This window comes from Pistacia vera, unplaced genomic scaffold, assembly GCF_008641045.1.
Source record: "Pistacia vera cultivar Batoury unplaced genomic scaffold, PisVer_v2 Contig557, whole genome shotgun sequence".
Taxonomy (NCBI): Eukaryota; Viridiplantae; Streptophyta; class Magnoliopsida; order Sapindales; family Anacardiaceae; genus Pistacia; species Pistacia vera.
Window position 1 is genome coordinate 73,417 of NW_022196398.1, and position 72,089 is coordinate 145,505.

General features: G+C 36.4%; 3 protein-coding genes across 3 annotated transcripts in view; 2 read left to right on the top strand and 1 right to left on the bottom strand.

The window, feature by feature from the left end:
- LOC116108184 overlaps positions 1–437 on the top strand; it is a 477-nt gene extending 40 nt beyond the window's left edge. Inside the window, exon 1 of the mRNA XM_031394453.1 lies at positions 1–437. This exon is cut by the window's left edge and continues 40 nt beyond it. Within this exon, the coding sequence (XP_031250313.1) occupies positions 1–437 (437 nt within the window).
- Positions 438–26,929: 26,492 nt separating this feature from the next.
- On the bottom strand, positions 26,930–27,418 carry LOC116108185. The gene has a single exon (XM_031394455.1). The coding sequence runs from the start codon at positions 27,416–27,418 to the stop codon at positions 26,930–26,932; it is 489 nt and encodes a 162-aa protein (XP_031250315.1).
- A 5,893-nt stretch (positions 27,419–33,311) lies between these two features.
- LOC116108186 lies at positions 33,312–34,325 on the top strand. Its single transcript, XM_031394456.1, has 3 exons — positions 33,312–33,341; positions 33,601–33,701; positions 33,986–34,325. The coding sequence occupies exons 1-3, from the start codon at positions 33,312–33,314 to the stop codon at positions 34,323–34,325; spliced, it is 471 nt and encodes a 156-aa protein (XP_031250316.1).
- Positions 34,326–72,089: the final 37,764 nt, after the last annotated feature.

The following is a 72,089-nucleotide window of genomic DNA, read 5'->3' on the forward strand; positions in this document are numbered from 1 at the left end:
GTGAAGATGACTCCAATGGAGTTGAAGTTTGGAAATTCAACGATGCCCTTCTAATGTCTTTACTAGAAGAGCCACATGGTGAAGAGTACAATAATGAACAAGTGAATAAAGTGATTCAATCTCTAGAGGCCGAGATTAATGCGAATATGTTAGAAGCTGGCCGTGATTTAGCTATGGAGCCTGAATTTCTCAATGTCGGCGACAACGAGGATGGTGAGAATTGCTTGAGTTCAATGGAGTTTGAATGGGAAGAAATGGAGCTGGTGCCATCCTCACCAAGTGATGACATGAATTGGTGCATGGATCAGTATGAAAACGAGTTGGATTTTATGGTTGACTATGGACATGTCAGTGATTATTCTCAGATTTATAATGTTGTTTCCTTTGAGGAACAAAGTTTCTGCTCTTTATGGCATGAAACATATGATACACTATAATATAGTATTAGATCGTCAGTTGTTTTAATTTTTTTTTTTTACTTTAAAACGAAGTGTACATTTAAATAAAAATTATAAGGAAAATTACTTAATTTTAGTTATTATTGATGTGATTTTTTAGTAGTAAATCTCTCCGTTTTATCATTTTATTTTATTTTTTATTTTTTTTGCCTATCTTGCAAGGAGACCAACTTGCATAAATGCCACCTCACTCAGCCTATTTTCCTATGTGGAGTCCATTGCAATTTGAAATTAATAAAATCAGTAAGATGAAATTGATCTTAGAGGGCTTTATCAATTGATACAAAGAATTATTTGATTGCAAATGGGTGCATGACTCTTTGTTTTAAAGACGGGATGTAAATAAATACTCTTAAGGAAATGCCATTAAATGATAGTTCTGAAAACAAGATTTTGGGTACAATTCTGAAAGATATATTTTTTTTTTAATACAATCGAGAGTTGGTTTTTGATTATTATTTTTTAGTTATTTATTTGAAGGCTTTGCTCGTTGGTTAATTTGACAGAAGAGGACAGGAGTAAAATAGGAAGAGAATTTTTTTTTTTTTTTTTTTTTTTAACTTTCTCTACTGGTCGAGTGGTTCAATGGAGACTCTTGGGTATATTACTCAAGAAATCCTGAGTTTAAGTCTCTTCTTGATTGTTACTATGCTAATAGGGGTAACCATGAGAGTTCTTATCTGACTGTAATTCCAGGGTTCAAGGGGATTAATTGAAGTACGCGTAAGCTAATTCGGACACCTCCGTTTATATATATAAAAAAAAAAAATTTAAAGTTATTAATTATTTCCGAATGACAGGAGAGAAGTGAAGCAATCGAAGAAGGAAAATTAACAAACATAATTTTGTCTTTTTTCCTTCTTCCCCTTCTTCTTCTTCTTCATCTACCAATACTGGATAGTATTAGTGGTGGAAAAATGACCCGCCCAGCCCGACCCGTGATGAGTTATAGGGGTTGGCGGACCCACCAACAATACCTAGCCCGCCTCTTGGCCAGAAAGCTTGGCCTGGCCCGGCCCACCAACCCTAACCTGGCGAGTTATGATTGGGCCGGGCTGGGTTAGCCCACAATTTTTTTTTTTTTTTCTTTTGTGTAATTGTTTTTAGTTAACTTTTCAAATATCAATAATTCAATTAATTTTTTTTTTTTTTTAGTTAACATTTCAAATATTAATTCAATTTTAATACAATAAAATTGTAATATAAGAAAAATTAGATTTATTCTTTTATCAAAAAATAAAATAAGAAATTACAACAATTATTGCCTTATTAAAAACCTTACCAAAAAAAACCCGATAGGACAAAAACTTGGTAAGAAAAAAGGAGTGCAATAATTGACAATTAATTTACAAGTTACAATTTACAAAACAACTAATTTAGGGGTTGACTAAGACCTCTCTCATCCGTATCATCTATATTACAAAATTGAAATAATTCTATTAAAGTATTGTCGACAACCTTGTATTGATCCTGATGGCGCGACCGTTCCCAATCTCGAAGACATGTGAGGACTTCAATCATTTTTGGTGAAAGTTTAGTCATCTTTTCATTTAAAATTCTTCCACTTGCACTAAATGTTTGTTCAGATGAGACGGTTGAGAAAGGAACAACGAAAACATCCAAGGCAAGTCTTGATAATACCGAAAAAATTCATTTTTTGGCTTTCCAATATTCTAAGACATCAAAGTTGACTCTTTGTTGTGAATCCGCTGGCAACACTTTGGGGGTTCCCAAATATTGTTGAAGCTCATTACTCTGTGACTGCATGGAGGACAGTATATTCGTTGTTGGTGCTTCTGAAAAGGAGGCTGTACTTCGGGTTTGGGTCCTCTTCGGCCTATTAAGTGCACTCTAGGAGTCGAAGTCTTCATTTGTTTCTTCTAATGCAACTTCCCTAGGTATTTCGCCTCTTTGCTGGTTCCCATACCTGTTTTCATATTACAAATATACCTCAGCAAGACACTCTCTTACCTCTCCTAGTTGATTGGCATATGCTTCGTTTTGTAAATTTTTAGTTAGTGTGTCTAAACTATTTTCTAAACCTGCTACTTTAATTCTAGGATCAAATATAGCACCTAAACAATAAAGAAAAGGAATAGGTTTCCAATATTTAAATTTTTTTTTCCCATTACCTTTATTGGTCCCCCTAAAATTTCATTGCTTCTGTTTTTTCTAAATAAATATGAAATTTTTAAAATTGTATGTATTATCAATGGACTAGTAGGATAATATACACCAGAAAGTTGTAAAGTGGATTGGTAAAAAATTCTAAGAAAAGAATGAAATTTTTTAGCTATATGTTAATCATTTTCTACCAAATAATGAGGATCTCTATTATTTGCTACAAAATAACTAATTAAATTTGCATAAGGTAAACATGAATCAAACATTAAATAAGTACTATTCCATCTAACAGGCATGTCTAATGCAAAAATTCTAGGAGACATATTTGATTTTATACAAGCATCTTGAAATTGAGTATTTCTTTTATTACTACTAGTAATCCAGGCTAAAGAATCCATAATTCTATCAATATTATCTCTAATTGTTTTCATACCACTTTCACAATTAAATTAATAATGTGACATGCACAACGTTGGTGAAAAAACTTCAAATTGTCATAAAAGGATAATTACTTTTAAAAAAAATCTATAGCTGTACTATTAGTACTTGCATTGTCTAAAGTTAAACTTATCACTTTATTAATAACATCATAATCTTCTAAAACTTCAATAATTTTATTATAAATTGTTGACCACTATGATCCACATCTATTAATCTAAATCCTAATAAAGATTTATTTAATTTACATTCGTTATCAAAATAATGACTAGTCACACAAATATAATCTTGTTTAGCTCTACCACTCCAAATATCGGTGGTTAGAGCCACACTAACATGACAACTATGTATTTTATTTTTTAATTCTAATTTCATTTTCCCAAACAACTTTATTAAATCATTTCTAGTTGTAGTTTTAGAATAACTTTTAAATCTTGGAAAAAATGAATTTTTAATAAATCTTTCAAAATATTTATCTTCAGCCATATTAATAGGTTGATCAGTTGCAACAATATATAAAGCTAATTATTCCCTATATACATCAGAATTATAACGCCAAGTATTACCCAAATTAGTTATTTGAGTTTGATTGGTTTCTCTATTTCCATGTTGAGTAATATGTTTATTAGCCTGCCTTTTTAAAGTACTAGTACCATTACTTGAATCAGCTTTATAAATATTTCCACAATACTTGCATCTTGCTTTCTTCACTTGAACTCTATTTTCTATCTCGTAAAACTTATCGAAATGCACCCAAACATTTTATGTGTGCTTGTCGTCGATTTCGACAGCAGTTGATGAACCCGCTTCTGCTTCAGATGAAGTTGGATGAGGATGACGATTACGAGAACGACTTCTAGAACCACCGGGAGCTGTAGCAGCATGGGGAGGAATCAGGGGAATATTATGAGGTGTTTCAGATTCTGAGACTAGGAAAGCGGGACTATTTGAATCAACTGCATTTATGTTAGTAAATTCAAGGGGACTAAGATAGTAGTTTCCTTCATCATCGAAATTGATGGGATGGAAATATCTATCCATTGTAGTTAAAAAAAAAAAAATTTAATATAGAAGAAATAAAAAATTAAAGAAGGAGAATTGGAATTTGGAAATATGAATTGAAAATTGCAAAAACTAATAAAAATTAAAATGAGAGCAAATTGACAACAAAGAGAATAATTGAGAGATTTTAATAGAGATTAGAAAATGAGAGAATTTGGGATGTGAGAAAATATGAGAGTTTATGGCCTATTTATAGAAAACAAATGGGAAAAGAAAATGATGAAAAGACTCCTCCAACTGCTATTAAACGATTATATTTCAAGGGTAAAAGGGGTATTTGTAAAAAAAAATTATTAATTTTTTTTAAATTTTTTTAGCCAACCCGCCAAGTTGGCAGGTTTTTTGAAAAAAAAAAAAAAGGTAACCTGCCAAGTCGCCATACAAAAACCCGACCCGCCTGGCGAGGTGCATGCGAGTCGGGTTGGAGCCAGGTTAGGGTTGACTCGTCTAACCCAGCCCATTTGTTCCACCTCTAGATAGTAGTAGTTTGAATATCTGGCTATACATTAAACATTATTGTTGAAATGACTAACTTTATCTACTGTTATTAACTCTTCTGATTTGATATCAATTAATATTAAAATAACCCTTTTCTCTAATATTTAATTCTACATAACTTCCCACTTTTGTGGATCTCTTTTTAGTTGGTTGAGTTTTGTTATGCTTGAAAAAGTAGGGCTGATGCAAGACCCAGTCAACATAAAAAGTCAGAGCCTAGGTATGTCCGCAACCCGTCAGAGGCAGCCACGTCACACAATGATAGGGGTGGCATGCTCCTGTCATTGTGTGACGTCACAGCCGGTCAGAAGCAGCCCAAAGCTAGAGTGATTCTATGTGTCTAATCACTACACCAAATCGCGTAAATCGCTCTAGAAGGTGGGCAATGGGACATAAAGAATGATTTTCACGGATAATCCCACCAATTCATAGATTTAGTAATCATAACCTTAATCCATCCCACTATAAATTGAGAGCTCCTCTCTCATTTAAGGGATTAGCTAATCTCTCTAAAGAAAAAATATCATTCTCTCTCTTGTATAATCATTTGTAAGTCAATCCGCCGAACGCGACCTGACCACTATCATTAATATAAAATCAGTGGACGTAGGGTTTGCTTCCTTAGCATCCGAACCACTTTAAACGCTGATCTCCATTGTTTTTACTCTCACTCTTTCATCCACGTGTGTCTTCTGGGCTAACTCAGCATTTCACACGTGAGTTTGGTTGGTGTTAAAATCACGCATCAACAGTTTGGCGCTAGAAGGAGGGCCTGATTTAGTGTTCGTCCTTCATCAAGAGAATATCTAACTTACTGGTCCTACAACAGCAAATGGCTCGCCGACTTGAACCTGAGCGAACCAATTAGGGTGTTGAGGAGATCCCCCAAATGCAGGAGGACACCTCTCCCGAGGTACCTTCGGTTCCACAAAATATCGCGGGGGATGTCCCATCAAGTTCACAACTTAACCTTGCCATCATGAGCTACCTGGAGAGGTTCAACAATACTCTCCAAACATTCAAACAAAGGTTGGATCGTTTGGACCAGGGCGTGTCACCCAAATCAGCTAGGCAATGCAACTGCCAAAAATGCCTGCAGGTCACATGAAAGCGTGGCAAAGGGCGATAGCCCGTGCCGCGAGCACTGCAACGCACCAAAGGAAGGGTAAGCAAGCAGCAAAAAATAGGCCTAAAGGCTCCAAAGGACCGGCAAACACCGACCACATCCAGAATAGAATACCCGTGGTGGTAAGACTTGGTGAAAAGTCACAGCCCAAGCCTTCCCATGCCACGTCACATGAAAACCCCTATAAAAGTGCTGAGTCGGGCAATTCTCATCACCACCAGAGAAACAATCATGATCATAGTCGTGCGGGAGGTTCCCACACTTCGCGGGGCGGTTCGTACCACCGCGGAGGTCATGAAAATTCCCCGTACCATTCATCGCCATCACACGGCTCTAGCTAGCGTGTGTTGAGAACAGCCGGAACTGCCGAACGAGGTGAAGTGGAATCTAACCTCCGGACTTTCCTCAATCACAATCACGAGGGTCAAACTCGCATGGGTGAAAGCAAGCCCCAAATAGCTCTATTGCCCCAGATTGAGGAGCTGTAGCGAGCTCTAGACCAGCTTAGAGCTCAACAAAATGAGCAAGGGTAGGTCGCATCAGCGTCTCCCTTTTCTCCGGCAGTATTAGCCACCCCTCTCCCGTCATGATTTAGAATGCCCGACATGCGGGCGTTCGATGAAAATTTTGATCCACAAGATCACTTGTAGGAATTCAACGACCTGATGGAACTTCATCAGGTTTCAGATTTGGCAAAGTGTCGTTGTTTGGCAGTATCTCTAACCTCTCATGCCAAACGATGGTTCATGTCACTCCCAGCGGGATCGATCAGCTCGTGGCCTCAGATGAGCACGACGTTCCTAAGGCATTTCCAAGCAAACCAAAAGTTCTCAATGCCTTTGAGCTACCTTAGCAATATAAGGCAAGAGAGGGATGAATCCCTCCAGTCTTACATCGACTGATTCCACAGAGAACTTAATAAAGTAGCTCACACTCTCGAAGAGTTTGTTCAGACTCTCATCATAGCAGGAGTTCGCCCACAAACCGACCTGTGGAAAGAGTTACAGACTGAGGATGATATTTCCCTCACCTGCTTCTATAACCTTGCGGAGAAGTACCTCCGAATTGAAAATTATGTGGTAGCACTCCACCGCCGCGACCCCGACGCTTCAGGTAGTGCATCTGGTTAGGGGGAAAGTAGGAGAGTTAATCGTAGGTGGGCTACTGACGATCAACGAAAAGGAAAAAAACCGTGCTATGGGCCCAAAAGGTCTTATGCTCTAGTTCCTCATCGCGATCGCGACAGAAATCAGTATATGCCTTTGAATGCGTCCGTATCAGCTATTCTTGACAAGCCGGAAGAGGCCAGCTTGCTCGGAGAGCCTGAGCCCATGAAAAATCCCCCATCAGCCAGAAATAGTAAAAAATACTGTCCCTTTCATCGGGATAATAGGCATCACACCAATGAGTGCCGAGCTCTAAAATAGGCAATCGAAGACCTCATCAAGCAGGGGTATTTCAAGGAATATATTGATGACTCCACCCCCACACAGGAGAAAAACCAAGGGGAACCAAGAAAGAAGCGTCGTGATCATAAAAGTATATGCAGTGTCAATTTGATCTTTGGGGGACCGTACCTCGCAGGGAACTTATGAGGTGCCCAGGAAAGATATGCTCGCGTAGCCTATCATGATCCTATCAGTATGATGAGCACGACATGGTGACCATAAAAGGTTCGTAGGGAGAAGAAAATTACCTTTTCCGAAAAGGATGTAGTTCGATTGCATCATCCCCATGATGACGCCCTTGTGATCACGTCTCTGATAGGGCGCCATAACGTCCACAAAATGTTAGTGGATAACGGAAGTGCTGTGAACATTCTGTTCCAGACAGCTTTCGAAAGAATGAACTTGGACGAGGCCAACCTGAAGCCCGCCTCGATCACCCACCCTATATGGTTTTACCGGGGACCACCTGATCCCCAAAGGAATGATCTTACTCCCAGTCACGCTGGGTGACTTTGACGAAGTGACCAAGGTAACTGAATTCTTGGTAGTGGATTACCCATCTACTTTTAATGGTATCTTGGGGCGACCTCCGCTGAGAAACTTCAAGGCGGTCGCTTTGATATACCAACTGAAGATGAAGTTCCCCACCCCGACGGGGATAGGGGAAGTCAGCGGATCTCAGCGCGTATCTCACGACTGTTATGTGAAAGCAATGTAGATGGTGTGTAAAGGGAAAGGTATCTCATGCAGCATTCTCCAACAGGTAATGGCGATTAACCGGATCGACCATAGCCTGGCCCAGCCGAGGATAATATGGATCCTCATATTTAGGAATGCCCCTCCAGTGGGCCAATTGAGGATCTGTTTGAACTATTGGTCAACTAGAGCGAGCCGAGCAGAGTATTAAGGATTAGGAGTAATCTCAACCCCCAACTCGCCACCGAACTGACTAGCTTCTTTAGAGAGAATATCGATGAGTTCGCATGGTCACATGCTGATATGGTTGGGATCAGCCCGAATATTATTTGTCATGCATTGAACATTGACAGTGAAGCCAAGCCAGTTCGCCAAAAGAGAAGAGCGATGGATCCGGAACGATATGCGGCCTTGAAACTTAAGGTAGATAATCTTCTTCGAAATGGATCCATCCAAGAAGCGCTCTATCCGACTTGGGTTGCCAACCCGGTTCTAGTAAAGAAGCTCAATGGCAAATGGTGAACCTACGTCGACTTCACCAAGCTCAACAAGGCATGCCCAAAAGATAGCTTTCCCCTACCCAGAATCAACCAGCTCGTGGATGCCACCTCCAGACACGAGTTGCTGAGTTTTATGGACGCGTACTCGAGGTACAATCAAATTTTGATGTACATATCGGACGAAGAGCATACATCCTTTGTTATAGATCGGGGGCTATACTTATACTGTTACAGAGTTATGCCCTTTGGCCTCAAGAATGCTGGCGTAACTTACCAGCTGTTGGTTAACCGAATGTTCTCCGAACAGATCAAAAAATCGATGGAGGTCTATGTAGATGACATGCTGGTCAAGTCGCATGTTGCTTCGGATCACATAACGCATCTCGCTGAGATGTTTGACATCCTCCGACAATACAGAATGAAGCTAAATCCCCTCAAGTGCTCATTCGGAGTATCCTCAGGAAAATTCCTAGGATACATGGTTAACCAACAAGGAATAGAGATCAACTTCGAGAAAATCTAAGCTCTCCTCGACATGAAAAGCTCGACCAACAAAAAGTAGGTCATGAGCCTCAATGGGCGAATAGCGGCACTAAGTCGCTTCATATCAAGGGCAACAGATTGCTGCTTGCCATTCTTCAATGTTCTAAGGGCCAATAAAAAGTTCGGGTGGACTCCCGAGTGCGAACAGGTATTCCAGAATATTAAAGAACACCTCAGGAAGCCATCCCTTCTTTCCAAGCCTCTACCGCAAGAGATCCTCCTTTTGTATCTATCCGTCTCTCAGTTTGCGGTCAGTGTAGCCCTAATTCGAGAAAAGAATAGGGTCCAATGGCCAGTGTATTACGCGAGCAAGCATCTGTTAGATACCGAGATGCGATATCCATAAATGGAACTATTAGCTTACACCCTACTGATCGCTTCCAGGAAGTTGCGACCTTACTTCCACCCCCATACAATCCATGTAATGACTAATTACCCACTCAGGCAGGTCCTCCAGAAGTCAGAGGGGTCGGGTAAATTGCTTAAATGGGTCATGGAATTAAGTAAGTTCGATCTGAAGTATAGACCAAAATCAACAATCAAAAGGCAAGCTATTGTTGACTTCATATTGGAATTCTCATATCATCCGACGAATGAGTCGGAGCAATAGCCTAGCAAAGTCATTCAGGAAACTGCTCAAAATATGTCGACTTGGAGCCTCTACGTCGATGGTTCATCAAACAGGAAGAGGGCTGAGGTAGGTCTTCTCCTTTTGAGTCCCGAAGGGGCTCGCATTCACGGCATTCTCCGGTTCAGTTTTAAGGCTAGCAATAATGAAGCCGAGTATGAAGCTCAGCTCGCTGGACTACGATTGGCCAGAGAGATGGGTCCAACCGTGATCAGTATCCACAGCGACTCCATGCTGGTCGTTAACCAGATTTGGGGAGAGTACCAAGCCAAGGAAGAAAATATGATCAACTGTCTGAAGAAAGCTAAAGCCACACTCGAGCCGTTCAAGCACTTCACGATCACATAGATTCCTAGAGAGAGCAACTTTGTGGTAGATGCCTTAGCAAGGATATTCTCGTCATTGGACTCAGATGCACCAGAGAGCATTCCTGTTTGATTCATCGAGACCCCCAGTACCAGCCCGAACGAACAGGCCGTGAATGTAACCGAATCGGATTCCTGGATGACCCCTATCATTCAGTATCTGAGGGATGGGACCTTGCCTGACGATACAGTCAAGGCAAGGACTCTGCGAACAAGATCTGCTTGTTACATCCTCATCGGAGACTAGCTATGTAACTAGCGAAGATGCAGATTACATCATGAGGGAGATACATAAGGGATCTACGGTAATCACACCGCCGCATGATCTCTTGCCAACAAAGTTGTTCATCAAGGGTACTACTTGCCCCTAATCCAAGAAGACACCTACAACTTTGTCAAAAGGTGTGACAGTGCCAGCGGTTTGTGAACATACCGCGAGCTCCTTCCCACCAGCTGATAACCATGACCAGCCCCTGGCCATTCTCCATGTGGGGAATCGATCTCATCAGTCCCATGCCAGTTGGTAAAGGGGGAGTAAAGTATGTTGTGGTCGTAGTGGATTACTTCACCAAGTGGGTCGAAGCAGAACTATTAGCCGCGATCACGACCAAAAAGCTCAAGGATTTCATCTTCAAGAACATTGTGTGCCGCTATGGGATTCCTTATACTCTTATCTCGGATAATGGTAAACAGTTCAACAATGAGGAATTCAAGCAGTTTTGCGACGAGCTGGGTATTCATAAAAAATTCACCTCAGTCATAAGGCCGCAAGCAAATGGTCAAGTTGAAGCTATCAACAAAACCATCAAGCACACTCTGAAGGCAAAACTTGGCACAGCCAAGGGAAATTGGGCCCACGACCTCCCCGAAGTTACATGGGTATATAGGACAGCCTCGAAAACCTCTACCTTAGAAACCCCTTTTTCGCTAGCATATGGCTACGAAGTAATGATCCCTGTGGAGGTAGGAACCGGTTCACTTTGGAGGGACCTATACAACAAAGCCGATAATGAAGCACTTATGCGCGCAAGTCTGGACCTACTTGAAGAACATCGCAGTAAGGCTCAGCTAAGAATAACAGCCTATCAGCAACGCGCGAAGAGGTTCTTTGACTCTAAGGTCAGAAGAAGAGACTTCCAGGTCGGCGACCTTGTTTTGAAGGAAGTTCTGCTCAGTACTAGAGAACCAAGTGCGGGAGTTTTAGGACTGAACTGGGAAGGTCCATACCGCATCGCTAAAGTGATAAGACCGGGGACTTATCATCTCAAAAGGTTGAATGGTTCTGAAGTACCCCGAGCTTGGAATACTGAGCATCTTAGACCATATTATCAGTAATTCTGAACTCGGTCTTTCCTTCTAAAGGTTTTATTTCTCACAATCTTTGTAAATAAAAAATGTATCATTCTGTTATAATCTTTCCAATGTAATTTTGCTTGCACAGACATATTGTAATCATGTTCGCATAAACTTGTTCTAATGTTATAAACGGATAGAATGCGATCTCATATATAACATGGGGTACAGAAATTGTAAGTGCTCGAGAGATTAAGAAAGATGAATTTCATTAATAAGTACAACGAACAAGATCCCAAAAATAAATTACAATCTGCCCTGATCCCTAACTCCTGGAGGCCCAACCTTGTCATCTCAGGGCTGGTCGCCATCTTCTTGGTCATCTGTGGGCTTTTCCAGGGCATATCCTGAAGCATCTCCCTGATCAAATCCTCGGGCGGCCTCCGTTGCTTTCTCATCCTTAAGTTGCGCCATGGAAATGAGAGTTTCCTGCCAATCCTCTAGGAGGTCGAACATATCAATCTGCAGATTCTTTGGCTGCAAGGTATAGCTGGACTCAATCGCCCATTCAGCAGCCTTTGCCTCGATCTCCGATGCTTGGTTCTACATCTCTTCGGTTAGTGAAGTAACTTTTTCTTGACTTCCTTGGAGTTTGGCCTCGAGAGCCTGCCTTTGCTTCTCTGAGGCCTCCCTTTCCTGTTCTGCTCGTAAGGCCTGCTAAGAGGTCACTTTAAGCTCCTGGTCTTTCTCCCCGGCCTCCTAGAAAACCTAGCTATAGTCTTCTGGAGCTCCTTTATCTCCTCCCTATGCTTCTCGAGCTCGGTCCTTTAAAAATACCGTGCGAAGAGCTGTGTTTCTCTCGCTCAGGTACTGGTTCATCGATTCAGTGGATAGCTCCTTTTTTGCTTCGACGACTTCCAGGTCTCGCTTGAGCCATGCATTCTCTTCCTTCAGTTCGACCTCTCCCGCAGCAGCTCCTAGCCAGACCTTTTGTAGGGATAGTTGCATGGAAAACAGAGCCTGCGAACAAGAAGAATGTTAGTGTGCTATTAAGAACGAAGAGGTAAAGTCCTCGCTGAGGACAGTTCGTTTTACCTTGCTTATATGCTAGATTGATGTGGACATCAGGTCCACATGGTTGGAACCCACGAACTGTTCAAATACTTCCGCGAGTTCGCACTCCAGCAGGGCGAAGACCGCCCGGCTGCAAATGATCCGACAATTGTCCCATCAAGTCCAGCACTGGAGTGTCCTTGTCGGTGCCTCCGATAGGGGCGTCACCCATCGGTTCCTTACCCGACCTCTTTCCAATACCTGCGACCCCGCTTTGCCCTGCTCTAGATGCTCCCGAATCAGTGGGAATGCCTGGCTACGACCTCCCGGGCTGAACGCCCAGATCATCCGGTTTAGACTTTGACTCTTTAGCCCAAATTTGTCACATTTTCCTTGATCGCTGGGCCATTGTCTTTTGCTTCGGGTGAACAGTTAAAGGTTGGGAAGTACCCGTAGGTCGGTCTGGGGCACCTGTCGGAGGTTGAGAAGTCTCAACAAGAAGCGCCGAAGCCCCCAGTGTTGCCCCTTCGGTCGGGAGACCATTGGGAGCAGCTTCGGTCGTCCTAGTGGTCCTCGCTCGAGGGAAGGTAAATTGTCTTCATCGTGGCGACCTTGGCACCTTCGGAGGCTTGGTTGCTGCATATGAACGTTGTTAGTAAAAATAGTTCACTGCGCAATCAAAAAGGACCCAGTTAGCGCAACTTACTCGATGGGGGCTCTAAGGTCGCGTCTACATTGAAAAAGCCATATCTCTGCAGATTCGCGGTTGTCATGAGCAGCTTTGCGTTATGACTCGCTTCGGGTAAGAAACTAAAGGCTACGATTCTGTCCGAATCTGCGAGCAGATCCAAATTGGTCGTTTTGTTAACTGCCAGAAAAATAAACAGTTCATTAGTAAGAAAAACAAAGTCAATGAGTTTGTTAAGGGAAAAGAACCTACTTGGGTCCTGGAAAGGCAGAGGTCGTCGTAACAAAAGAAGAAAAACTTCGTCTCGTTGGCCCCCGCGTTGCTAAGGTAACTGTGTATCCCCGCTTCTATAGTAGGTCGCTTGGACAAGTAGTAGAAATCCTTGTCCTTGCTCTTTTTTAGGATGTACGAGCAACCGAGTTCTACTGCAGTTAGCTCGTCCAACCTATTCTCATGACACGCGATGTACATGGCAACCTCAATCAAGTACGCGTTCGGCGTGAGTTACATTTGTGTGATCCGAAAGTGATCCAGGACCGACCTGACAAAAGGGTGGAAAGGGATCAAACCCCTACCCTTGAAGATTTCCTCGAAGATCAAGGCCAACCCACGTGGCGGATGCCGAGCTATGCGCGTCCTATTGTGGAAGACATCCGTGCAGATACCGTATTGGTCTATCACTCTTTCAAGCTCATCCTCAGTAAGTACCAAGAAGATCTCTTGGGTGGGACTCGCAGGAACATCCTGCGTAGACGAACTGGTCTCTTCCTTGAACTTGGTCGTTGAGGGGTCCATTCTATTGCAGTCTGCAAAAGCGACAAGCAGAGAATCTTTTTAGCCCTCGTACATTATTTTGTACGATGACGTGGAGGAAAGCAAACACTTCCCTCCCTAAATCCCAGAAAAACCCTAACAGAATATTTTGAGCTGCCATTCATGGCTTGAACCTAGCAAGGACATTTCATCTTCGATCAACAACCGGAAGACGTATCATTTATCAACTACTGGGAGTAAGAAATAAAAATAGAAAATGATTCTTACCTCTCGGAATATGAAGATGGATCCTTCTGCTTCGAATATCAAGTACGCGCTGGTTTGGAAGGCAAAGAATCCAAGTTTGCAAAAGTCTCTTGCCCTCTCTGAAAAGATGAGTGTGGTGACATTACCTAGGTTTTATAGAAAAAGAATTGGCACTTGGTTTTCTTGAAATCAAACGACGTTTGGGCAGAAAAATGTACCTCACCGTTGATCGCAACCACGTGTCGCAACTCCACAGGGAAGGGTGACCGTCACGCTCCAAGAAAACCAAATTGTTGTCCTTCTCCGTTGAAAAACTCAAGCGACGGCACGATTCTCTTGCCACATTAAATGCGCCCCAATCTACATTTAATACTCTGATAGGGGATATCGTTTTGGCATGTCATGCATTTAATGTGCATGCCTAACATTAATTGCGCACAGGACACGTCTGTCAGAGCAAAAGACGTTTCATTAAATGTATCCATTACGAAAATGCAACGGGTGACGCCTGAAGAGATCATTACGTAGAACACTCTTCGTCTGACCAGTCACGAAGCAACGTGACTCCTCGATTCTACCCCATTGGTCGTGAAGCGACGTGACTCTGGACGAGAATTAAGTTCTGAAACAGCCCAATCCCTTGTCTAGGGGGGAATTCCAAGTATAATTAGGCCGTGAACTTCGGAAAACTGAAATCAAAGCACTGGTATGGTCTAAAATCAGGTCGTTCATCCCTAAGCAAAGATCGTATCAGGTCGTGCGCACAAAAGTGCAATCTCGACCTCTTTTCAAACAGGTCGGAATCACCAGAATTTCCTTGAAGGCATCTTGTCACGGCATGAATTATAGTTTCCAAGGTCCGATCTTCACACCTTAAAAACTAGGGGACTTCTGTTATGCCTGAAAAAGTAGGGCTGACGTAAGGCCCAGTTAGCATAAAACGTCAGAGCCTGGGTATGACTGCAGCCGGTCAGAGGCAGCCACGTCACACAATGACAGGGGCGGCATGCTCCTGTCAGGGCAATGGGTGCACATCAGACCAGCTAGGAGCTAGAGTGATTCCACGTGTCTAATCACTGCACCAAATCGTATAAATTGCTCTAGAAGGTGGGTAATGAGACATAAAGAAGGATTCGCACGGATAATCCCACCAACTCATAGATTTAGTAATCATAACCTTAATCCATCCCACTATAAATTGAGAGCTCCTCTCTCATTTAAGGGATTAGCTAATCTCTCTAAAGAAAAAAAGCATTCTCTCTCTTGTATAATCATTTGTAAGTCAATCCGCTGAACGCGACCTAACCACTATCATTAATATAAAATCAGTGGACGTAGGGTTTGCTTCCTTAGCATCCGAACCACTTTAAACGTTGATCTCCATTGTTTTTACTCTCACTCTTTCATCCACGTGTGTCTTTTGGGCCAACTCAGCATTTCACATGTACGTTGGTTGGTATCAAAATCACGCATCAACAAGTTTAAAACTCTATGATTAGTTGTATTGGTTCATCTGATAATCAAGTTAATCAAATTAACATTCAGCAAGTAATAATACATTTGATATCGGAGACAGGAAAGAAATTTTGTAAAAAATTCGGATCAGAGAATTTATTGCTAATAACAGCTTAAATTAAAATCATGGTTCCTCATGATTATAATTACAATTCATCTTCAAAAATAATGTACATCTACGCTTAAAAAAATAATAAACTAATTTAACTGTATGTACTGGTTCGTAAGTTTCATGCCACAAAGAGCTGAAACAATTTTCCTCCGAAGAAACAACACGTAAATCTGAGAATTATAATCACCCACATCTCCATATCAACCATCAAATCCAATCATTTTCACAATGGTCCACGAACCAGTTCATGTCATAACTTGGCGAGGATGGCACCGGCTCCATTTCTGCCCATTAAACTCCATCGAAGCAGAGGAATTCTGACCATCCTCGTCGTCGCTGAGGCCAAGAAATTCAGGCTCCATAGCTAAATCATCGCCAGCTTCAACATATTTGCATTAATCTCAGCTTCTAGAGATTGAATCACTCTATTTACTTGTTCATCGTTGTACTCTTCACCATATGACTCTTCAGTAAACTCATCAGAAGGGCATTGTTGAATTTTGAGATTTCGACTCCATTGGAGTCATCTTCACCATTGATGATTGCCCACGTTTCAGCTACATGGAAGCCATTTTTGCAAGATGAAAACTGATATTTCTGATCCGAAGAAAGCAGAGAAAATGGGATAGATTTGAAAATGTAACACAATGAGTTGGAGAAGATCAAGTAGGGCTCATTTATAGGCAGCTTCTTGTGGTAGACCCTAATTCAATAATGTGGTCATGTGCACCAAATATTTAAACAAATGAATTAAAATATATAACCATGACCATGTGCCAACCAAATAAGGAACAAGTAAAAACATTATAATAATAAAAATTAACCTTAAGATTTAATTAAACCTGTTCATAAGAAAGGATAGTATAAAATCCACACTTGTCCAATAAGAAAAGCTTTAAAAGTTGCAAAATCTTGTGCATGCATACAGTATACCCCACATGAGAACATGAATTAGAAATATTCAGTGATGAATACTGATCGCATATCATAAGTTTTAGATGAATATCAATTATGTTAATAAGAACAAAGACGTGTGGCTCCCAATAACATAATAGTATATAGAAACTGGTGCGATGAGGCACCCAACCGACAGTTTGGGGAGCACATGTGTTGGCACCACAAAATGTTGAGTGGAATTTGGTCTCAAAAATCTGGAATGGGATGGTGATTGGTGAATGAACAACAGGCAAACCCATGTGGAGTTTAATTTCTCCCGTAAACACCAATCTTCTTATTATATAATTTGACCAATCAACCACTCATCCCACAGTTCTAATTCTTGATTCGTTAAACCAACGTAATCCAAACCACTCAAACTGTTTTATTAATATTTGAGAGAGGATCATTAACTGTGAACTGTTTCTAAAGTTAGCCCGCCGGCTGTGTTGATTTGAGGATCACCAATGGCCCCTTTTTTTTTTTTTTTGCCGCCACCACTACATATATATTCATCTATATATCTTTACATTTAATTAGTAGACATAAAGATCACAGTAGGTTAAGGGATTTCAATTGTGAAATAAATGTCAAACACAAAAGTTTTAAGTGGGAAGTCTTTTATATTTATTTTTTAATCCAGTCTTCTATAATCTCGATTACTGTCAAAGACAATTTTACTATTTTTAACGCAAGAAATTTTAAATGAACTTTTTTTTTATAACATTATTGATAACTATTTTCTGGAATTGAAGTATGTATTTTAAATAATTGGCATATCCTCGAGAGAGACAAATATTTCAAGAATTCTACCATTAAACGCGATCAACATATATAATATGTTACGATAAATAAAATGCTGTAGATTTGACAAATGACACAATTAGTTTGTTAACTCTATTAATTATGAGGTGCTGATTACCTGTAATTTGATAAAAACAGTAGTTGATCATATGGATTTTATTTATTTAGAAAGCCATTTGTTTGTACACGTAGGGAAAAACAAATGAAGAAATCCATGACAAAGTTACAGTAGTTGGCAATAACTAAGTTTGAACTTAATCATTCAACGATAAGTAAATTAAATGAAAGCATTAGATTAAGTAAAGCAGAGGTTGGGTGCTCAAACAAATCTCCACTTAATAAGTAATAATAACAGCTTTCCAGGTAATTAGCAATATTATATATATATTAATATATATATATAATATATATATATATATATATGGCCCCAAATCAAAGTGCGATCAAAAGCAAAGATTTGGGAACAAAGTGGGAAAATCTTCAATCATCCAATACAAACTTAGTTACATGTGGAGTCATTATAAGTTTATAACTACTTGTTTGGTGGGATTTATATATACTTATATATGTCTCAATATTATTCAAGTATTTTTAGTGGGCTAATCTGATCTTTAATTATTGATAATCAGCTAGCCACTAACTAAACCAGATTTATTTTAATATAAAGTTATTGATCATTGATTCCAATATCTATGCGGTAATCTACTTTTAATCACTATTGTTTGTTTGTTTGTTATGAACTTGGATTATCATGGATCTTTTCTTATTCTATATTTTCCCGGATTTTCAGAAGATTTTCCAACATGTTTGCAGGATTGCAATTTCGCAATACATAGCATAACTTGATCTAAGAAATCCAATATTTTCTAATAAGGTCTATTACAGTGCAAAGGTACGTGCATGTATAGCATGGCATAAGAAGTAAACAGCTATCATCTCACCACGTACATTGGCAAATCGATCAGTTACAACAGATACTATCAACTTGAGTCTGCAACTTGATTCTGCAAGTTGCCTTTGCAACTTGATTGTTACAACCAGATTACTGTTACAGCCGTTGCTAAAAAATTCTGCAATTGATGAATTCTGTTACAGCCGTTGTTGATTCTGATTTTGCAACTTGATGAATTCTTGTATAAGTCGTTCTAATTCTGCAACTTGTTACATTATGTTTTAGCTTGATTTAGTTACGATTTAGAACTTGTATAAATAAGCATGCAGTATAGAAAATTGTAACTTTTCTCTTTCAAAACCAGTTATAAAAAGAATATTTCTTCAGCAAGTTTTCCTTGCTCTGTTTTTCTGTCAGTTTTTCGTTTCTTCTTCTCTGGAAAGTTTTGCAACTTTCCTTTCATGATTCTAGGACTCTTTCATGGTATCAGAGCCATTCAGTTTACATGGATAATCTTGAAGACTTATCAACTCCAAAGCAGGTTAAAATGAGGATTTGGAGAAATTAGTCCATAACGATGATCAGCTGAAGAACTTCAGCTTTCCAAGTTCCTTACCTAATGTTGCTATCAAATTAGGAGAAAAGAACCACAACTACTAGAGATCCCAGTACTACCAGCTCTGACGTCATTTCAGCTTGAAGGCTTTGTCAATGGTGAACGTCTCGTCCTGAGCCTTTTATCTTGAGCAAAGATGACGAAACAGGAGACCAGGTGAGAAAAAAACTCTGACTATTTTCTGTGGAAAAGGATTGATCAATCCTTATGAGCTGGTTATATTCCTCAATCTCTGAAACATGTTGGATATGTTGCAAAATATTCAAGCTCTTTTGAAATTTGGAAAATCTTAGAGAACCATTTCATTACCGAATCAAAAGCTAGAACAATGCATCTAGGAACTTATTACAGAATACAAAGAAGAATCCTTAAGTATCAATGAATTTGTGCTTAAAATGAAAGGAATGTTGATCCCTTTCTGCAAGTGGAGTAATCTTAACCACTGAAGAATTGATAGCCTATATTCTAGATGGATAGGCTTTGAGTATGATGCTGTATCAGTACATTTATCAGCTAGAGGAGATGATATCACTTTTTAGGAGGGACATTCTTGCTCCATAAACATGAGATTCGACTGGAGAGATACAATAGTGCACATAGTCTATATCATGATAACTCAGCCTTAATAGCACAGAAACAGCCTTCTCCTTATCATGTTGTCAATACAGGTCACTCACTATATAAAACACCACTCAACATCCTGCACCCATACCAGCATCATACATTCCCTCACCACAATATATGTGTCTCATTACACCACGATCCACCACCAGCCTCCGACTTTAGCAACTCAAACAATACCTTCTTACCACACAATGCCTTAATGGTGCAAGACACAAGAGAATAAATCAATTCTGGACGAGGAGAGGTAGAAACTTCTTCAAACCAAAAATTTCTGTCAAGTTTGTGGGAAACCAGGCCACACGGCTATACAATGTACCATAGACTGACTTATCCTATAATGGTCCTCAAAACCAAAACCAACCTCAACAATTCAATATCACAAACCATTCAAAACAGTCCTTTCACCCAATCAAACAGAATTTTTAGAACAGGCAAATCAAGTGTTTTATTTGTAAAAAGATCATGGCTCTACCAGTCAATCAAAAGAAACTCTTACACCACAACCTAATCCATCATAACCACAGCAACATCAGCAACAAATCCCAGCATACAGGTCCAATGTCCTACTTTGCTCAGCCCATTCAATAGCTGATCCGCAATGGTACCTTGATTCTGGAGCCACCAGTCACATCAGCTCCAACACTCAATCTCTAGAGACCATTACACCTTACAATGGTCCAGAAAAACTGCGTTGGAAATGGTCAGTGTCTCACTATCACCTATATTGGTAATCTTCACTTTGTACATTACATTCGCATAAATTCTAGTTAAAAATGTGCTAGTTGTACCACAATTACAAAGTCTGATTAGTATATCAAAACTAACTCAAGATAATGCAGTTAGTGTTGAGTTTCTTGCTAACCTGTGTGTTATAAAGGACAGGAAACGCAAACAGTTCTATTGGAAGGGAAACTTGAATGGATTTGATCAGCTATCTTCATCTGCTACGCTGTCTCAAAGCTTCCATAAAAGATCACAGCAGCACCTGTTTTGATAGTTTGTTTCAAGAATAAAGTCTCCAACTGATATAGAAGCTGCCTCTACAGTTGACACACTCAAGACCCCACAAATTTACATGTTTCGAATGTAGCTACTGCTATCAATAAACATGATTCAGTTGTATGGCATATGAGACTTGGCCACCCTCACTATAAAACTCTTCAGACAGTATTACATAATGCATTAAATAAAAGATTTCTGTTCAGAATCTGTGTTATACAATTGTTCAGCCTAAATTTGGGAAGTTGCATCAGCAACCTTCTCCTGTCAACATCAGTCAGCACAAAGCCCTTGGAGTTAATTTTAATGACCTATGGGGACCATCACCGTAGTTTCAAAGGAAGGATATAAGTATTACATTGCCTTCCTTGATGATTTCAGCCGTTATTCCTGGGTTATCCACTAAAGCAAAAATCAGAAGCCTTTGCCATCTTCAAACAATTTCATGTGTTGTGAAAAGACAGCTTGAAAGTCAGTTAAAATGTATTCAGACTGATTGGGGGGGTGAGTTTCGGTGTTTTCTACCTTATTTAAACTCTCATGGCATTAAGTTCAGGCATCCATGCCCTCATATGCACCAACAAAATGGAAAAATTGAAAGAAAGCACCAACACATTACAGAAATTGGTCGGACCTTACTGGCCTAATCCTCACTGCCATTTCAATTCTGGTGGCATGCCTTCCATACAGCAGTTTATCTAATAAACAGGTTACCAACTCCAACTCTTCAGTCCTTATCCCCGTTTGAGAAGTTGTTTCATCAGTCCCCTGATTATACCATGCTAAAAGTTTTTGGCTGTAGGTGTTTTCCCTACCTAAGACCATACAATAGTCACAAAATGGATTATCAAACAAAACCATGCATCTTTATTGGTTATAGCTCTTCTCACAAGGGCTACTTATGTTTAAGTGAAACAGGCCGGGTCTACATCTCCAGACATGTTGATTTTGATGAAACAAACTTTCCATCCAAGGATGTGCAAAGTGTTACTTCTGCATCACAACAGCAACCAACTGAGATAGTAACCTGTAATTGGCAACTTCCATGTGCACTACCAACTGATTTTTCACCACAAAAACTTGCAGCTTCACTCACATCTACCGTTGATGCCAACTTACCAAAATCAGCAACTGCATCCTTAGATGACAACTTGATAGCATCCTCTACCTCAACAAAATATCAAAGTCAGACTCCAGATGAAAATGTCACTGAAAATATCCCAACCTCGGCAGAGCATCAGCCTCTAGGATTGTACAAAGTTATGGATAATAAAATATCCTCATCAATCCCTACAATTCATCTAGAGGTTGAAATTCCTTTACCTCAAAATTCATCAACCTTACAGCAGTTGAAAGCCAACTAACATCCTATGATAACCAGATCTCAACGCAAAACAAATGCTTTGGTTGCTGAAATTGTTGAGACATCTTCTGCAACAATAGCTCATGAACCTACAAATGTACATGCAGCCTTAAGCTCTCCAGAATGGTTTTCAGCCATGAAACAAGAATTTGATGCACTGTAGAACAATAACACCTGGACGTTAGTTCCATATGAAAATCAAATGACTTTGGTGGATAATAAATGGGTATTTCGTATTAAGTATAACATGGATGGTAGTGTTTCCAGGTACAAGGCACGGTTGGTGGCTAAGGGATTTCAGCAAACTCTTGGAATCAACTACTTTGAAACCTTTGCTCCAGTCATCAAGCCATGTACCATCAGAGTCATCCTTGCTTTGGCTGTCCAATTCAACTGGAAAATAAAGCAAATTGACATCAACAACGCCTTCTTAAACGGTGATCTCACTGAAGTTGTTTACATGACACAACCAGCTGGATTAATAAACACAAATAAGCCTACCCATGTCTGTAAGTTGAACAAAGCTTTGTATGGCCTTAAGCAGGCCCCTCGCGCCTGGTTTGAAAAGCTTAGAGGAGTACTGTTGAAAAAGGATTTTTCCAACCACTCATGTTTTTATAATATTTGAGAAGAGGATCATTACTGTGAACTGTTTCTAAAGTTAGCCCGCCGGCTGTGTTGATTGAGATCACCAATGGCCCCTTTTTTTTTTTTTTTGCCGCCACCACTACATATATATTCATCTATATATCTTTACATTTAATTAGTAGACATAAAGATCACAGTAGGTTAAGGGTTTCAATTGTTGAAATAAATGTCCAACACAAAGTTTTTAAGTGGGATAGTCTTTTATATTTATTTTTTAAATCCATTCTTCTTATTAATCTCGATTACTGTCAAAGACAAATTTTACTATTTTTAACGCAAGAAATTTTAAATGAACTTTTTTTTTATAACATTTATTGATAACTATTTTTCGGAATTGAAGTATGTATTTAAATAAATTGGCATATCCTCGAAGAGACAATATTTCAAGAATTTCTACCATTTAAACGCGATCAACATATATAATTGTTACGTAAATAAAATGCTGTAGATTGACAAATGAACACAATTAGTTTGTTAACTCTATTAATTATGAGTGTGCTGATTACCTGTAATTTGATAAAAACAGTAGTTGATCATATGGATTTTATTTATTTAAAGCCATTGTTTGTACACGTGAGAAAACAAATGAAGAAATCCATGACAAGTTACAGTAGTTGGCAATAACTTAAGTTTGAACTTAATCATTCAACTAAAGTAAATTAAATGAAAGCATTAGATTAAGTAAAGCAGAGGTTGGTGCTCAAACAAATCTCCACTTAATAAGTATAATAACAGCTTTCCAGGAATTAGCAATATATATATAATATAATTATATATAATATATATATATTATATATATATATTGGCCCCAATCAAAGTGCGTCAAAACAAAGATTTGGGAACAAAGTGGGAAAATCTTCAATCATCCAATACAAACTTAGTTACATGTGGAGTCATTATATTTTATACTACTTGTTTGGTGGGATTTATTATACTTTATATATGTCTCAATATTATCAAGTATTTTAGTGGGCTAATCTGATCTTTAATTATTGATATCAGCTACCCCACTAACTAAACCAGATTTATTTTTAATATAAAGTTATTGATCATTGATCCAATATTCTATGCGGTAATCTACTTTTATATCACTATTGTTTGTTTGTTTGTTTTATGAACTTGGATTAATCATGGATCTTTTCTTATTCTATATTTTCCCGGATTTTCAGAAGATTTTTCCAACATGTTTGCAGATTGCAATTTCGCAATACATAGCATAACTTGATCTAAGAAATCCAAATATTTTCTAATAAGGTCTATTACAGTGCAAAGGTACTTGCATGTATACATGGCATAAGAAGTAACAGCTACTCATCTCACCACGTACATTGGCAAATCGATCAGTTACAACAGATACTATCAACTTGAGTCTGCAACTTGATTCTGCAAGTTGCCTTTGCAACTGGATTCTGTTACAACCAGATTACTGTTACACCGTTGCTAAAACTAATTCTGCAACTTGATGAATTCTGTTACAGCCGTTGTTGATTCTGATTTTGCAACTTGAGAATTCTTGTTATAGTCGTTGCTACTTCGCAACTTGATTACATTATGTTTTAGCTTGATTTAGTTACGATTTAGAACTTGTATAAATAAGCACTGCATGTATAGAAAATTGTAACTTTTCTCTTTCAAAACAGTTTATAAAAGAATATTTCTTCAGCAAGTTTTCCTTGCTCTGTTTTTCTGTCAGTTTTTCGTTTCTTCTTCTCTGAAGTTTTGCAACTTCCTTTCATGATCATGGCTCTTTCATGGTATCAGAGCCATTCAGTTTACATGGATAATCTTGAAGACTTATCCAACTCCAAAAGCAAGGTTAAATGGCAGATTTGGAGAAATATTCCATAACGATGATCAGCTGAAAACTTCAGCTTTCCAAGTTCCTTACCTAATGTTGCTATCAAATTAGGAGAAAAGACCCACAACTACTAGAGATCCCAAGTACTACCCAGCTCTGACGTCATTTCAGCTTGAAGGCTTTGTCAATGGTGAACGTCTCTGTCCTGAGCCTTTTATCTTGAGCAAAGAGCGAAACAGGAGACCAGGTGAAAAAACTAACTCTGACTATTTCTGTGGAAAAGGATTGATCAATTCCTTATGAGCTGGTTATATTCCTCAATCTCTGAAACAATGTTTGATTGTTGCAAAATATTCAAGCTCTTTTGAAATTTGGAAAATCTTAGAGACATTTCATTACCGAATCAAAAGCTAGAACAATGCATCTTGGAACTTATTACAGAATACAAAGAAAGAATCCTTAAGTATCAATGAATTTGTGCTTAAAAAAGGATATGTTGATTCCCTTCTGCAAGTGGAGTAATCTTAACCACTGAAGAATTGATAGCCTATATTCTGATGGATTAGGCTTTGAGTATGATGCTGTATCAGTACATTTATCAGCTAGAGGAGATGATATCACTTTTTAGGAGACAATTCTTGCTCCATAAACATGAGATTCGACTGGAGAGATACAATAGTGCACATAGTCTATATCATGATAACTCAGCCCTTAATAGCACAGAAACAGCCTTCTCCTTATCATGTTGTCAATACGGTCACTCACCATATATAACACCACTCACACATCCTGCACCAATACCAGCATCATACATTCCCTCACCACAATATTATGTGTCTACATTACACCACGATCCACCACCGCCTCAGACTTTAGCAACTCAACATACCTTCTTACCACACAATGCCTTAATGGGTGCAAGACACAAGAAGAATAAATCCAAATTCTGGACGAGGGAGAGGTAGAAACTTCTTCAAACCAAAAATTTTCTGTCAATTTGTTTGTGGAAACCACGCCACACGGCTATACAATGCTACCATAGACTTGACTTATCCTATAATGGTCCTCAAAACCAAAACCAACCTCAACAATCTCAATATCACCAAACCATTCACACAGTCCTTTTCACCCAATCAACAGAATTTTTAGAACAGGCAAATCAAGTGTTTTATTTGTAAAAAGATCATGGCTCTACCAGTCAATCAAAAGAAACCTACACCACACCTAATCCATCATAACCACAGCAACATCAGCAACAAATCCCTCACATACAGGTCCAATGTCCTACTTTGCTCAGCCCATTTCAATAGCTGATCCCAATGGTACTTTGATTCGGACACCAGTCACATCAGCTCCAACACTCAATCTCTAGAGACCATTACACCTTACAATGGTCCAGAAAAACTGCAGGGTGAAAGGTCAGTTGTCTCACTATCACCTATATTGTAATCTTCATCTTTGTACATATCATCTTCGCATAAACTTCTAGTTAAAAATGTGCTAGTTGTACCACAAATTACAAAGATCTGATTAGTATATCAAAACTAACTCAAGATAATGCAGTTAGTGTTGAGTTTCTGTGCTAACCTGTGTGTTTATAAGGACAAGGAAACGCAAACATTTCTATTGGAAGAAACTTAGCAATGGATTGTATCAGCTATCTTCATCTGCTACGCTGTCTCAAAGCTTCCATAAAAGATCAGCAGCACCTGTTTCTGATAAGTTTGTTTCAAGAATAATCTCCCAACTGATATAGAAGCTGCCTCTACAGTTGACAACTCAAGACCCCAAAATTTACATTTTTCGAATGTAGCTACTGCTATCAATAAACATGATTCGTTGTATGGCATATGAGACTTGGCCACCCTCACTATAAAACTCTTCAAGCAATTACATAATGCATAAATAAAAGATTTTCTGTTCCAGAATCTGTGTTATACATTGTCAGCCTACAAATTTGGGAAGTTGCATCAGCAACCTTTCTCTCTGTCAACATCAGTCAGCACAAAGCCCTTGGAGTTAATTTTACTGACCTATGGGGACCATCACCCGTAGTTTCAAAGGAAGGATAATATATACATTGCCTTCCTTGATGATTTCAGCCGTTATTCCTGGTATATCCACTAAAGCAAAAATCAGAAGCCTTTGCCATCTTCAAACATTTCATGTGTTTGTGATTAGCTAATCTCTCTAAAGAAAAAATAGCATTCTCTCTCTTGTATAATCATTTGTAAGTCAATCCGCTGAACGCGACCTAACCACTATCATTAATATAAAATCAGTGGACGTAGGGTTTGCTTCCTTAGCATCCGAACCACTTTAAACGTTGATCTCCATTGTTTTTACTCTCACTCTTTCATCCACGTGTGTCTTTTGGGCCAACTCAGCATTTCACATGTACGTTTGGTTGGTATCAAAATCACGCATCAACAAGTTTAAAACTCTATGATTAGTTGTATTGGTTCATCTGATAATCAAGTTAATCAAATTTAACATTCAGCAAGTAATAATACATTTGATATCGGAGACAGGAAAGAAATTTTGTAAAAAATCTGAGGATCAGAAGAATTTATTGCTAATAACAGCTTAAATTAATTAATCATGGTTCCTCCATGATTATAATTACAATTCATCTTCAAAAATAATGTACATCTACGCTTAAAAAAAAATTAATAAACTAATTTAATTGTATGCTACTGGTTTGTAATTTTCATGCCACAAAGAGCTGAAACAATTTTCCTCCGAAGAAACAACACTGTAAATCTGAGAATTATAATCACCCACATCTCCATATTCAACCATCAAATCCAACTCATTTTCACAATGGTCCACGAACCAGTTCATGTCATAACTTGGCGAGGATGGCACCGGCTCCATTTCTGCCCATTCAAACTCCATCGAAGCAGAGGAATTCTGACCATCCTCGTCGTCGCTGAGGCCAAGAAATTCAGGCTCCATAGCTAAATCATCGCCAGCTTCTAACATATTTGCATTAATCTCAGCTTCTAGAGATTGAATCACTCTATTTACTTGTTCATCGTTGTACTCTTCACCATATGACTCTTCTAGTAAACTCATCAGAAGGGCATTGTTGAATTTTGAGATTTCGACTCCATTGGAGTCATCTTCACCATTGATGATTGCCCACGTTTCAGCTACCATGGAAGCCATTTTTGCAAGATGAAAACTGATATTTCTGATCCGAAGAAAGCAGAAGAAAATGGGATAGATTTGAAAATGTAACACAATGAGTTGGAGAAGATCAAGTAGGGCTCATTTATAGGCAGCTTCTTGTGGTAGACCCTAATTTCAATAATGTGGTCATGTGCACCAAATATTTAAACAAATGAATTAAAATATATAACCATGACCATGTGCCAACCAAATAAGGAACAAGTAAACAACATTATAATAATAAAAATTAACCTTAAGATTTAATTAAACCTGTTCATTAAGAAAGGATAGTATAAAATCCACACTTGTCCAATAAGAAAAGCTTTAAAAGTTGGCAAAATCTTGTGCATGCATACATTATACCCCACATGAGAACATAAATTAGAAATATTCAGTGATGAATACTGATCTGCATATCATAATGTTTTAGATGAATATCAATTATGTTAATATAGAACAAAGACGTGTGGCTCCCAATAACATAATAGTATATAGAAACTGGTGCGATGAAGCACCCAACCGACAGTTTGGGGAGCACATGTGTTGGCACCACAAAATGTTGAGTGGAATTTGGATCTCAAAAATCTGTGAATGGGATGGTGATTGGTGAATGAACAAACAGGCAAACCCATGTGGAGTTTAATTTCTCCCGTAAACACCAAATCTTCATTGTATTATATATATTTGACCAATCAACCACTCATCCCACAGTTCTAATTCTTGATTCGTTAAACCAACGTTAATCAAACCACTCAAACTGTTTTTATAATATTTGAGAAGAGGATCATTAACTGTGAACTGTTTCTAAAGTTAGCCCGCCGGCTGTGTTGATTTGAGGATACCAATGGCCCCTTTTTTTTTTTTTTTGCCGCCACCACTACATATATATTCATCTATTATCTTTACATTTAATTAGTAGACTAAAGATCACAGTAGGTTAAGGGATTTCAATTGTTGAAATAAATGTCAAACACAAAAGTTTTAATGGGATAGTCTTTTATATTATTTTTTAAATCCAGTCTTCTATTAATCTCGATTACTGTCAAAGACAAATTTTACTATTTTTAACGCAGAAATTTTAATGAACTTTTTTTTATAACATTTATTGATAACTATTTTCTGGAATTGAAGTATGTATTTTAAATAATATTGGCATCCTCGAGAGAGACAAATATTTCAAGAATTCTACCATTAAACGCGATCAACATATATAATATGTTACGTAAATAAAATGCGTGTAGATTTGACAAATGAACACATTAGTTTGTTAACTCTATTAATTATGAGTGTGCTGATTACCTGTAATTTGATAAAAACAGTAGTGATCATATGGATTTTTATTATTTAGAAAGCCATTTGTTTGTACACGTAGGGAAAAAAAAATGAAGAATCCATGACAAGTTACAGTAGTTGGCATAACTTAAGTTTGAACTTAATCATTCAACGATAAGTAAATTAAATGAAAGCATTAGATTAAGTAAAGCAGAGGTTGGGTGCTAAACAAATCTCCACTTAATAAGTAATAATAACAGCTTTCCAGGTAATTAGCATATATATAATATATATATATATTATATAATTATATATTATATATATATATTGGCCCCAAATCAAAGTGCGATCAAAAGCAAAGATTTGGGAACAAAGTGGGAAAATCTTCAATCATCCAATACAAACTTAGTTAATGTGGAGTCATTATAAGTTTATAACTACTTGTTTGGTGGGATTATATATACTTATATATGTCTCATATTATTCAAGTATTTTAGTGGGCTAATCTGATCTTAATTATTGATAATCAGCTAGCCCACTAACTAAACCAGATTTATTAATTTAAAGTTATTGATCATTGATTCCATATTCTATGCGGTAATCTACTTTTATATCATATTGTTTGTTGTTTGTTTTATGAACTTGGATTAATCATGGATCTTTTCTTATCTATATTTTCCCGGATTTCAGAAGATTTTCCAACATGTTTGCAGGATTGCAATTTCGCAATACATAGCATAACTTGATCTAAGAAATCCAAATATTTTCTAATAAGGTCTATACAGTGCAAAGGTACGTGCATGTATAGCATGGCATAAGAAGTAACAGCTACTATCTCACCACGTACATTGGCAAATCGATAGTTACAACAGATACTATCAACTTGAGTCTGCAACTTGATTCTGCAAGTTGCCTTTGCAACTTGATTCTGTTACAACCAGATTACTGTTACAGCCGTTGCTAAAACTAATTCTGCAACTTGATGAATTCTGTTACACCGTTGTTGATTCTGATTTGCAACTTGATGAATTCTTGTTATAGTCGTTGCTAATTCTGCAACTTGATTACATATGTTTTAGCTTGATTAGTTACGATTTAGAACTTGTAAAATAAGCACTGCATGTATAGAAAATTGTAATTTTCTCTTTCAAAACCAGTTTATAAAAGATATTCTCAGCAAGTTTTCCTTGCTCTGTTTTTCTGTCAGTTTTTCGTTTCTTCTCTCTGGAAAGTTTTGCAACTTTCCTTTCATGATTCTAGGACTCTTCATGGTATCAGAGCCATTCAGTTTACATGGATAATCTTGAAGACTATCCAACTCCAAAAGCAAGGTTAAAATGGCAGATTGGAGAAATTAGTCCATAACGATGATCAGCTGAAGAACTTCAGCTTTCCAAGTTCCTTACCTAATGTTGTATCAAATTAGGAGAAAAGAACCACAACTACTAGAGATCCCAAGTACTACCAGCTCTGACGTCATTTCAGCTTGAAGGCTTTGTCAATGGTGAACGTCTCTGTCCTGAGCCTTTTATCTTGAGCAAAGATGACGAAACAGGAGACCAGGTGAGAAAAACTAACTCTGACTATTTTCTGTGGAAAAGGATTGATAATTCCTTATGAGCTGGTTATATTCCTCAATCTCTGAAACAATGTTTGGATATGTTGCAATATTCAAGCTCTTTTGAAATTTGGAAAATCTTAGAGAACCATTTCATTACCGAATCAAAAGCTAGAACAATGCATCTTAGGAACTTATTACAGAATACAAAGAAAGAATCCTTAAGTATCAATGAATTTGTGCTTAAATGAAGGATATGTTGATTCCCTTTCTGCAAGTGGAGTAATTTAACCACTGAAGAATTGATAGCCTATATTCTAGATGGTTAGGCTTTGAGTATGATGCTGTATCAGTACATTTATCAGCTAGAGGAGATGATTATCACTTTTTGGAGGGACAATTCTTGCTCCATAAACATGAGATTCGACTGGAGAGATACAATAGTGCACAAGTCTATATCATGAACTCAGCCTTAATAGCACAGAAACAGCCTTCTTATCATGTTGTCAATACAGGTCACTCACCATATATAAACACCACTCAACATCCTGCACCAATACCAGCATCATACATTCCCTCACCACAATATTATGTGTCTACATTACACCACGATCCACCACCAGCCTCAGACTTTAGCAACTCAAACAATACCTTCTTACCACACAATGCCTTAATGGTGCAAGACACAGAAGAATAAATCCAAATTCTGGCGAGGGAGAGGTAGAAACTTCTTCAACCAAAAATTTCTGTCAAGTTTGTGGGAAACCAGGCCACACGGCTATACAATGCTACCATAGACTTGACTTATCCTATAATGGTCCTCAAAACCAAAACCAACCTCAACACTCAATATCACCAAACCATTCAACAACAGTCCTTTTCACCCAATCAAACAGAATTTTAAACAGGCAAATCAAGTGTTTATTTGTAAAAAGATCATGGTCTACCAGTCAATCAAAGAAAACTCTTACACCCCAACCTAATCCATCATAACCACAGCAACATCAGCAACAAATCCCTCAGCATACAGGTCCAATGTCCTACTTTGCTCAGCCCATTTCATAGCTGATCCGCAATGGTACTGATTCTGGAGCCACCAGTCACATCAGCTCCAACACTCAATCTCTAGAGACCATTACACTTACATGGTCCAGAAAAACTGCAGGTTGGAATGGTCAGTGTCTCACTATCACCTATATTGGTAATCTTCATCTTTGTACATTATCATCTCGCATAAACTTCTAGTAAAAATGTGCTAGTTGTACCACAAATTACAAGAATCTGATTAGTATATCAAAACTAACTCAAGATATGCGTTAGTGTTGAGTTTCTTGCTAACCTGTGTGTTATAAAGGAAGGAAACGCAAACAGTTCTATTGGAAGGGAAACTAGCAATGGATTGTATCCGCTATCTTCATCTGCTACGCGTCTCAAAGCTTCATAAAAGATCAGCAGCACCTGTTTCTGATAAGTTTGTTTCAAGAATAAAGTCTCCAACTGATATGAAGTGCCTCTACAGTTGACAACTCAAGACCCCAAAATTTACATGTTTCGAATGTAGCTACTGCTATCAATAAACATGATTCAGTTGTATGGCATATGAGACTTGGCCACCCTCACTATAAAACTCTTCAAGAGTATTACATAATGCATTAAATAAAAGATTTTCTGTTCCAGAATCTGTGTTATACAATTGTTCAGCCTACAAATTTGGGAAGTTGCATCAGCAACCTTTCTCTCTGTCAACATCAGTCAGCACAAAGCCCTTGGAGTTAATTTTACTGACCTATGGGGACCATCACCCGTAGTTTCAAAGGAAGGATATAAGTATTACATTGCCTTCCTGATGATTTCAGCCGTTATTCCTGGGTATATCCACTAAAGCAAAAATCAGAAGCCTTTGCCATCTTCAAACAATTTCATGTGTTTGTGAAAAGACAGTTGAAAGTCAGTTAAAATGTATTCAGACTGATTGGGGGGGTGAGTTTGGTGTTTTCTACCTTATTAAACTCTCATGGCATTAAGTTCAGGCATCCATGCCCTATATGCACCAACAAATGGAAAAATTGAAAGAAAGCACCAACACCTTACAGAAATTGGTCGGACCTTACTGGCTAATCTCACTGCCATTTCAATTCTGGTGGCATGCCTTCCATACAGCAGTTTATCTAATAAATCGGTTACCAACTCCAACTCTTCAGTCCTTATCCCCGTTTGAGAAGTTGTTTCATCAGTCCCCTGATTATACCATGCTAAAAGTTTTTGGCTGTAGGTGTTTTCCCTACCTAAGACCATACAATAGTCACAAAATGGATTATCAAACAAAACCATGCATTTATTGGTTATAGTCTTCTCACAAGGGCTACTTATGTTTAAGTGAAACAGGCCGGGTCTACATCTCCCAGACATGTTGATTTTGATGAAACAACCTTTCCATCCAAGGATGTGCAATGTGTTACTTCTGCATCAAACAGCAACCAACTGAGATAGTAACCTGTAATGGCAACTTCCATGTGCACTACCAACTGATTTTTCACCACAAAAACTTGCAGCTCCACTATATCTACCGTTGATGCCGACTTACCAAAATCAGCAAGCATCCTTAGATGACAACTTGATAGCATCCTCTACCTCAACAAAATATCAAGTCAGACTCCAGATGAAAATGTCACTGAAAATATCCCAACCTCGGCAGAGCATCAGCCTCTAGGATTGTACAAAGTATGGATAATAAAAATCCTCATAATCCCTACAATCATCTAGAGGTTGAAATTCCTTTACCTCAAAATTCATCAACCTACAGCAGTTGAAAGCCAACTAACATCCTATGATAACCAGATCTCAACGCAAAACAAAGCTTTGGTTGCTGAAATTGTTGAGACATCTTCGCAACAATAGTCATGAACCTACAAATGTACATGCAGCCTTAAGCTCTCCAGAATGGTTTCAGCCATGAAACAAGAATTTGATGCACTGTAGAACAATAACACCTGGACGTTAGTTCCATATGAAAATCAAATGACTGGTGGATAATAAATGGGTATTTGTATTAAGTATAACATGGATGGTAGTGTTCCGGTACAAGGCACGGTTGGTGGCTAAGGGATTTCAGCAAACTCTTGGAATCAACTACTTTGAAACCTTTGCTCCAGTCATCAAGCCATGTACCATCAGAGTCATCCTTGCTTTGGTGTCCAATTCAACTGGAAAATAAAGCAAATTGACATCAACAACGCCTTCTTAAACGGTGATTCACTGAAGTTGTTTACAGACACAACCAGCTGGATTCATTGAACAAATAAGCCGCCCATGTCTGTAAGTTGAACAAAGCTTTGTATGGCCTTAACAGGCCCCTCGCGCCTGGTTTGAAAAGCTTAGAGGAGTACTGTTGAAAAAGGATTTTCAAAATTCTCCTCAGACAGCAGCTTGTTCATTCATTCATTCACAAAGGTTTGTTACTTGTTAGTATATGTGGATGACATTTAATTACGGGTAATGACTTTGATTATATTCAGCAGCTAGTCGTTGAATTACATAACACTTTTGCCTTGAAAGATTGGAGAATTAAGTTACTCTGGTTTTGAGTAGTGCGAACCAATGGGTATTCACCTAAATCAATCCAAGTATGCTGCTGATCTACTAAAAAAGGTTAGTATGTTTGATGCTAATGCTAGTTCAACTCCTAGCTGCAAACACTAAATTGATAAAGATGATAGTTTTTATTTGACAACCAGTCCTGTACAGAAGTGTTATTGGCAGTCTGCAATATTTGACAATGACATGACCAGATTTGGCATTGTTGTGAATAGATTAAGTCAGTTTTTGCAAAGTCCATCTATGTCCCATTGGGTTGCCTGTAAAAGAGTCCTCCGTTATATCAAAGGTACTCTTGATGTTGGTCTTCAGTTTCAGCTTTCCCAAAATCCAGTATTAGAAGGCTTTGCTGATGCAGATGTGGCCAATGATCTGAATGATAGAAAATCAACCAGCGGCTTCTGTATTTATCTCTTTGGCAATCTTGATCTGGGTATCTTGCAAACAAAAGGTGGTGGCTTTGAGTTCTACAGAAGCTGAATACATATCATACTCAAGCTCTACTCTAAACTTGTTTGGGTTCAGCAATTGTTGCAAGAATTAAAGATTTCTATTCCCAATCAATCAGTATTATGGTGTGATAAAAGGTGCAAACGCCTTGGCCGCAAATCCTGTATTTCATGCTCGGAAAAGCACATCGAAAGATGTGCATTACGTCGAGATGGTTCTCTCAAAGGATTAGCTGTCAGTACATAGCCAGTGAATTCCAGATTGCAGACATTCTTACAAAACCTCTGCCTACACGTTTTCAAATGTTGTGTGATAAACTACGCTGATCTCTCCATTCGTTTTCGGGAGAACACACAATAAATATCAACTGTCCTATGAGCTCAGGGAGGATAGTCTGTCTCCTACTTTCTTCTACAACGAGTTAACCCCTTTGAGTAATACCTCAGATCACAACTAAACTTGTAAGTCGTCTGTTCTTCAAACTTTCCCAGCTTACTGCTGCTCAGTTGAGGGAGGATATTACAATGCTAGTTTCTTAAACTTTCTCAGCTTACTGCTGCTTAATTGAGGGAGGATATTACAGTGCAAAGGTACGTGCATGTACAACATGGCATAAGAAGTAACAGCTACTCATTCACCACGTACATTGGCAAATCGATCAGTTACAATAGATACTATCAACTTGAGTCCGCAACTTGTTTCTGCAAGTTGCCTTTGCAACTGATTCTGTTACACACAGTTATTACGTTACAGCGTTGCTAAAAACTATGTAACTTGATGAATTCTGTTACAGCCGTGTTGATTCTGATTCTGCAACTTGATGAATTCTTGTTATAGTCGTTGCTAATTCTGCAACTTGATTACGTTATGTTTTAGCTTGATTTAGTTACGATTTAGAACTTGTATAAATAAGCACTGCATGTATAGAAAATTGTAACTTTTCTCTTTCAAAACCAGTTTATAAAAGAATATTTCTTCAGCAAGTTTTCCTTGCTCTGTTTTTCTGTAAGTTTTTCGTTTCTTCTTCTCTGGAAAGTTTTGCAACTTTCCTTTCACAATTCTAGGACTCTTTCAAGGTCAATAAGTAAAAAAAGAGATAATTACTTAATAAACGATATTTGGAGGACTGAATTAAAATAGGCTTATTGAAAATTAACCACATTTTAGGGGGCTTAAGTAATTAACCCAATTTTCAAGCACAAACTTATTAGCCACCATTTTTAATTTAATGCCAAAATACCCCAGTCTTTAAACTCCCTTACACTTAAGTAAAACCTTTACCTTTCTTCTTCACTTCTCAAACTATAAACAACATTCAATTTTTCGGAAAGTTTAAAAACGAAAGTATCTGTAACTTTATTACAGTAAGTTCATTAATCTAAGCAAGTATTGTTGTAATTTATGTAATGTGTGTTGTGGAGTTTGGTTGAAATTAGTGATGATTTGAAGTTTAATTGTTTTAATTATTTGTTGTGTTTTTTTCCATGCATTTTAGTTTTATGTAAACAATGAAAATATATTGGCCACAAAAGCACGATTTTGGATGCCTGTTTGTCACTTAGCATGAAATTTCTACTTAGCCAAGAGGATTACGTGAAGTGGATCATAGCACATAATATGATCCACTTCGTGTAATGGACCACGGTAAGTGATGTTTTCAACCTATTTTTTTTTTTTTTTTGTTTTTTTAATACTAATTTAGAAACATTAACATTGATACTACTATTGTATGTATTGTAGAAGCAATCAAAATGGAAAAGTTGGTCATCTTGGTTGGTTACGATGGTAATTGGAATGTCATGGTCGATAATACATGGAGTTACATAGGAGGTGAATAGAAATTGGATGAAGTGCCCGTTGGTGTGAATTATATAAGGACATAGATTATCGGAGATCTAGCATCAAAGTTGCTATAAAGCTTAAAACGTCAATCAATGGAATGATTATTGAGCTTAATGATGATAATGATGTTGCATGCTACGTAGCCTTTTGTCAGAAAAAGAATGATTTGGTCTCCATTTTCGTCACAGAGCTTCCATGTAATAGAAGACATCGGAGTCACCCTCCTCAAGTGGGTGTAAGTGGAGCATATAGATCAGCTCGTGGAAATAACCAATTCAGTGATGTATAAACACACTCAACATCCTGCACCAATACCAGCATCATACATTCCCCACCACAATATTATGTGTCTACATTACACCACGATCCACCACCAGCCTCGACTTTAGCAACTCAAACAATACCTTCTTACCACACAATGCCAATGGTGCAAGACACAAGAAGATAAAATCCAAATTCTGGACGAGGGAGAGGTAGAAACTTCTCAAACCAAAAATTTCTGTCAAGTTTGTGGGAAACCAGGCCACACGGTATACAATGCTACCATAGACTTGACTTATCCTATAATGGTTCAAAACCAAACCAACCTCAACAATCTCATATCACCAAACCATTCAACAACAGTCCTTTTCACCCAATCAAACAGAATTTTTAGAACAGGCAAATCAAGTGTTTTATTTGTAAAAAGATCATGGCTCTACCAGTCAATCAAAGAAACTCTTACACCACAACCTAATCCATCATAACCACAGCAACATCAGCAACAAATCCCTCAGCATACAGGTCCAATGTCCTACTTTGCTAGCCCATTTCAATAGTGATCCGCAATGGTACCTTGATTGGAGACCCAGTCACATCAGCTCCAACACTCAATCTCTAGAGACCATTCACTTACAATGGTCCAGAAAAACTGCAGGTTGGAAATGGTCAGTGTCTCACTATCACCTATATTGGTAATCTTCATCTTTGTACATTCATCTTCGCATAAACTTTAGTAAAATGTGCTAGTTGTACACAAAATACAAAGAATCTGATTAGTATATCAAAACTAACTCAAGATAATGCAGTTAGTGTTGAGTTTCTTGAACCTGTGTGTTATAAGGACAAGGAAACGCAAACAGTTATTGGAAGGGAAACTAGCAATGTTGTATCAGCTATCTTCATCTGCTACGCGTCTCAAAGCTTCCATAAAAGATCAGCAGCACCTGTTTCTGATAAGTTTGTTTCAAGAATAAAGTCTCCAATGTAAGAAGCTGCCTCTACAGTTGACAACTCAAGACCCCAAAATTTACATGTTCGATGTAGCTACTGCATTCAATAAACATGATTCAGTGTATGGCATATGAGACTTGGCCACCCTCACTATAAAACTCTTCAAGCAGTATTACATAATGCATTAAATAAAAGATTTTCTGTTCCGAATCTGTGTTATACAATTGTTCACTACAAATTTGGGAAGTTGCATCAGCAACCTTTCTCTCTGTCAAACTCAGTCAGCACAAAGCCCTTGGAGTTAATTTTACTGACCTATGGGGACCATCACCCGTAGTTTTAAAGGAAGGATATAAGTATTACATTGCCTTCCTTGTGATTTCACGCGTTATTCCTGGGTATATCCACTAAAGCAAAAATCAGAAGCCTTTGCCCTCTTCAACAATTTCATGTGTTTGTGAAAGAAAGCTTGAAAGTCAGTTAAAATGTATTCAGACTGATGGGGGGGTGAGTTTCGGTGTTTTCTACCTTATTTAAACTCTCATGGCATTAAGTTCAGGCATCCATGCCTCATAGCACCAACAAAATGGAAAAATTGAAGAAGCACCAACACATACAGAAATTGGTCGGACCTTACTGGCCTAATCCTCACTGCCATTCAATTCGGTGGCATGCCTTCCATACAGCAGTTATCTATAAATCGGTTACCAACTCCAACTCTTCACTTATCCCCGTTTGAGAAGTTGTTCATCAGTCCCCTGATTATACCATGCTAAAAGTTTTTGGCTGTAGGTGTTTTCCTACCTAAGACCATACAATAGTCACAAAAATGGATTATCAAACAAAACCAGCATCTTTATTGGTTATAGCTCTTCTCACAAGGGCTACTTATGTTTAAGTGAAACAGGCGGGTCTACATCTCCAGACAGTTGATTTTGATGAAACAACCTTTCCATCCAAGGATGTGCAATGTGTATTCTTGCACACACAGCAACCAACGAGATAGTAACCTGTAATTGGCAACTTCCATGTGCACACCAACTGATTTTTCACCACAAAAACTTGCAGCTCCACTCATATTACCGTTGATGGATTACCAATCAGCAACTGCATCACGATGACAACTTGATAGCATCCTCTACCTCAACAAAATATCAAAGTCAGACTCCAGATGAAAATGTCACTAAAATATCCCAACCTCGGCAGAGCATCAGCCTCTAGGATTGTACAAAGTTATGGATAATAAAAATATCCTCATCAATCCCTACAATTCATCTAGAGGTTGAAATTCTTTACCTCAAAATTCATCAACCTTACAGCAGTTGAAAGCCAACTAACATCCTATGATAAACGAATCTCAACGCAAAACAAATGCTTGGTGCTGAAATTGTTGAGACATCTTCTGCAACAATAGCTCATGAACCTACAAATGTACATGCAGCCTTAAGCTCTCCAGAAAGGTTTTCAGCCATGAAACAAGAATTTGATGCACTGGAGAACAATAAACACCTGGACGTTAGTTCCATATGAAAATCAAATGACTTTGGTGGATAATAAATGGGTATTTGTATTAAGTATAACATGGATGGTAGTGTTTCCAGGTACAAGGCACGGTGGTGGCTAAGGGATTTCAGAAACTTTGGAATCAACTACTTTGAAACCTTTGCTCCAGTCATCAAGCCATGTACCCTCAGAGTCATCCTTGCTTTGGCTGTCCAATTCAACTGGAAAATAAAGCAAATTGACCTCAACAACGCCTTCTTAAACGGTGATCTCACTGAAGTTGTTTACATGACACAACCAGCTGGATTCATTGACACAAATAAGCCTGCCCATGGTCTGTAAGTTGAACAAAGCTTTGTATGGCCTTAAGCAGGCCCCTCGCGCCTGGTTGAAAAGCTTAGAGGAGTACTGTTGAAAAAGGATTTTCAAAATTCTTCCTCAGACAGCAGCTTGTTCATTCATCATTCATTCACAAAGGTTGTTTCTGTTAGTATATGGATGACATTCTAATTACGGGTAATGACTTTGAATATTCAGCAGTAGTCGTTGAATTACAAACACTTTTGCCTTGAAAGATTTGGGAGAATTAAGTTACTTCCTTGGTTTTGAAGTAGTGCGAACCAATGCCGGTATTCACCTAAATCAATCCAGTATGTCCTGATCTACTAAAAAAGGTTAGTATGTTTGTGCTAATGCTAGTTCAACTCCTATAGCGCAAACACAAATTGATTAAAGATGATAGTGTCTTATTTGACAACCCAGTCCTGTACAGAAGTGTTATTGGCAGTCTGCAATATTTGACAATGACATGACCAGATTTGGCATTTGTTGTGAATAGATAGTCAGGTTTGCAAAGTCCATCTATGTCCCATTGGGTTGCCTGTAAAAGAGTCCTCGTTATATCAAAGGTACTCTTGATGTTGGTCTTCAGTTTCAGCTTTCCAAAATCCAGTATTAGAAGGCTTGCTGATGCAGATTGGGCCAATGATCTATGATAGAAAATCAACCACGGCTTCTGTATTTATTCTTTGGCAATCTTATTAGCTGGGTATCTTGCAAACAAAAGGTGGTGGCTTTGAGTTCTACAGAAGCTGAATACATATCACTTACTCAAGCCTCTACTAAACTGTTTGGGTCAGCAATTGTTGCAAGAATTAAAGATCTATTCCCAATCAATCAGTATTATGGTTTGATAATAAGAGTGCAAACGTTGGCCGCAAATCCTGTTTTTCATGCTCGGACTAAGCACATGAAATGATGTGCATACGTCCGAGCTTGGTTCTCTCAAAGAGATTAGCTGTTCAGTACATAGCACGTGAATTCCAGATTGCAGACATTCTTACAAAACCTCTGCCTATCACACGTTTTCAAATGTTGTGTGATAAACTACGTGATCTCTCTCATTCGTTTTCGGGAGAACACACAATCAAATATCAACTGTCCTATGAGCTTCAGGGAGGATAGTCTGTCTCCTACTTCTTCACAACGAGTTAAACCCTTTGAGTAATACCTCAGTCACAACAAACTTGTAAGTCGTGTTCTTCAAACTTTCCCAGCTTACGCTGCTCAGTTTGAGGAGGATATTACAATGCTAGTTTCTTCAAACTTCTCAGCTTACTGCTGTTCTATTGAGGGAGGATATTACAGTGCAAAGGTAGCTGCAGTACAACATGGCATAAGAAGTAAAAGTACTCATCTCACCCCGTACATTGGCAACGATCAGTTACAATAGATACTATCAACTTGAGTCGCAACTTGTTTCTGCAAGTTGCCTTTGCAACTTGATTCGTTACAAACCAGATTACTGTTACAGGTTGCTAAAACTAATTCTGTAACTTGATGAATTCTGTACAGCCGTTGTTGATTCTGATTCTGCAACTTGATGAATTCTTGTTATAGTCGTTGCTAATTCTGCAACTTGATTACGTTATGTTTTAGCTTGATTTAGTTACGATTTAGAACTTGTATAAATAAGCAACTGCATTTACATTTAATTAGTAGACATAAAGATCACAGTAGGTTAAGGGATTTCAATTGTTGAAATAAATGTCAAACACAAAAGTTTTAAGTGGGATAGTCTTTTATATTTATTTTTTAAATCCAGTCTTCTTATTAATCTCGATTACTGTCAAAGACAAATTTTACTATTTTTAACGCAAGAAATTTTAAATGAACTTTTTTTTTTAATAACATTTATTGATAACGATTTTCTGGAATTGAAGTATGTATTTTAAATAATATTGGCATATCCTCGAGAGAGACAAATATTTCAAGAATTTCTACCATTTAAACGCGATCAACATATATAATATGTTACGATAAAGAAAATGCTGTAGATTTGACAAATGAACACAATTAGTTTGTTAACTATATTAATTATGAGTGTGCTGATTACCTGTAATTTGATAAAAAACAGTAGTTGATCATATGGATTTTATTTATTTAGAAAGCCATTTGTTTGTACACGTAGGGAAAAAACAAATGAAGAAATCCATGACAAGTTACAGTAGTTGGCAATAACTTAAGTTTGAACTTAATCATTCAACGATAAGTAAATTAAATGAAAGCATTAGATTAAGTAAAGTAGAGGTTGGGTGCTCAAACAAATCTCCACTTAATAAGTAATAATAAACAGCTTACCAGGTAATTTGCAATATATATATACATATGTATTGGCCCCAAATCAAAGTACGATCAAAAGCAAAGATTTGGGAACAAAGTGGGAAAATCTTCAATCATCCAATACAAACTTAGTTACATGTGGAGTCATTATAAGTTTATAACTACTTGTTTGGTGGGATTTATATATACTTTATATATGTCTCAATATTATTCAAGTATTTTTAGTGGGCTAATCTGATCTTTAATTATTGATAATCAGCTAGCCCACTAACTAAACCAGATTTATTTTTAATATAAAGTTATTGATCATTGATTCCAATATTCTATGCGGTAATCTACTTTTATATCACTATTGTTTGTTTGTTTGTTTTATGAACTTGGATTAATCATGGATCTTTTCTTATTCTATATTTTCCCGGATTTTCAGAAGATTTTTCCAACATGTTTGCAGGATTGCAATTTCGCAATACATAGCATAACTTGATCTAAGAAATCCAAATATTTTCTAATAAGGTCTATTACAGTGCAAAGGTACGTGCATGTATAGCATGGCATAAGAAGTAACAGCTACTCATCTCACCACGTACATTGGCAAATCGATCAGTTACAACAGATACTATCAACTTGAGTCTACAACTTGATTCTGCAAGTTGCCTTTGCAACTTGATTCTGTTACAACCAGATTACTGTTACAGCCGTTGCTAAAACTAATTCTGCAACTTGATGAATTCTGTTACAGCCGTTGTTGATTCTGATTTTGCAACTTGATGAATTCTTGTTATAGTCGTTGCTAATTCTGCAACTTGATTACATTATGTTTTAGCTTGATTTAGTTACGATTTAGAACTTGTATAAATAAGCACTGCATGTATAGAAAATTGTAACTTTTCTCTTTCAAAACCAGTTTATAAAAGAATATTTCTTCAGCAAGTTTTCCTTGCTCTGTTTTTCTGTCAGTTTTTCGTTTCTTCTTCTCTGGAAAGTTTTGCAACTTTCCTTTCATGATTCTAGGACTCTTTCATGGTATCAGAGCCATTCAGTTTACATGGATAATCTTGAAGACTTATCCAACTCCAAAAGCAAGGTTAAAATGGCAGATTTGGAGAAATTAGTCCATAACGATGATCAGCTGAAGAACTTCAGCTTTCCAAGTTCCTTACCTAATGTTGCTGTCAAATTAGGAGAAAAGAACCACAACTACTAGAGATCCCAAGTACTACCAGCTCTGACGTCATTTCAGCTTGAAGGCTTTGTCAATGGTGAACGACTCTGTCCTGAGCCTTTTATCTTAAGCAAAGATGACGAAACAGGAGACCAGGTGAGAAAAACTAACTCTGACTATTTTCTGTGGAAAAGGATTGATCAATTCCTTATGAGCTGGTTATATTCCTCAATCTCTAAAACAATGTTTGGATATGTTGCAAAATATTCAAGCTCTTTTGAAATTTGGAAAATCTTAGAGAACCATTTCATTACCGAATCAAAAGCTAGAACAATGCATCTTAGGAACTTATTACAGAATACAAAGAAAGAATCCTTAAGTATCAATGAATTTGTGCTTAAAATGAAAGGATATGTTGATTCCCTTTCTGCAAGTGGAGTAATCTTAACCACTGAAGAATTGATAGCCTATATTCTAGATGGATTAGGCTTTGAGTATGATGCTGTATCAGTACATTTATCAGCTAGAGGAGATGATATCACTTTTTAGGAGGCACAATTCTTGCTCCATAAACATGAGATTCGACTGGAGAGATACAATAGTGCACATAGTCTATATCATGATAACTCAGCCTTAATAGAACAGAAACAGCCTTCTCCTTATCATGTTGTCAATACAGGTCACTCACCATATATAAACACCACTCAACATCCTGCACCAATACCAGCATCATACATTCCCTCACCACAATATTATGTGTCTACATTACACCACGATCCACCACCAGCCTCAGACTTTAGCAACTCAAACAATACCTACTTACCACATAATGCCTTAATGGTGCAAGATACAAGAAGAATAAATCCAAATTCTGGACGAGGGAGAGGTAGAAACTTCTTCAAACCAAAAATTTTCTGTCAAGTTTGTGGGAAACCAGGCCACACGGCTATACAATGCTACCATAGACTTGACTTATCCTATAATGGTCCTCAAAACCAAAACCAACCTCAACAATCTCAATATCACCAAACCATTCAACAACAGTCCTTTTCACCCAATCAAACAGAATTTTTAGAACAGGCAAATCAAGTGTTTTATTTGTAAAAAGATCATGGCTCTACCAGTCAATCAAAAGAAACTCTTACACCACAACCTAATCCATCATAACCACAGCAACATCAGCAACAAATCCCTCAGCATACAGGTCCAATGTCCTACTTTGCTCAGCCCATTTCAATAGCTGATCCGCAATGGTACCTTGATTCTGGAGCCACCAGTCACATCAGCTCCAACACTCAATCTCTAGAGACCATTACACCTTACAATGGTCCAGAAAAACTGCAGGTTGGAAATGGTCAGTGTCTCACTATCACCTATATTGGTAATCTTCATCTTTGTACATTATCATATTCGCATAAACTTCTAGTTAAAAATGTGCAAGTTGTACCACAAATTACAAAGAATCTGATTAGTATATCAAAACTAACTCAAGATAATGCAGTTAGTGTTGAGTTTCTTGCTAACCTATGTGTTATAAAGGACAAGGAAACGCAAACAGTTCTATTGGAAGGGAAACTTAGCAATGGATTGTATCAGCTATCTTCATCTGCTACGCTGTCTCAAAGCTTCCATAAAAGATCAGCAGCACCTGTTTCTGATAAGTTTGTTTCAAAAATAAAGTCTCCAACTGATATAGAAGTTGCCTCCACAGTTGACAACTCAAGACCCCAAAATTTACATGTTTCGAATGTAGCTACTGCTATCAATAAACATGATTCAGTTGTATGGCATATGAGACTTGGCCACCCTCACTATAAAACTCTTCAAGCAGTATTACATAATGCATTAAATAAAAGATTTTCTGTTCCAGAATCTGTGTTATACAATTGTTCAGCCTGCAAATTTGGGAAGTTGCATCAGCAACCTTTCTCTCTGTCAGCATCAGTCAGCACAAAGCCCTTGGAGTTAATTTTTGCTGACCTATGGGGACCATCACCCGTAGTTTCAAAGGAAGGATATAAGTATTATATTGCATTCCTTGATGATTTCAGCCGTTATTCTTGGGTATATCCACTAAAGCAAAAATCAGAAGCCTTTGCCATCTTCAAACAATTTCATGTGTTTGTGGAAAGACAGCTTGAAAGTCAGTTAAAATGTATTCAGACTGATTGGGGAGGTGAGTTTCGGTGTTTTCTACCTTATTTAAACTCTCATGGCATTAAGTTCAGGCATCCATGCCCTCATATCCACCAACAAAATGGCAAAATTGAAAGAAAGCACCGACACATTACAGAAATTGGTCTGACCTTACTGGCCCAATCCTCACTGCCATTTCAATTCTAGTGGCATGCCTTCCATACAACAGTTCATCTAATAAACAGATTACCAACTCCAACTCTTCAGTCCTTATCACCATTTGAGAAGTTGTTTCATCAATCCCCTGATTATACCATGCTAAAGGTTTTTGGCTGTAGGTGTTTTCCCTACTTAAGACCATACAACAGTCACAAAATGGACTATCATACAAAACCATGCATCTTTATTGGTTATAGCTCTTCTCACAAGGGCTACTTATGTTTAAGTGAAACAGGCAGGGTCTACATCTCCAGACATGTTGATTTTGATGAAACAAACTTTCCATCCCAGGATGTGCAACGTGTTACTTCTGCATCACAACAGCAACCAACTGAGACAGTAACCTATAATTGGCAACTTCCATGTGCACTACCAACTGACTTTTCACCACAAAAACTTGCAGCTCCACTCACATCTACCGTTGATGCCAACTTATCAAAATCAGCAACTGCATCCTTACATGACAACTTGATAGCATCCTCTACTTCAGCACAATATCAAAGTCAGACTCCAGATGAAAATGTCACTGAAAATATCCCAACCTCGGCAAAGCATCAGCCTCTAGGATTGTACAAAGTTATGGATAATAAAATATCCTCATAAATCCCTACAATTCATCTAGAGGTTGAACTTCCTTTATCTCAAAATTCATCAACCTTACAGCAATCGAAAGCCAACAAACATCATATGATAACCAGATCTCAACGTCAAACAAATGCTTTGGTTGCTGAGATTGCCGAGACATCTTCTGCAACAATAGTTCATGAACCTACAAATGTACATGCAGCCTTAAGCTCTCCAGAATGGTTTTCAGCAATGAAACAAGAATTTGACGCACTGCAGAACAATAACACCTGGACGTTAGTTCCATATGAAAATCAAATGACTCTGGTGGATAACAAATGGGTATTTCGTATTAAGTATAACATGGATGGTAGTGTTTCCAGGTACAAGGCACGGTTGGTGGCCAAGGGGTTTCAGCAAACTCCTGGAATCAACTACTTTGAAACCTTTGCTCAAGTAATCAAGCCATGTACCATCAGAATCATCCTTGCTTTGGCTGTCCAATTCAACTGGAAAATAAAGCAAATTGACATCAACAACGCCTTCTTAAACGGTGATCTCACTGAAGTTGTTTACATGACACAACCAGCTGGATTTATCGACACAAATAAGCCTACCCATGTCTGTAAGTTGAACAAAGCTTTGTATGGCCTTAAGCAGGCCCCTCGCGCCTGGTTTGAAAAGCTTAGAGGAGTACTGCTGGAAAAGGATTTTCAGAATTCTTCCTCAGACAGCAGCTTGTTCATTCATCATTCATCATTCATTCACAAAGGTTGTTTACTTGTTAGTATATGTGGATGACATTCTAATTACGGGTAATGACTTTGATTATATTCAGCAGTTAGTCGTTGAATTACATAACACTTTTGCCTTGAAAGATTTGGGAGAATTAAGTTACTTTCTTGGCTTTGAAGTAGTGCGAACCAATGCCGGGATTCACCTAAATCAATCCAAGTATGCTACTGATCTACTAAAAAAGGTTAGTATGTTTGATGCTAATGCTAGTTCAACTCCTATAGCTGCAAACACTAAATTGATTAAAGATGATAGTGTCTTATTTGACAACCCAGTCCTGTATAGAAGTATTATTGGCGGTCTGCAATATTTGACAATGACACGACTGGATTTGGCATTTGTTGTGAATAGATTAAGTCAGTTTCTGCAAAATCCATCTATGTCCCATTGGGTTGCCTGTAAAAGAGTCCTCCGTTATGTCAAAGGTACTCTTGATGTTGGTCTTCAGTTTCAGCTTTCCCAAAATCCAGTATTAGAAGGCTTTGCTGATGCAGATTGGGCCAATGATCTGAATGATAGAAAATCAACTAGCGGCTTCTGTATTTGTCTCTTTGGCAATCTTATTAGCTGGGTATCTCGCAAACAAAAGGTGGTGGCTTTGAGTTCTACAGAAGCTGAATACAGATCACTTACTCAAGCCTCTACTGAACTTGTTTGGGTTCAGCAATTGTTGCAAGAGTTAAAGATTTCTGTTCCCAATCAATCAGTATTATGGTGTGATAATAAGAGTGCAAACGCCTTGGCCGCAAATCTTGTATTTCATGCTCGGACCAAGCACATCGAAATTGATGTGCATTACGTCCGAGACTTGGTTCTCTCAAAGAAATTAGCTGTTCAGTACATAGCCAGTGAATTCCAGATTGCAGACATTCTTACAAAACCTCTGCCTATCACACGTTTTCAAATGTTGAGTGATAAACTACGCTTGATCTCTCTCATTCGTTTTAGAGAGAACACACAATCAAATATCAACTGTCCTATGAGCTTCAGGGAGGATAGTCTATCTCCTACTTTCTTCTACAACGAGTTAACCCCTTTGAGTAATACATCAGATCATAACTAAACTTGTAAGTCGTCTGTTCTTCAAACTTTCCCAGCTTACTGCTGCTCAGTTTGAGGGAGGATATTACAGTGCTAGTTTCTTCAAACTTTCCCAGCTTACTGCTATTCAGTTTGAGGGAGGATGTTACAGTGCAAAAGTACGTGCATGTACAGCATGGCATAAGAAGTAATAGCTACTCATCTCACCACGTACATTGGCAAACCGATCAGTTACAACAGATACTATCAACTTGAGTCTGCAACTTGATTATGCAAGTTGCCTTTGCAAAACTGATTCTGTTACAACCAGATTACTGTTACAGCCGCTGCTAAAACTAATTCTGCAACTTGATGAATTCTGTTACAGTCGTTGCTAATTCTGCAACTTGATTACGTTATGTTTTAGCTTGATTTAGTTACGATCTAGATCTTGTATAAATAAGCACTGCATATATATCAAATGGTAACTTTTCTCTTTTGAAATCAGTTAATAAAAGAATATTTCTTCAGCAAGTTTTCCTTGCTCTGTTTTTCTGTCAGTTTTTCGTTTCTTCTTCTCTGGAAAGTTTTGCAACTTTCCTTTCACGATTCTAGGACTCTTTCACACAGCCATGCAACATTCTGAATTGACAGAAATTGTTTGGTGTCATACTGTCATATGATGAAGATTGCCCAAACATTTCTGAACGTTAGGATCTCGGGAAGGGAAAGGCGCAATTGGGTGGTGGGGCCACCACCAAACTAGACTTTTTGTTCAAGTGGCTGCACCAACGACACTCAATCTCGTGGCATTGGCTCTAGAGAAGGCAGGAACGACAAACAAGATGGCAATGAATACTCTTCATTTTTGGATATAAAAACTGAAATTTTGATTAGCTTGAGTAGAGTAAAGTTTGATATTGGTGTTCTTGAGATTGTATAGAGAAAATTAAAGAAGGTCAGATCAAGTTTTATTTTTTGAATTCAATGTTAATTATCTGCTATTTGACTTTTTGTTATCCACCACTAGTTTAGTTCATATTTTCCCTTGATGAACTTGCAAAGATAAAATCAAATTTTAAAATTTTATTTGATCGATGTACTAGCAAAGATGACGGTTGTTATGCCTCAAAAGTCATGCTTATGTCAGCCTAATAAATGTCTTTTTGTACTAGCTGTCAAGCCCATATTTGCTCAAAGATATTCATACTAACGTTATCTCATTTCAAGAGATGAATGGACGAGAACCTTCCATGTGTCAAAACAACTTGTAAAACACTCATTACATTGAGCTCAAAGGTGTATAAATCGGCACTTCTTTTCCCGAAAAGGGAGGCTAGGCATATGAAAGCTAAAGCATAGATTTAAGCTCAATTCTTTTTCTCTGTAAACACTGTATTTCTTCATCTTTGTATGCCTTATGGGCAATATCATAGAAATAGTCAGGAATCAATAAAATAACAGTGGATGTAGGAGTACTTGTTTGAGCATCCGAACCACTATAAAAATCTCTCTTGTTAGCCTATTATTTATGTTTTCTGCAACATATATTATCTCAGCTCCATATTCAAATCTCATGGATCCATCATGTGCAATTTCTAAAGCTCTCTTAGCACTTTGCACGTGCGAGTCATTGGCATCCAAAATCAAGCGTCAACTGTTTGGTGGCCCATGCAGGTCTCAAACCTGTGTCCAAGTTCTCTGATGGCGTGGTCAAATCTCAAACCTGCGTCAGAATTCTCCAATCGCGTGGCTAGATCACAGATCGCACACGTTAGAATTCTCTAATCGCAGGGCCAGATCGCACGCACTAGAGTTCTTCAATCGCGTGGCCAGGTCACAGATCGCACGCATTAGAATTCTCCAATCGTGTGGCCAGATTGCAGATCGCACGTGTCAGAATTCTACAATTGCGTGGCCATATCATAGATCGCATGCATCAGAGTTCTCCGATCGAGTGGCCAGATCGTAGATCGTACGCCTATGTTGTCCTGACCCTTGGTCTCAAATCGCTGATCTTTAGCTTCAAATCCCATGTTCAGATCACTGATCACACGTTGAGATCGCTGATCTCTTGACCTCTCAGGTCGAGCTCGTTATGACCTCTCAGGTCAAGCTCGTTATGACCTCTCAGGTCGAGCTCGTTATGACCTCTCAGGTCGAGTTCGTTATAACCTTTCAAGTAAAGCTCGTTATAACATTCCAGGTAGAGCTTGTTATGCTCTGAGCTTGAGCTCGCTATGCTCAGGTAGAGCTTGTTATGACCTTTCAGGTCGAGCTCATTATAAACTTTCAGGTAGAGCTCGTTATGATCTTTTAGGTCGAGCTCGTTATGCTCTAAGGTCGAGCTCGTTATGCCCTGAGGTTGAGCTCGTTATGCTCAAGTAGAGCTCGTTATGACCTTTCAAGTAGAGCTCGTTACGACCTTTAAAGTCGAGCTCGTTGTGCTTTGAGGTCGAGCTCGTTGTGCTCAGGTAGAGCTCGTTATGACCTTTCAGGTCGAGCTCGTTATGCTTTCAAGTCGAGCTCCTAACAGATCGCGATTAGCTACTAACTCTCAGCAGTTGATCATGCCAGGAATAGTTCGAGACTGCAGCCTATAGTGCAACAACCATTCAGATCAAAGACTTGAGTTTCTGAAGCACGATTACGCACTCCAAAAACTGGGGGGCTTCTGTTATGCCTCAAAAGTCACACTTATGTCAACCCAATAAATGTCTTTTTGTACTAGCAGCCAAGCCCATATCTGCTCATAGATATTCATACCAACCCTATCTCATTTCAAGAGATGAATGGACGAGAGTCTTCCATGTGTCAAGACAACTTGCAAAACACTCATTACATTGAGTTCAAAGGTGTATAAATTGGTGCTTCTCTTCTTGAAAATGGAGGCTGGGCATATGAAAGCTAAAGGATAGATTTAAGCTCAGTTCTTTCTCTTTGTAAACACTGTATTTCTTCATCTTTGTATGCCTTATAGACAATATCATAGAAATAGTCAGGGATCAATAAAATAACAGCGGATGTAGGAGTTGCTTGTTTGAGCATTCGAACCACTATAAAAACCTCTCTTGTTAGCCTATTATTTATGTTTTCTGCATCATATATGATCTCAACTCCATATTCAAATCTCATGGATCCATCATATGCAATTTCTAAGGCTCTCTTAGCACTTTGCACGTGCGAGTCATTGGCATCCAAAATCAAGCTCAATAATGGTACTATAATTCAAAATATTATCATCCAAAAATCTTGAAAACAACAACAGTATTTTCAAATATAATAGTGAAAATGAGAGAGATATGACTCCGTAAATTCTAAAGTGGGCTTCACCGGCGATTTGAGGCAGCTTTAGTGACTAGTGGGATTTGAACAGGAAAAAGAGGGGACTAAGATGGTGGTGGTTGGGCCGATGTTGATGCCGGAATCAGCCTAGATCAAGCTTAATACCAGCAGCTGCATAGAGGAAAAAAAGCCCATATCTGACCAAAAAAAAGCGCAAATCTAGCAAGATAAATGCACAGTTGACCAAATCTGATCGGTCATATGTCATTCTGACGACAGTCGCCGGCGGTGGTTGTTGGTGGTCGGTTGTGGTCTTGAGTAATTTTGTGGAAGTAAAAGGATAATAATGTCTTACAAATCTTGTGTATAAGGCTAAAATTGTCCATGAAAATTCTTGTAAATTGTTTTAATAGCAAAGACATTACTGTCCTAAAATTTTATTAACAACGAATAAAAATGTAATAAAAATAAGATTAGCATGTAACCTCAGAGTACCTAAGAAAATGGTGGCATTCAAATTAAGATTTACAACACAGAATATCCGATCCGATTTTGCAATATTCTAATATGATCTGGTTATTTGGATCAAGATAAAACTTGATCTGAATCTGATCCGAACTTCATGTGATCCGGTTTTGATCCGATCCAAATTTTTAGATTCGAAAATCGGGATATCCGCATTATATTTGAATTTCAATAAAAGCATGATTAAAATCAAATAAATCTGCATTCTTTTCATATAAGTTTCATCCATTATATAATCCAATTACATTGAATTAAACTAAGTCTTCTTCAAATCCCAATCCAATAATAATTGACGTTACAACATACTATTATGAAATAAATATATTTAAAAAAAAAAATCATAGAGGTAATAGACTAGCATTGATTCCGCAAAATTTACCTTTCAAATTTGAGGGCTTTTGTGATTCTGGCCTTCTAATACGAGCAATTGCAAGTTACAACTTCAATTATTGGTTGTGTTGCTCAATAAGTAGGAGTGGTCTGATTTGGGGCTTCGATTTAGGGATTATTGTAAAACCCTAATTTCAATTTGGGGCTTCAATTTAGGGATTTAGGTAGGCTAAACCGACAAAGTTGTTGTCATTGGGAATGGGTGGCTATAAACAAAGGGTAGTCTCCCCACGACCTCAAGCAATGCATCATGGTTGTTATCTCTTTCTCTTTACAAGAAAGTTTGATGGAAAAATGTCGAGAATGAGAGATAAGGTACCTCAGCCTTCCCTGATTCTGATGATACGCAACAACTGGTAGTGAAAGGAACTAACGATCTTGACTTAGATGATGGAAGGATTGAGAGCCTGGGTAAATGAAGAATGAAGATGGCGATGGTGTCAAGAGAGTTTAGAGTTAGATTGAGTTTGAGTCAAAGTCAAATTGTAGTGTTAATTAATTAGGGGTGTGCAAAAACTAAAAACAGTGTCGTTTTAGTAAAATACAAATAGGATTCAGATATTCAATTCTTTAGCAATTCTGATCTGGTATATGATCCGAAATTTTGGATTTTCTAATATTGCAATCCGAATTTTAGGATATCTAGTTTTTTGATTCGGATCTGGATCAGATATCATATTTTTTGCACACCCCTAATTCAGATTACCACCTATATAACCAACTATGATTACTATTGGTTTTGAAAGACTACGAGAATCTTATATTACTTGAAAACCAAACATGATAATGTCAGTAATATAAGATGATATTATTAGGTAGCGTTTGGTTTAGGGAATGTTATATTATTGCGGAATGTTGTATTACTGGAAAGATAGATTACTAAGGAATCTTTAAAGAAATGTGTTTGGTCGGTTGGAATAAATTGATGAGTATGTTATAACAATATGTTTGGTTAGGAGGATAAATGAGTGGGCATATTATGTAGATTACTAAATTGCCCTCATTTTAAAATAATAATATAATATTATTTTTATTGTTATTTTATTCTATTATTTTTTAAATTATTTCTTTTAACCCCCCTATATTTGAAAATTTACCAAAACACCCCTACCATATACAACTTTAATTTGTAGAAAAGTCACCCCCACTCACCCCAAACCACCGCCAGCAGCCACCACCACCACCGGAAGCCGCTGTAATGGCGCACGACCAGTTGGATCTGGCTGGTTGTACACCGATCAAGCCTAATTTAACCAGATTTGGCCGTAAATATGGTCGTTTCACGACTAGATCTGGCCGTTAATATGACCATTTCACAGCCAAAGATGTGGCCGTGAAACGGTGCTCTGGCCTTTTCACAGCTAGATCTATGGCGTTTCACGGCCATGGATCACAAATCTATGGTCGAAAATGTCCTTATCGGCACACGACCGGCAAGATCTTGTCGGTCTTGTGCCGATATGACGACTTTCGCCAGTGGCCAGCGGTGGTGGCTAGTGGCCAGCAGTGGTCTTGGATGATGGGGGTATTTTGTTAACTTTTAAACTTTTTTGTGGCATGGGTGTTTTAGCTAAGTTCTCAAATGTAGGGGGTCTGGGTAATTGTTATTTGGTAGACATATGAGGGCAAATGTGTCTGAATAAAATATTAAGGGCAAAATAGGGTAAAAATTATGATTACCCCTGTAATCTAACATTAACAGCCTCTAGGAATGTAATCTGATTACCCCCAATATTACCAATAGTAACCACTATTTGCAATAAAATATTACTGTAATATTATATTATTTGACAACCAAACGAGGGAATCTTGAAAATTAAACAAAGATTACAGGATTTATCTTATTTCACCTCGAATCAAGTGCACCCTAAAAGTTATTTTGCTCTGGTCGTGGAAATGCTTCAGTTGGAAAGCTAGAAAACTTAAAAAAAAAAAAAAAAAAAAATACAGAGTAGAGAGAGGACGAATTTATTAATTTTTTAAATCAACAAATTTGATAAACCCAATCAAAATTTATTGTTAGGTAAATTGAAAATTCAATCAGAGTCTTTTTTGTCCATGAATTCAAAGTGTGAGAGAGAAAAATTAGGGAAATAGACATTGCCAAAGACAAGGTCAACGGGAGTCAATATTCTGCCAAATGGGCAATTGGAATTAGGATATTTTCACAAGTGTGTATATATATATATATATATATCTATAATATAAATATATATAATAGGAGAGAGAGAGAGAGAGAGAGAGAGAGTAATTCCTAAACATTATTTATTCAAAACCTATTTAGTAATACGTTACGATAAAAAATTGTACGGGAATTTTACGGGTATAAATGACAAACAGTGAAAAATACGTTTATAAATTTGGCCATAAAATTGGATACGAAAAAATATGGTACGGATATATGCGAGTTTAATACGGTGCATTGTTAATAATACATTTTCAAAAATACGGCAATATCAATCTTAGTTTTAACCTTTTATGACTACCTGGTTAAAATCAATATAACATTTCAATGCAAAGTATTCAATTAACCAATAATACAAATATACAATATATAACTGATATTTAAATTATAGTGTTCAAACTCAAATACAATATTTAACCATGATTCTTTACTATTAAAACTTGATAAGTTTGATATTAAATACAACCAATTTTAACTTCCCACTAATCCATAAATTATAAAATCAAGAACTAAAATTTATCTCACAAATCTATATAAAAGATAGTGTTACAATGTCTAACTATTATTTTATACCTGTAATATATGACTTTAATTGTTTATTATTTATTTATTAATTTTGATTCAATAACACTACTCGTTACTAGGTTGTGTAGAAAGTTAATTAAAGAATCATAAATCCAATAAATTTATATAATGCAATTATAATTATCATATTAAATAATACATTAATGTATTATAACTTTAAAAAATGAAGTTTATATTATTTATATATTCAATTTCAATTTCAGATTAATATCTATTAAAAACATTTTATGAAAATATCCCCTTTACCTGTAACGTAAGAATAAGATGATTTCTTCAGTTGGCCAAAAATGAAAAGAAAAGATCTGAGCAGCAGAAGCTAGCGCATTCACGCATCTACTTATTCTTTGTCATATACTTTGGTCTGGTTAATCACTAAATTATTATTTTAATATCATCAATTCAATCTAAGACCCCTTTTCTAATCTTTTCCCTTCCCCACTGATTTTTCTTCCCTCAGTAAAACGACATCGTTTTGGGGTCACCAATATCAGTTTTTTTTTTTTTTTTTTTTTTTTTTTGCAATAATTGGCAAATAATTCACGAATTATACGGATATTCATATTATATGCGTATAATTCGGTAGCCCTTATAAAATACGTAAATACACGTTTTATACGTGTATTTACTAACTAGGATTCAAAATAGTATTCTCCCTAGATTTTTAACGGGTTCATAACTATTGGTTCATGACTACCTGTTTACTTCAATCTAATAATTTAAAAATTGTTAAATTGTATAACAATAATAATTTCTTATAAATTATCTTTTATGTAAAGACGTTGAATTGAAATGGATAAAAAAAAAAAAAAAAATAGATGTCAAAGTTTAAATAAGTCGCAAAGTTAAGTTGATATAATCTATTTCATTTGTAATCGATACTACTTCAAATTTATTTCTCTTTTACTTTCATATCACTTTAAATTGATATGTTTAGGCACAATTATAAGAAATATGTGTTAGTGTATGCTCTAGGAACCAATTATATTGTCGGTTTCAGGACATTATATCTTATAAATGTATTATGAATAAAAGAAAGTGTTTTTATTTTACATGTTGATTTACTGCTTCATTTATATTATCTTTAATTTACATATGAAATGTCTGGATGACACGGATCTTCAGAAGATCAAATCATCAAAGAATTCCTTATGCAAGTAATGTTAATTAGACAATAACATTGCATAGTAGACATGCTGAATGTCTCTATTGAATACCATATGATGGTATTAGTGTGGGTGATTATAAGAGGTATGTCACTAAGATATTAGCATGGATAAATGATTAGTGAACTGTTTATAAAAAACTACTGATTACGATGAATCACATGAATGTGGTCAATGATACATCTTAAGATCATGCTAGTGTACCACTAATCCTTAAACTTGACACATCATGGTTGGAATCAAAATAGGATGCATATGGTTCACATGGTGTATAAGCATGAGATTAGTTATGTCATGTGTAATAAGCCGATTTGGTCATATATTATTCATGTGCGAGGACAAGTGATGTCAAGATGGGATTCGTCAACTCAAAATAGTCTAATCTCGAGTTCCTAGATGAATATCATTAACACTGAAAAAAAGGAAATCTTTGGCCAAAGTATAATGAATGTCAGATGAAACATAGTTTCATGTTGACGAGTTCTATTATATCGATTGATAATTCGATTAAAGATTAAGTTAAGGGTTTTGACATACTATAAACCATTCTTAATCGGGATTAGATAATGAAGGGATTTTACTACATAATACGTACAATCAGAATATGTTCATTGGAGTTTATGCTTCATTGCAGTTTAGAGATTATGGACCATTGTTAGACGTCTACCATAATCAGTGGGAGTTTCGATTATAAATAGTTATAACGAAACATATCAGATTCTGATATTAGGCCCACGACTAGATCACAATGAACCAAAATAGTCATACATAAAACAGAGCTTAAGAAGAGAGAGTAATATATATCATTGACTGGATTAATGATGTTCAGACGTAAACTGTTGCATCCGAAATAGTGTATTGGTAATAAATGATTATCCATTGATAGCTAGCACTAACCAAGGGTAATAAGAATTTATTAAATATTATTATTAAATTAGATTCAATGATGGAGACAAAAATACATTGGTTTTATTCTAAACAGTTAGAATGATTAATAGGATTAAAATTGGACTAATTATGAATTAACCATAAAGCCAAGGACTTGACATAAATGCTATTTCCCAAGATTAATTTTAAATTGTTTGAGGACTTCCCAAGATAATTTAAAATTACACTTTGTGCCCACGGTATGTAAACAAAGTGTTATACCATTTTCATTCAATTGAAACAAAAACCACTCTATCATTTTCTCTCTCACTCTCTCAGCTCTCTCTTCCTTGACTTGTATGGATCATATTTTGAGGTTTTTCAAGTTCACTCAAGAACTAAGATTCTAAGAAAAAAGATTCAAGTGTTGAATAGCAAATGAGTTGGTCATTTTCTATCATTTTCTTACATTAATAAGTTAATGTTTTAATGGTTTGTTTTCTACCTTATATTCATCATCTTGATTATCATTTTCTCTTCATTTTCATGTCCAAAATGCATGAAACACAACAATATGTAACTATATAAGCATGCTACTGAGCAATTTAAGCAAATTTTTTTTTTTTTTTCATTTTGATATTTTGTTTTTATGTAGATCTAATTTTGGATCTTGTTTGAGCCTAAACTCGAGAATGGGCCTTATTGTATCTTGCAAAAGCTGGGTACTCTAAATAAACATCATAGCCCAAGCATGGTTACTCAAAATCCAAAACCTTATTTGACCCTTTCAGGGGGTCAAATTGTTTAAAAAAAAAAAAAAAAAAAAAAAACCTTCTAAATGCATTTTAATTAAGACCAAGATAATAAGGCCGAAGGGTTTCATTTACAAATGCATTTAGAAGTTAGAACTTGATTAGTTTTTAAGTTATCCCCTGAAGAAGCGTCAAATAAATAAATAAATAAAAATTCCCTTATTAAAGGTATTGATATAAGCTAATATATTCATATTAATTCGGTCACATTTTAAATCAATGAATCAAAATAAGTCTAGACCATTTTCATTAACAAGCTTATATGTCCAATAGACTCAAAGAACAAGTTTTTTATTACCATGTATTTCAATGTACTCGACACATTAAAATTCTTCAACATTTCCGTTTGTTTCATTATTTTAGATAGGATTTTTAATATTTTTAAAGTTGGGTGAGAATAACGAGGTAAGATTTCAAAATTAACAAAAATACCCCTCTAGGTTTGCTAATTTACTAAACCCTCCAATATATAAACATTTTGTAGAATGACAAAAACACCCCCACCTACAATTGCCAGATTCCAACCACCACCACCGTTTGGAATCTGACGTTACGGCTCACGACCGACTGAATTTAGTTGTTTGTGTGCCGATATGGCCTTTTCCGACCAGATCCACTAGCTACTGCTCTTTGGCCGTTAACGGCCAGATCTAGTTGTCAATGACGGCCATATCGTTGACAACCAGCTACAACTCTTTGGCCGTGGATTTGGTCAGAAAATGATAAATTAGCACACTACCAGCCAGATCCAACCGGTAGTGTGCCATTATACTAGATTCTAGCCATCTTTCGACGGTGGTGGCTGAAATCTGACAAATGTGGATGGATGGGGGTGTTTTTGTTAATTTTTTAAATTTTTTTCTGAGGGTGTTTAGTTAAATTAACAAACTTAAGGGATTTAAAAACAGTTAAATAAAATATAATAGTATTTTGAGGATAATGAAACAAACAATTATTTGGAGGATAAGATCAAAAATAGGATCCAAAATAATGAAACAAACAGACGTAATAACATCACAAGTAATGTTACCTGTACATAAACTTTGAGATTATAATTAAATCATTGGCGGTAAGTAAATCTAATGATCTAGATACAAGATATTATTACCACAAAAATAAAGTGCCAGTGTTCTAAAAATCGGACCGGACCGCCCGGTGGGATCGGTTCGACCGGCAACTGGTTGCAAATCCGGTTTGGTATATATAAAAAGTTGCTATTTGAAGTTAAACCGGATTGGACGGTGGTTGGACCGTCGAAATAGTGCCGAATCGCGGTCCAATCGCAGCTAAACCTTGCCGGATTCTGGCATCTTTCGACGGAGAAAACACCCTCATTCGACAGACGACATCTCCATGACCAAACCCATCCATTTTCAGTCACCGTCGTCCAGCCTTCGTCGATCGCTGTCCACCTAAAGTTTATGGCTTTACGCGACATCGAATTTCTTTCGTTGATTCCGATGACGATGGAACTCTGTCGCACCACCATCAGAGTCGCCGGCACCTGCACATCAAAAGCCCCAAGATTCCAGCTTCGATTGGCCGTCGATCGTCGCTGCCGCCACACTCACTAGAATCTTCGCACAACAGGGGTGTTTTAGATAGATTTCAAACTTTAAGGGAGTATTAAGGGGTGTTTTTGATGAATTTCAAACCTTTAGAGACTAAATGTAATTTTATAAATTACGGTCCAACCGACCGATCCAATCGGTCAAACCGAAAACTGGACCCTTGAACGGGTCATTGTCCGGTCCGATTTTCAGAACATTGGTTAAATACATTTTAGCCCCTACAGTTTGACTTAAGTAAATAGGGTTTAGTAAAATATAAATTAATAGTTGTCTACATAATTTTTATAGTTTAAAATACTTTTAATCTTATTTGATATAAGTGATATTAAAAATTGACAGAATCATAGAAAAAGAAAAGTCTATTAAATGATAATTTTGTTAATTACAAGAAAATATAGGGCATTTTGGACGGGAAAGGTGCAATGGGGTGGTGGGCCACCACAACCAAGCAGGATTTTTTATTGAACAGACTGCATCAACGGTCCTCACTCTAGAGGCATGAAAGCAGCAACGACGAACAAGATGGTAATGATTTTTTGATTTATTTTACCGTCATCTTAGCAAATACATCAAGTTAAAAAATCATTTTTTTTTAATTATATTATAGTAATCTTTATTTGAAAGTACATAAAGGGAAATTTATTGGTTATTCTATGTTGTGATTCAGTTCAATGTTGTTGCGAGTTTATTTCGCTAACATTAACAGTTATTCTGCTTTTAGTAAAAATACAAACAAATTAGAGAGAAGACAAATATATCAAATTTTTAAATCAACAAGTTTGTTAGGTAGATTAAAAATTCAATCAGAGTCATGGTGTCGATTATTAGTTTGTTAAATTTGTCCGTGAAATTTTTTATATTCCTATCTATATTGATTAAGCTTTTCAAGCTTTGTCAAGTAAAATAAAAACTGAATATTATTGGATTTTCTTATAAATATCTTAGAAGACACATAATGACATTAATACCCCTGAGGCATATGAAATAGCATAAATTCTCGTACCATTAAGTTTTAGTTGTTAAAATAAAAGATAAGAAGACAATTTAGTATTATTTATTAATTCACACAGAGTAAATTATAACGGCTCATTAACAATAAGGGAATTTTTATTATTTTAGAAACTTTAGGAAAAGTTTTGTTATTATAACATACCTCATAGGAGGCTACCTTTAACAAAAAAATAAAAAATAAAAAAGTAAGCTTTGTTCATTGCAACAAATTGACTTAAATCGAGATTGACCGAACCAGCAGCTAGCTGTATATTCAAATAAAAAAAGGAAAGTAATTAAGAAAAATAGAATTGTTTGTCTTTTGTTTATGTAAGTGTAAATGAGGAAGACCCATAGAGAACAAAAGTAGCTTCAAATAAAATAGCAAAGTAATCAATTAGCTTTAAGATATCAAAACTTTCAAATTAATATAGGTTAAATATAGTGAACTTCCCAGAAGTTTAAACTCTAATTAATTAAATAATTAGGTGTTTAATCTTTTTAATACTTAAAGGACATCTTTACTTATTTTGATAAAGGTTTTTTATCATATATATTGTGTCGAATGTAGTTTTCCTAAATTAATTTTACTCATGTGTATGTGATACAATAAAGAGGTCTATCATTATTTACTACAATTTAACACATTTTTGATAGTGATTGTTTCAAATCTATAATGAAAATTACTATTCAAACCTTTTTTTTTTTAAGTTCATCATTATGATCTTATAAAATTCAAAGATGAATTTGTTAAAGACATTCCCATGGCTTAAAGATACTATATATATAGATGAACACTACTTATTATAGATTTATCTAGTTGTAGGGGTAACATAAAACCATTCACAACCCTTAAACCGGTCTCCAATCAATCGTTCGATAATGATTCAAAAATTGAGAAGGGTACATAATTTTTCATATGAAAAAGACACACAATTAAAAACTTTAATTCAGCCTTGATTGCAATAAATTGACCTGAATTGAGATTTTGACCCAATGAATTAAGAAGCTTGAGAATTCTTGCTAGCTGAGGATACAAATAATAAAGGAAAATAACCAGGAAAAAAGAATTATTTGTCTTTTGTTTTTGTAATTGTAAATGAGGAAGACTCAAATAGAACAAAGTAACGGTATGCTAACTTTCCCGAGAGATTTTCTTGGAGAAACTGGTCAAAATGACCAGCTGTCTCCTTTAAGTAAAATTAGGGAAATCATCATTTATGCCATTGTTTTAAAACTCAGATAGGAGGGTAACCCGTTTTGTTGCCAACGTCATGGGTCAACCAATCCAACCGGTTGGACCGATGACATCAATAACAATTTTATTTTTAAAAAATTAGTATTAATCCCTTAAATTTTAATATATTACAAAAATTTTCCTAAAAAAGTTTCATTAGTCCCTAAAATTTTTATTTATTTCCAAAATACCCCAAAAAATAATCAATTAATCCCTAAACTTTTGACATATCTCCAAACACCCCTATAAAATCACAATTAACCCTTACAATTTTGAAATATTACAAAAACCCCCTAATACCTGAACCTAACCGGAGAAGCTACCGAGTCTCGGTCCGACTGGCTGGTCTGGTCCGGTTTTTAAAATAGAGAATTTTATGCCCCTAAACTTTGAAAATGCTTATCAAATCCATGTATTCTAGAATTCATCACTAATACTCACATTGCTATTATTCTTGTCATTTTTATCTCTTGTTTAATTTCTTTTACCTTTTTTGTTCTTTCCTTATGTGTTTGGGCTTTTGACACATGTTTATCTTTCAGTGGTAATTAATATTTTCTAATGTTCTTTCGATTTTTACCTTATATAATAAAATGGATTTACATTTATACCCTTTATAAAGCTAAATTAAACGGTCTTATATCATTAAGTGTCCTGTGCAAATCTTTCATTATGGTCTAATCAAAGTCGGACCAATCAATCTTAGTAGGCCCAATAACTACTCGAAATTTAGAATGAAATATGTCTAAAAAACATTGATAATATATCAAAACTATAATAGTTTGAAGCAACTTTTATTTGATATTTAACATATATACATATTATTCATACACTATTTCTTACAATAAAATGTATAGTATAAATCAAGTATAAAGAAAAAAAAAAAAAAATTGAACAAATTAAAACAAATGATGTGGTAGTCTGAAGGCCACATCAATTTGTACCTTGTATATTTTTGAGAGGAAAGGAAAATATCTACCTTACGTAATATCACATTTAGACATATATAAAGCAAACGCGAAGAGAACGACGAAATATTTTGTCGATAAATTTCTTTAGGATTGAACTTGGCGACTTCTCTACTAATGTAGCAATTTGGTAGAGATGATTCTTAATAGAAATTACCTCCTCAGTAATTGTCAAGAGCCTTTTCCCAAGCTTCACTGACCTAGAAGATGGAAATAATCCAACATTTTGGTACTCAATCTTGAGTTCTTTGATCTCATCAATAATATTTTCCACATTGAGTTTCATTTCGTGGGAAATTACCTTCTTTCCAAATCTAGTTTCTATAATTTCAACTATCTCACATAAATATTTTTCTTCCCTTTCAAGAATCACCAAGTTCTTGCTCATATTTTTCACACAATTATATCTGAGCTTCCACAACTTGATCTTCTTTATGATCCCTTTGGCTACTAGCACAACTACTATTCCCACAGCTATTTCCAAAACTATTGACGTCATCTGGCAAATATTTTTTTTGAAGAAAATGAATATTAGTTATCAACTTATAAAATAAATTCTAATAAAAATAGATGACATAAATTTCTACAAAAGTGAAAAAAAAAGGTATTTGAGAAGTTAATTCAAGATCCCAAAATAATAATATCCTAGGTTTTTGAAATAGGAGAGGGAATGGAAATAAAAATTATATATGTTATAATGATAAATTCTTACAAATAATAAATATAAATATATTAAAAAAAAAATTCTTTCGGACCTTCCAATGTTGAGATGGGGTTATCCAGTATTGTAGTATGACTCGCATTGTATCATTAACAATCGAAATGTATTTGATAACATAATTTCTAATTTCCTTCCCAAACACATGGAAAGAATCTGTCCGACCTTCCAATAACAATAAATAAATTGTTTTATAGCTCTATATTTCAAAAGGAAAATTCTCTGAGATTTCGCCTCAGTACCCTTGGACTTCGAGTACTTTTTCTGATGAGTGATGACTATCTTATTCATGGAACCTCTTAATTTTGCACTCACCACGAGCATGATTGTATTCAGAAAGTTACGCGTTGAATGAATATTTTGACATAACTAAACTTGAAACAGAAAATGGTATTCGTAAGATTAAAAGTCAAGAAAAAGGTGTGGAAAGTTCTACAAGAAATTAAGTTACAAATCCAGGAAGAAAAATGTTAATTGGTGTGCAAGTAGTGCTTTATGAAAACTAGGGTTTTATGAAAATTCATTGCTTTGGTTTGGTTGTTCTGTTGGGTGATTCGGCAAGAAAGAAACAATTTTATAAATCGTTTTCGAAGGAAGAAGACAGGAAGTAAATTGTTTGCCTCTTTAAATTGGATTTATAAAAAATTATCTTTGTGTGGGTTCCGTGACCGTGAGCATCCCCACAAGTATACATCTTAGCCGGCCTGCTGAAAGCATGATTTTGCTGCTTTTGCAACAAGAAACCACAGAATTATACTCGATCGAAATTCAATCACCGAATGATTTTTGTATAGAAGATGCAGTATGAAACTTATAAGAAATATTCAGATGACTATTTGTGGTACCATTGATGTTACGACGCCTGAGTACTCATAACACAAGTTAAATTTATATATTATAAGAACGTAAATTTAAGAAATAATGAAAAAAATTTCTTGTGTAATCAAAGCAACATTACTTACTCGGAAAGTATTGATCTTTCAGCTGAATAAGCTCCAAAGAAAATCTGAAGAAATTGCTTGATCTTTCTCCTGTATACTTCTCAAATTCTCTTTGCAGCTTAAAACTTGGAATGAAAGTTATGTAAAACTTGCTTATTTCTAGTGTATAACTGTAAATAAGTGAACTAAATAAACCAGCGAGAGGATTTATTATCTGTGAAGAGAAAATCTTTCATGCAATGTATGCATCGCATTCAACCGATAAGAAATCGCGTACATATTATATATGTAACACGACGCTTTTTGATTGGTTGAATATATGTACATATAGTGCATTAAACATTTTCTCTGAAACTTAATTTCATTTCATTTGCTATGCATATTTTATGTATATTCTTAATAATAAATTATTGCATACATTCCTTTAAAGATTAAATTAATAAAGCCAGTCAACATCCTTCTCCTTTTTAATTGGGTCAACATCAATGCATAATGTAGGAATCTTCCTATTTAGGCTCTTGCACGTCAAAATGTAGTAAAAGATGGGAGTGTGTTTATCAGGTATGTATAGTATACAATTTATTTGTATCTTGCAATTTGAATGAAGGAAAGAAAAGAAAAAAATTGGACATTTTGAATAGAATTCAAAAAAAAAAAAAAAAAAAATGAATCGTATTTTAGTTTTGGAAAAGTATTTTCATATCACAAATCATACATACTTATATATTGGAATCATAAATTGAGAATTATGTTTGTAAAAAACAAAAAATAGAGTAGGAGATAAAAAAGAATAAGAGACAGTCGTCGTATTGTCTGACTTGCTTTAGAAGGATGATGCTTGTTTTCTGAAATGGATTTGGAGAATTTTTTTTCTTTCTTTTTTTAAATTAACTGGATATGCCGGCCTATAGTTTTTAAATTAGTTTACGTATTAATAGTTTTGTTTGGATAAGCTGGCAAGTTTTATAATATTGATTTATTGAGAGAGAAAAAACAAAAGTGGCACTAAAGCAAATGTGATTGAAAATTTAGGGGAAATGGACATTGCAAAAGACAAGGTCAAACGAAGTCAATATTCTTCCAAATGGGAAACTAGCTTAATATAATCAGTAATCTTAGGTTTGTAATCCGTGGTAGCTCGCAAATAGGTAAGCAGAAGTTGTGTGATTGAGTTGTAATTCTATCATTACTCTAATAAAATTCTCAGGGTAAAAAAAAAAAAAAGAAATATTATTATTATTTATTCAAAGTATTACTCCCTCTTAATTCTTAATCAGATAGATTACATAAACTTAAAATTTTGACACTGACCCTAACTTTTAGTTTCCAACTAGGGCTGAAAAAAAAAAAAAAATTCCGGAAACCAAACTGATCTAGGAAACAAGACCAAAACCAGTTTTATGGAAAATCGGTTTCAGTTTCGGTTTTAAAAAATGCCCAAACTGATTTTCCAGTTCAGTTACTGAGTTAGTGCCCTTTTAACATTGGTTAACCGAAACCGGTTTTCCCTAATTTAGTAAAAACCCTTAAATTCTAATTGAGTACTTCTGACTAAAATTAAATCCCTAACACTAAACACAAACAGACTACCTTGCTCTCAAACCCGCCGCCTTCCTCATTTCTCCATAATCTCCAACTAGTCGCCGACTCGACATCTTCACTCTTCAATAACAAAAACGGAGGCTTCACAATCTTCATTCTTCATAGTCTTCACCGAATATCGATTGATGAGTTCACTCTTCGGCGACAAAACAAAAGCTTCTTTGAGTCGACGCTCAAACTCGCCGCCTCCCTCTATTCTCCATAATCTCCAACTAGTTGCTGACTTGCTGTCTTCACTCTTTGACAAAAAAAATGGAGGCTTCACAATCTTCATTCTTCACAGTCTTCACCGAATCTCGACTAACGAGTTCACTCTTCAACAACAAAAACAGAAGCTTCTTTTAGTAAACGTTTAAACTTGCTTCCTCACTCCATTCTCCATAATCTCCAACTAGTCGCCGACTCGCCATCTTCACTCTTCGACAACAAAAACGAAGGCTTCACAATCTTCATTAATTCTTCACAGTCTTCACTGGATCTCGACTAACGTGTTCATGCTTTGACGACAAAAATAGAAGCTTCTTTGAGTAGACGACTGACGAGTTCTTGTGGCTATATTGAGCTTCTGTTTTGTTGTTCATTTTGCATTTTTTGTGTTTGAGGTTAGTTCTCATTTGGGTTGATCTTGTTTTGTGAATTCTGTTGTGGGTTAGATTTGTGTTGCTAGTGTTGCTACTCTTTGATTTCTTTCTAGCTGTGATAGTTGAGTGAGAGTCAATAAAGTAATATTTTCTATCTAGCACTAATAGGTTTAATGAGAGTTAATAAAGCCTTATTCAACTAATAAGATTGAAACATATCCAGATGCCAGTTGCTTCAAAAAGCCCATTGAAAAGGGAAAAAAAAGAAAGAAAATTACTGCTCGTGATATATTTTATATTTTTACCCATTATTGGTTACTTAGAATCAATATGCTAATATTCGAAATTTTTCAATAACTAGATGATTTGAATTTAGAGAATTTACCCAGTTTTACTTATTCTCTATAAGTATCAAGGTGCTGGTTTATATTTCAGTCTGGGGACCCTGTTTTGATACTTGTCATACGGTTTCTCTTGTGACATTATATTTTGGGATTACAATTTGTAGATATTCATGCTAGATTCATAAGCTATAACATAGATTAATTTGAGTTGAGAGAAATGACTGTATGTAATCGATGAACAATGGCAGCGGAAAACAAAAATTATCTTCCATCGATTACTCTGATTTCGTTAAGATCAGGGTCTTATATATATATTTTACATGCTTAAATTGAAATAATAAAAATTAATACAAGGATTCAATTATACCTACGATTGAAAGCTCCGTCAATGTCTTAGTATACGATTCGCTACTGATTTGAGGATGGAATTGAACTCACATCGTCTACATGAAGATAATATGCCAATGAACAAGAATTAATTTTTGCTAAAATTAATTGTTGGCTTTTAAGGAGTCAAGCAATGGAAGAGAGTGAATAGAGAAGAGAAGAAAAATTCTTTCGTCAATTTCAATGCACGGCCAAGGAATAAAATTGTAGGTAAAACCTATTTTTACTTTCTTTAAATAATCAAGCAAATATCTCTTCCACCCCTCAAGTTTAGCAACAACCCAAACTTTAGGTATAAATATATGTTAACCCTATTTAATTATTTAGTTAAAAATTAATATTAACTCTAATAATTAAATTTATAATTTTGCAAAATTACTCCAATAATAAAATTGGATATAGGCTATAACCTCAATAAATTTAATTACATAGCAAAATTACCAATATGCCCATTCATCTAAAAGATGAATATACCCTTCCAAAATTTACCATCCTTAAATTGTCTTCTAAATGTGTGACTTGTAGGCTTCTGATCATATCAACAATGAGTAGTATCGCGATTGATACCAATAAATCGTCTCACTACACATAGACCAAGATTGACCTATAGTGAGGCATCATGGCTATTCGATGGATTTGGATTTAGTGAAATAGCTACCTATCAACGATATGGTTACCGTGCAATCAAATCATTTTAACATCTGTTATCTCATCGAGGCTGAGATATATAAATAGTGTCAACCTCAGTTATCCTCAATATCTTTGTATTCAATTACTAGACCAATGACTAGAATAATAAATTGGATTGAGCAACAATTCAATCCCATTGTGGCCACAACTTTAGTGTCATTGTCATTCACTGAATTGCGCCGTGAGATAACTTCTCCCGTACTCGAGAGTGATGAATCTTTTGTTTATCCACCATAGTCTTGATACACTCATCGATGTAGCTAATCACTACTGTATTGATAACTCTAAATAGAATTATATTGGGCTAGTGTCAAACTACACCAATCGGTGCACAAGATGCTTCGGTGATCTCAAGTCTAAGGATCACATACACTACCATTTGTTAGAGGATTTATTCCATAGACCTTAAGGTTACCATCCATATGGAATCCTCTGGTAGGGCTGTCTAGTGAAATTGCCTATAGCAAGCACCCATGTGTTGCACTAGGTTGTCAGCAAACAACCTTGACAAGTGAGATCAGTCACTGTTTTTCGATAGGGTCGTTCAACACTATGACAACCTTAGCAAATTATCTGTGTCCTTGGTCAGAATGATACTAGGGTTATGGACATTTCTAGAATGGCTTTCATATGTGATCATAGGTTCTCACTATCAAGATTTGAAACACCTGATACCCTCTTTATGGTTTAACCATCCTAAGGACATATATCAATACATACAATTATGATTTACACGATATAGAATAAAATGTCTTCTATTGATTGATGAATATTATTATAAAGGGTCAATTTTATAATAATTGATTAGCTCTAGAGCACCTACTCTAACAATCTCCCACTTGCACTATAGCCAATCATTCATGTATTTAATACCAAATGACCTTAAGTGCTTTTAATGCTTCTGCTGCGATAGAGGCTTTGTCAGTGGATCGACGAGATTGTCATCAGTATGCACTTTACTGATCTACACATCTTTCCTCTCAACCATTTCTCTGATGAGATGAAATCGTTTGAGCATGTGTCTAGACTTTTGGTGAGACCATGGTTCCTTTGCTGAGACCATGGTTCCTTTGCTTGAGCTATTGTTCCATTGTTGTCGCAATAGTGACAGACTACTGCAAGTGTATGAAATTGCATAAGTAGTAAAGCTCGAGTAAACGAGTGTTGAATTCCAAGAGAACTACTTACCAAGTACTAGACTAATCTATTTTATTACTATTTGATAAAACAGAATTTTAAGAATAATTTAATGAAAAATAAAACAAACTAAAATCTAAACAAAAGCAAATTCGTATTAATACTTTGGTAAAAGGATCAATATGACTAAATGTAGGGCACAAATTTCACACCAATTTAATCCTATGCATTGACAATTATTGCTAATCTAATTAAGCTTATTTTAAAGGCCAAACTCCCTAATATTTCACTAATTTTCTCTCAAACAATTAGCGAATTAACCCTTAAGCAAAAACCCAAAAATATCTCTAAAGTGGATTTAGAAGCTAAGAGATCATTAAGTTCTATGTAATTTACCAGAGCCTCACAGATTGCGGTAATCTATCTCTAATGTTCGCTCAATCTATGGTTTTATTACGTTAGACTAATCAGGTTTCATCTATCAATCTCAACCAAACCCATAAAATCATTCAACTCTTGGGCCCTTAAGAATTTAAAGCATTACATAAAATAATAAAACTTAGAATTAATGCTTAATTAAAATTAACAACAATAAAGTCAACACATATTCATAAATAGGGTTACATCTTTAGCCCTAGAAAAGGAATTTAGTTCATAATTGCAATACTAAAAACAACCATTGTATTAACAAACATGATTAAGAAAGAAAATAGAAAAACTTCTATTGGGTGAATAAAATTGCAAAATTCTATCTCCAAAATAGTAGCCACTCTCTCTCCTTCTCTAATCTCCCTAAAAACTAATTAAAGACCCTTATTTATAGTGCTAGGGATTGGAGGTTAATCAGGAAAGAATTAAATGCCTTAAACCATTTAGATTCGGACTAGGAAAATAAAATAACGCAAACAGTCCGCAATCTATCACTACGATGACAGAAATGGTCGCTGCGATGATCTTTCTTTCTATCCCACGAGTCTCGAATCTTCAGAATTTGAAATTATTAATCAAACTTTGTAGCTCTCTGAATAGCTTTCCAACACCACAAGAATATTGAATTCTGATTTCTACAGCTCAAGTTATGATCAAAACATTGAAGCATACTCATCTTCAAGATTTACCAGTCTTAAGTCTCATCTTCAATGCGTCATAACTTCCTCATTTCAATTCTGATTCTGCACCGTTTCTTTCTACTCGTCACAATATCCATCACATCATTCTTCTTCATTCAATATCATTTTTAACCTAAATACTCAAAATACACCCCGTGACTCATAAACATTTGTTGAAATAATTAACTCAAATTTCATAATAAAAAAATATTTTCCACAAATAATCCATTGATCACTAAAAAAAATATGTATTTTCAAGCTCTTATCAAATAGACATCTATGGATCAACAATTGTGGAGACTATACACAGTTCATGATGAGGTTCTTAATCCAGACTGCTTCTTTGGTTGTATTAGATAATGTGATATACGCCTCCATTGGAGAGTTCGCTACAATGCTTTTCTTGGAGCCCTTCCAGTTCATCGCACCCCATTGAGACAAAATCAAAACTTGGATTGCGAAGATAATTATCTTATTCGTTTGGAAACTAGCATCATTGTATCCTTCTACAGTGAGCTCATCTTCCCCTTCATAAACAGAATGTTCTTTAGTCCTTCATGACTTAAGAATGTTCTTAAAACACTATCTAGTGATGCTACCTAATCTAATTGATATCTACTATAAGTGTCTAATCACATAAGCCATCAATTCGATTACAAAATATATCTACATGATGGATCCAATTACTGACACTATGGGATCCTCTTCATCTATCTCTCTTACTTGTGTTTAGGACTTCCTTAGAGAGATAGACACGTGTGACATCAGAAGAAATCTCTTTTTGCAACTCTTCCATACTGAATCTCTTCAATATAACCAAGTCTGTTACCTGAACTACAAATTTGGTATATCATTCCCGATCAAAAGTATGGTATCGACATACAACACCAGGAATGCCACTACAGTTCCCCTACTTTCTTGCAAACACAAGGCTCATCTTCATTCTTGATAATCAAATTCCTTTACGGCTCATCAAAACGAATGTTCTAGCTCCTTAAAACTTGCTTGAGTCTATAAATGAACCTCATAACTAGCATATCTTATTAGCTTGTCCATCAAGAACGACCATCGGGTTGTGTCAATACACATCCTTCAAGGTTTCCGTTAGGAAAGCAAATTTGACATCCATTTCCAAATCCATAGTCATGATGTGCAACAATTGCAACATAATTTGAATGGATTTAATTATACAATCGGGGAAAAAGTTTCTTTATAGTCAATACCATGAATTTGTTAAAACTTTTGGAAACCAGTCGTGCATTAGGTGTGCACCTTCCATCCTGTCACTCTTCTTCTTGAAGACCCATTTACACCCTATGGGTTTTTTCCCTTCAGGTGGATCCACCAGAGACTACTTTTTTTGGTACATGGAGTCCATTTTAGATTTTACGGCTTCAAGCCATTTAAGGAACTGGATCTGAATATGTGTCTTCGTAGGTTTTGTTCATTGTCTGGTGAGACATACGCCCCATTTTGAGGAAAACCATATCTCTTAGGCTCATGACACCTTCCTAGATCTACATAGCTCATATGCTACTTGAGGTGGTTTACTTAGATCAATAGATTGTGGAATAACCTCCTCACGAGTTTCAACCACTTCCTTGGCAATCTTCTTGTCCTTCATTAATGTATCTTATGGTTTTAACCTTATCAGTTCTACTTTTTTGCCACTAGTACTTCTTAGAAAAAATTCCTTTCTAAGAAGACATCAAGAGCACAAAATTTTGCACTCTTCTGGATATAGAAATAGTATCCTTTGGTCTCTTCAGGATACCACAAAAATATATGTTTGTAGGATTTCAGCCCAGCTTGTTCGAAGTCAATTTCTTGATATAAGTATCACAACCCAAATCCTTAAATAAGACAATTGGGTTTTCCCCCACTATATAGTTCATATGGAGTCTTATCTACAGACTTTGACACACACAATTCATACGTCAGTCGCAGTCTCTAAGCATAACTCAAGAATTAGCAGCTAAATCACTTAAATTCATCATGGACCTACCATGTCAAGCAAGGTCTTATTCCTCTCTCCAACACTCTATTGTTGTTGGCATGTACGGAGAGTGTGATACTATCCCACATTCCTTTAGGTATTTAGAAAAACTTGAGCTCAAGTATTTACCTCTTGATTGATTAAAAGCTTTAAATCTTTTACACACACATTTTGTACTTTATTCTTGAATTCTTTGAATTTTCAAAGGCTTAGATTTATGTGTCATAAGTTACAATAACCATACTACTGAAATCATCATAAATATGATGAGTATGAATACGACCTCTGGCTTCAACTGTTAGGGACTGCATACATCACTATGGATGATGCCTAACATTCAGTAGCCCTTTCATTTTGTCCTATGAAAGGTAACTTGGTCATCGCCCTAAGGTATGACTCATACCTTAAATGTTGGAAGTCAAAAGGGTCAAAAATTCCATCCTTTTGAAGTTTTGCATACAAGGTTGATTAACATGACCCAATCTACAATGCTAAAGGTACGTTTGGTTTCAATCGCTATGTTTAGCTTTCTTAGTTTAACACTAAGAATATCTTTATTGTTTAAATCGAGAACATATAATCGTTAACCTTGCAATTTCAATGGAACCATTCAACTAAAGGAAACATCCTAAATAT

Excerpts from the sequence above, each read along its gene's own strand:
- LOC116108185 (XM_031394455.1), bottom strand. The coding sequence starts at position 27,418 with ATGGCTTCCATGGTAGCTGAAACGTGGGCAATCATCAATGGTGAAGAT.
- LOC116108186 (XM_031394456.1), top strand. The coding sequence starts at position 33,312 with ATGGATGGTAGTGTTCCGGTACAAGGCACG. Across the intron at positions 33,342-33,600 it reads GTGTTCCGGTACAAGGCACG|GCCCCTCGCGCCTGGTTTGA; the intron begins GTTGGTGGCTAA and ends TGGCCTTAACAG. Across the intron at positions 33,702-33,985 it reads TCATTCATTCATTCACAAAG|TCCTGTACAGAAGTGTTATT; the intron begins GTTTGTTACTTG and ends TTTGACAACCAG.